We start from the raw sequence: 72,089 nt of genomic DNA on the forward strand, positions 1-72,089 counted from the left end.
AGCATGCTACAGTTAGCACTAAAACAACTTCAGCTATCCAGGGCTGGAGTGGCTATAGGAGAAATTAGTCAATGTTTCATCTCAAAAGCAAAATTTAAAAAAAAAGAAAAAAGTGATTCCCAGACTCTTTGTCACAACTCTGTGGGAAACCCATATTCTTTCATCTTGAAATCATGGGGGAATTTTTATTGTATTGATTTTTGTTGTTGTGCTATATTAACTATATCACTGCTTAATTGTATAAACTTTGCCGGATTGCAAATTAGCTGTAAAATCATACCATACGTAACAAACAGATTTTACACAACATTGTTTAAATTGGTCTTGATTGCTTATTCAGTCACTCTCTAAAGCCACCAGTCTTGTAAATCTATCAAAAATGCTGTCTGTTCTTATACAACTTTTGCGTGCCTCTCCCAATTTGGTTTTTCAAGTCAAAGACTCACTCTGTTGTGTAGGAAAACACCTTTATCTCCTTGTTTACCATGTACTGATGCTTGTTATGACATGCAACCATTCTGGTGTTCTAGAGGTGGGTGGCTATATTATATTTTATTGAGGAAAAAGGTTGATGCAGAACTAGTGTTGCATCATATTGTTTTAAAACATACAACAGATGAGCTTGGATCAAAAGATGAATACTAACCTGCAGTATACCAGCTAAGATTTTTGAGTTCATATTTGGACCAAAATTTAGGATTTATATGAAGACAAGACATTGGTTTGTAACTCAGAAGAAAAATCCCCATTACAGATCGTGCATGGAAATACCCAAACCAAATTAAATATCTGTCTATTTGTATCCCAAGTTCCTTGGGTGAACAAAGGAAGGGGACTGGATTCCTGGGCTACCTTCAACTTGCAGATGAGGGCAGCTAAGCCAGCTCACCTTTGTAAATGCAAGGTAAATGATCTAGACTTTCTTTCAGGTATGCAGGCACTGCTCTGCCCAGCATGACCTAAAGAATTTAGACTATTGGTTTGGTATTCAAAATGGTTCACAGATGCAGAAGGCCAGATCCAGCGAGGACTTAGGTACCTTAAAGTTAATTCTTGCAACCAGTCTTTTGACATCTGCTCCTTGGGGCTCTGTGCTAGATGCCTAAGTCCCTCCGCAGTAGGGAAAGAGCTGAATTCCAAAGCAGCTGGCAAGTTGAGCTGTTCCAAATGCCCAGAATTGGCCAGTTGAGAAACTTGAAGAATGGAGATAAATCGGTAAACCTTCTCCCCAGTGGATCTCATTCAAAGCTGCAGGAACGGTTTCCATTCACTCTGCATATATGGCCTGGCACTTCTTGAAGAGGTTATCAAGATTCTTTCTGTCAGGAATTCAACTCAACTCATTTTTCTTCTGAAATGAGCTCCAGTTCAGGTAGCCTAGGCATCTTGTCTTTGGTATAAGAGTTTGAGCATGTACCTCAGACACAAGAGACCAGCGTCAATCCCCAGCTCTGCTGGTGGGGATTCACACCCGAGAGAATTCCCTTCCAGCAGAGTGCTGTAACCACCAGATTAAAGGCTACTGGAAGGAGGGAGAAGATGTACTTTCTCCATTACTCCTATTAGGGTTGTGCCGTTGCAAAACGTAAATAAGCATCTAAGGCCAAGCATGACTTCATTCTAATAGTTAAGAAAGTTCCACTTGCTGCTTTCAGTGTAGTTTTTGTATTTTAGGCAAAGACAACATTAACTTAGAAATATGAATGGTCCTGACAGACAGGATGAGAACCCAAATTTCTCTCTTTGTGCTTGTTTTAAAAGAAGAGGATGGTTGATACTGCATTTTCCAAGACATCTCATTCTATCAGTGTTTCCCATACGTACTTCATTTCTAGCCCTGATAAAGGACAGCCCTGCACATCTGGGAAAGCAGAAGTTTCAGGGTTTTCCATGTCACAGATAGAGGTGCCTTTTTTTTTTTTTTCAGCTAGATGCAGCTGACCAGAGCTTTCCAGGGCCTCATCTCTGTATGGAGAGTTAGCTTCTGTTTGTATTAGATCCATGTTCTTTTTCAAACCTAGGCTAATACCATGGAACACTGGAGTGAGTGAGGCTATGGTGCTGAAAAACAAGTAGATCTGAAAGCAGATTCACACGTCAGACTAATACATATGTGCACACTTGCATTGGTGTGTGTATATATCCATGTGTACCATATATTAATCAACAAAATTAGACAATGTTCAAAGCTAGAGAACTAAGCACTAGTAGGATTGTCATCTGGCTTGCCATCTGCTATAATATTTATACATGTCAGTGAAATGTCTCTTCTATTCATATGTGTATATCTAATTACCCCAGTATAAATCCAAATGGGCTAGAAGAAATAGAGTGTAAGTAGCCTACAGTTATCACAGTACACTCACTTTATGTCCCATCAGGGTGCATGCTTAGTGTTCTCTTGGAAACAAGTTTTGAACAACCATGTCCTTTGAGACCAGGCATGAGTTAACTTCATGAGGGACTTCTACAAGAATGTTCTGTTTGGTATTTCCTGCAACTATGTAGAAACACTTATCTCAGAGTTCAGATTTCTTAGACTTTTACTCTCTTTTGCTTTCACATTGCTATTCACATACTAATAATGATAGGCATCATTATAATCAGAAGGACAGTACTGCTCTTCTGTTCGGTGTAAATCTGGTGCAAATCCATCAATGTCAGAAGTTTTAGCCTAGATTTGGGGTTGTGTACACAAGAACAGAATTTGGACCATACATATTATTTTTCTTTTGATATAATCCAGTGTATCTGGAAACAAGAAAGCCATATCAAGCCCCAAATCACAGAACTCAAGTTTTTGAAGATATCAACTTTCTTTTACGATCTGGGTGGCCTTCACCATGCCTGGGAAAACATTAACCCAGTGGTCCTGGTAATGCATCACCTGCTTTTTTTTCCAGGCTGCTGTAATCAATTTGTCTTTATCCACCACATTACCAAAAGACACTATTAAAATTCATATCTGTGTGTTCTCCCCAGAGGGTAAACCATCAGAGATCTCCAGGGTTTTGGAGGTTTTTGTGGAGATGCAGAAGGCTTTAATTAGGTTGAAAATAAGATCAAATTTCTTCCCTACGGTAATTTCAGATATTTCCACCAGATTCCTGTAGGGCTATTTTGCACTCTGAAAACTTGATCAATCTTCAACCCCACAAATTACAGCTTTTGTTTGCATTTTTCTAGAACATCAAAGCAGTGGAGTGTTGCCCCTAACCAGTGTTCCCAGGCTTAAATAATGATGTTTCTGGTTTTTGCTTAAGGACTTACAATGAACTCTCCTGTAGACCCTGAAATGGTTAATTTGGGAAACATAAGAATACATTTGGGCCTGAAGGCTCTTAGTTGCACTTAGGATAATCTTTAAGATACTTGGTATCCTTTCAGAGCTGAATCTTGAGGTTATTCCTCAGGCAAAGGTGCTCAAACAAATGGAGTTCTGCCCAAGGAATGAATGAGTAAGAACTAAGTAAAAACTTTAAATTTTGGCCCCAGGATATTCACCTCTTCTAAACTGTCTGGAGAGACATGGTGTTGTGAGATCTATGGGATTTGTTTCACTGTTTTACTAAAAACCCTGGCATTATAGTAAAGCAAAGGGACTCAGTTCTTCTTCCAGATGCCTCTCCCTGCAAAGCATGACCCCAGAGATAAAGAACATCCCAATGAATATGGCTTTGAGGCTACTATTCCTCTGTTTGCCTTTGAGGCATCTTCTTTCAAAAAAGTATCTCAGGAAAGCAAGCAGCATTCCAGAAATAAATAGAAATGCAAAACTGATTGAAAAGGTGGAATATGTGTTAGTAATAATCCCACAATGAGAATTGTCATGAAGAACCTACTGGATTCTTAGAGTAGATCTGCCAGTAACTGCACCTGTGTCTGGCTACCCATTTACTATGTTCTATTTGTCCATCGTGTCCCAGAGTGCTGTTTTGTGGAAATCCATGAGAACACTTGATTACTTTTTTTGTGAGAAACAAATCTTAGGTTTCAAACAGTGTAAAATTTCTTAGAGGAAATGAGTACGTAAATGTGGTTTGGCTTCTCTAATATTCCATTTTAATAACTCTCTATATCTCCTTTTTTATTACTTTTTGCAACATCATATTTATCGTATCCAATAAACGTCTCTTCTCTGTGTATTGTTCTATTGTTTCCAGTGTGAACAAAAAATATACTTTCTAAAACTGGAGTTCCTACCCATAAACACTGATCACTTGAATCCCTTTTTGTTTCATTTGTACTGTTACCCACACTCTCCTGCTCCAGCTGCTACTGGATTCTACATCTATCCATCTAAAATCTCAAGTCTTAAATGACAGCTAAATCTGGAGCAACCATATGCATTGTTCTATGAGTAGCTAATGAAGCCTGAACACACTCTCTGTAGGCGCTGGTTATCCTCTAATTTTCCTCCTCCTTTTTGCTGCAAACAATGCCACATTTGATTTTCCCTACCAGACAGAAAGAGGAGTTTTGCAGCAACCCTGGAACTGTACATGTTCTTAATGGCCAGTCAATCATTTGTACAGATTGGATAAAGGGCTACTGTCAGATTTAACATATGACGCCTGAATTCTGACAAACTTTCCCTCTGTTGGAGCAGTCATTTAGATCCCTCTTATTTACTTGTAGGGGCCTAATCATTTTTGAGACTTTGACTGTTCTTTCAAGTGTGGTAGAAATTGATGGATTGTTTCTTTAGAAGAATAGGCTTAACATGATTGCTGGTGGTGTGCCATCCATTTTGCAGAATGTACTAGAGGTTTCTTTGGAAAGTATACAATTCTGAGAAGCTTGTCCTCCCTACAGAACAAAATAAATGATCAAATCATGACATCAAAAGCAAACTGCCTTTCCCAAATATTCCAGTGCTCTGCAGTCTTCCCCACACTGTCTCTATACTGAGATACTCAAATCCCTGCAAAATTAGCAGAGCCTTGCAGCTTCCCCTAAATGTTAACGTAATGGGGGTAATGATGCAATACAATTATCTTTCCAATAGCACTTATCTTCAAAACTAAGATGGCTTCAGTTCAGCTTCTCTGCTGACTGCAGAAGCAGCAGAATCCTGCAAAAAACACATTGATGGTCACTTTTGGATCTATATGAGACCGATTTCAAGTATTTGTTTGTAGTTTCATCAGTTTCCCTCTTGATTCTACTTTTTCAAATTTATGCAGCCCTATACAACAAAACAAAATACAAAGTGTCAATATATTCAGCTTGCAGATAAGAATCTGAAAAGATCTGGAGTACTCTGCATTCTGTCCAGCAAAGCACTTAATCTCCTGCTCAATTTTAAGCATGTGACTAACCCCACTGAAGAGAACGGAATTACCTACTCAACTGGGTCCTGGCCAAAGGGCTGAGCCTATGAAATATTGAATTCTCACCAAAGATAAGCTGTCTTGGTTTGAGTAAGATAGGCTTTTGGAAATAGGAGAGTATTATATTCCATGCAGCTCTGTTATTCCATTATTTAGTTATGCCAATTAATGTACGAATGTACCATCTACTTTTTTTTTTTTACTTCACACAAAGTTCATGCATTTAGGAGAGTGTTCAATCTGTCAAACAGTAAAAATTCCAGAAAAATACATTCTGTTTTAAAGGACAGGCACGCTTGAAACCAACCAATGTTCAGACATCTGTCATCTATATATTGGGAATTAACTTACAATTTACACTCCAAGAATCTCATTCAGCTCAATGGAAGCACCTGTACTGATGTTAGTGGGCAAATGTTACCTTATACATCGTCAGAAATTAAAATAAAATTAATACTTGTTCAATTCTAATATGGATGTAGCACCTATTCTAACTGCTCTGTTACAAAATAATTCTACGCAAACCAGTGACTTAAATGTTTGTATTTAAAACATTTGTTACTAGACTCACAGGCATTTAAACATTTGGCTTTAAGGACAAAGAAGAAAGCCAGTGACTTTCTATTTCTTAAACTCAGAGTTCAAATTTTCATTGAGATAAGTGCCTTTGTAGACTACACATGTAGACAGTAGAGACACATGGTGTATACTGCATATATTTTAGTGGTTCTTACATTAGAGTAGCTTGCTTTTGGCTATTCTGTACTGAAAGTGGACCAAACTCAAGCAGTTAAATATACCCTGCAAACGCCCGCAATAAAATATTTTTCTTTTTTCCTAAATATGGAATATCATCCTTTAATGAGTAGGATAAACAATACTCTGCCTGGATCTATGTTAAATTTCTGGTATCCATTTTAACTTATCAGGTAATGTAGAATTTTATTGCACACATGAGCTGAGAATCTCTAAGGCATTAGTTGTTATACATACTCAATCACATTGAAATAGACCACGGAACTGCTACTGGACTGCTGTGCATCAAACTGCTACCTGGAAAAGCTATTCTGGATAATATTAAGAGGGATATAATGTGTTAATATGTCACCCATCAGATTGGGTAGTTAGACCCATGGTACTAAGGCGACCAGACTTTAAAAGTGCAAGAAAAAAAGTGCATGAAAAATATTGTCAATAAATCCAAGTATTCTCATAAGCGGGATAAATGAAACGATTTTCTGTGTTGTGCTTGATATGCCTTTCTCAGCACTCCTGACCATAGCTGTAGTCCCTTCCCTCTTCTGTCCCCTACTCCTTTTTCCCCTCCCTCAGTATCCTCTGTCACTCAGATACCTGTGTGGTTAACCCAGCTCCCTCCACGACCCTGACAATCATATGGACAAGAGACTATATACATACACTGTGTCTGATCCCAAGCTATATGTATGTTTATTGCCTGACCAGCCTGAGCATACTCAAAGGGGTAGTGACAGACAAAATAGGCAGAGGATTGCTGAGCTCCCATGGCAGCTTTTCTGCCAGCGGAGGCATCTTTTTCTGTTAAGCTCAGATAGCATTTTAATTTTTTTCTTCTGCTGGAGTGATTTTGGTGTATGAAGTGACCCTAAGATTCTGAACTAAGTTAAAACCTGAGGACAGAGGTCCCCTTGGTGGAGAATGTTGCTGTTATGGAAATAATTTTAAGTGCATCCCTCTTTCTAACACATGATGGCTCGGGTTCAGTTTTTGCCAGTTACTTTATGTACAGGTCTGGATTAAAGTGTGATATTGAGGAATTTGGGAGATTCTGCTGTTCATATTTGATGAGAAGAAGTATAGAGCTGGACAGGCTTTGTGAATTGTTAGCATTTCAACTCTTTCCCTCTTGCTAGGTCTTGCAGATTGACTGATTAGGCAAAGACTAAACTTTGAAGGACTCCTCAGGTAAGCACTGAGTGCTGAAAGTGCCACTGGACTTTATAGTTCCCTGGATTCCGTGTGAAGGGATGGGCTTGACTGATTTTGGAGTATTTCATATTTGCTACTTCAGCTATTTTGGAACCAGTCAGGACTGCCAGGTGATCCATACGATGAAATGCTACAGAAAAGTCTGACAGAACTGATATTAAAGGTTTACTTCCTTTGCCAGTGATCTGAATAGCAGTATCCACAACATCACATCGTGTTCATTATGCAGATATATATCTTAGATACGTAAAATATACTACATTTGTCCTGCCTTAACATGCAACTAAGAGGATGTGGTAACTAGGAAATGGTGACAGAGATTGACTTTGGATAACCAGCTTACAAAGAAAAGCTGACTAGTAGGTGGCATTTTTCTTCATCAAAGTTCTTGCATGAAAGAAACGATATTTGTTTTTCCTCACTGGCCAAGCAAATTGCTTAGGATCTGCTGGGGATAACCCATGTGCATGCAGAGGGACTTCATGCCATGCAGATCCCGGACAATATGATTTTCTGTGAAAGCTTTTCTGTGAAAGATTTCTTCAAAGCCAGCCCCGGAGCTAGTCCAGGAGGGCAGTCTGTTCAGGAAAGCAAGCCCAAAGAAGAGAGGATTAAGCAGCATATTACCCGTGCATCATCTCCTGCCCCTTCCACACATACATTTGAGTCAGTACTGAATCACTTCTGCTGTGAAGAAAAAAAGAAAATATCTGCTGTTAGTTTGGGAGATTTTAGTGCCGTTTGCTATTGAAAGCAGAGGAGGGAGTGGTGCTCTAAGGACAGACTACAAAGTTTGGTCTAATAAATGTGAATGGATATACAGGCCTTGATTGTTCTTTCACACCAGTGAAACTCTATGGACTGAAATCAGGCACACTAATTACACAATATACTTCTGTAAACGATTTGTAACTCTGGAGTGACTGAATTGTAACATAACGTAAGGCACAATCTGAATGTGTACCCCTGGTCCCTGAGGCATGTGTTAATAGTAACACAGCTTGTCATCGTGTGTTTTTAAATTTTTAAATCTGAATAAAATATAACATTGCATGTAATACGTACTTTAAATGGCAGATGTGTAATAAACATCTCTATTTATGACAGACTTAGGCAGCAAAACATAATGAGGTGTGGTTCTGGTACAAATTTTGCTTCAGGTTCACTTTGTACTTTTAACCACCCCAGTTAATTACACAACTAAGATCATGCCCTGGAGAGTTTTAATTTTCTTGTGATTATATAATGGACTCTTACTAATATCATTATTCAAAAAAAATAAATAAAAGGCTAGGAATATTTTCAGTCAGAACTTTTAAGTAAGAAGAGTTGTTTAAACCTCTTTTTTCTGATTCTGAGTCACAGCTAAAACCATTTAAAGATGTTTCTTCGCCTTAGGTAACCACACAGCTTTTCTTCCCTGTTTGCACTACTCTCACTCATATATTAATATATGATATTTGAATGACTGCCATTACCCTAGTTTCTGTAGACCAGGAATGTCTTCATTTTCATAATGGCCCTGGAAGATAGCAGATACTCACATCTGCTTTTTCCTGACAGGGCACAGACTTTTCATTCTTGCTCAGCTCAGTGGGAGGTTGGCATCCGAACACCTCCAAGGACCTGGGTGTATGTAGTTTGCCCAAGGTCAGACGGGAACAAGCACTTGGCTATGGGAAAGGAGGAATCTCCATTCCCTGAGCTCCCAACTGGTGCTACGAGCCCTGGACCCTCCTTTGTACTCCACACATGCACACAGGGAACACAGACAAAAAGCAAAATCAAATTATCGAAGAAATGGAACAGTTTGCAAACGTGATGACGGCATGCTGTAGGAAACAGGTGCTCATCCTATGGAGAGCAGGCTTTTGTGGCAGATCGGATGATTTATCAGGCCTGCAGCCTGCTCCCAGCAGCCTTCTTGCCCGGGTACAGCTCTGGAGCGTACACGGGCCGGGCCGTGCGTCAGGGGAATCGTTCTGGCAGCAGCCGCAGCTCCCACCCGGCCCCAGCCTTTCCCCATGGCTGCTTGGCTGCTTTCCCGTCACACAAGGGTTACGCGTCTGAGATGTGACAGGCAAATGACCCCTGGGCAAAATGGCGGCTGGGAGCAGCTGCCATTGCCAGAAGAGTCCGTCCAGCTTGCAGCCAGCTCTCCTCCCTGCTCCCAAGCCAGCCGGAGGAAGGGAGGTAGCCAGACACAGGCTGAGCGATTTTGCTGCTGCGGTGGCAGCTTGTTTGCTGGGGCAGCTCCGAAGCCGGGAGCTGCAGGTACCAGTGCATGGCGCTGCCATGGCCGGCGCGGCGCTCCTGCACGGCTCTGCGGCGCTGCCGGAGAGAGGCCGCCCGCCCCACTGCCCCTGCAGCCAGCCGTGGAGCATCCCTGGCTGGGAACCACGGGCATCTTGCCATCAGTGAGAAGTTTTGATGAGAAAGAGCACACGTAGTAACCAGCAGATGCTGTGCCACTATGGGTGTAAGCCAGATTGCAGACCCAGATCTTCGGCTGCTGCGAACTGTCATTGTTTTACTGGCCAGTCCATACCTTTCTGCTCCGCACTATTTTCCTTCACCCAGGGTTCATTTTGTTGACAAATTTGTTTTGTTCTAGCCATATTACAGTGGTTTTAAGGCTTCAGCAGGCAACGAAAGATCTTAGGGATCTTAGTTTTAATGCGCATTCACAAAATATCCATTAATTTGAGCAAGAAAGCTGATTTTAATACCTTTTGGAATATGTACTAAGAATTTACTGTAATGTAAATAATTTACTACATACTTTGTGAAAGTAAGTATAGTGGAAAATTATATTTAGCCACTAATTTCTAAACTGAAACAGCAATATACTTCTCTGGTGTAATATATTTTCCAGTCATGTGCTGAAGAGAAGCATTTTTTTCAGCTGAGCTCACTTAAAGTTCAAAAGATAAATATATCACAATGACAAATTGCAAAATGCTATTCATACATTTAGGTAAAAATCGTTCCCTCATTTGTTTGTGTTTCACATAAACTATATTACTGTTATTTCCAAAGAAAATATAGTACAAAATAATTCTGATTAAAAATACAAGTATTGTTAATGGACCAAGGCAGAAATTTATCTTAGCTTGTGGGGAAAAAAAAATTATAGAAACTAAGTATACTCCAGCACAAAACGATATCCACTCAGTCCTCTGAACTGCCTAATCCCTGACTCAGGGCCCTGCACATGAGCGGAATTGTTAGTGCAGGGGTTTTTGCCTCTGTTCTGAGTGGCTGAGAACTTCACATGGGAAAGGGGTCTGAATTTACACCACTGGCAGACTGTCTTAGAGCTTGTCCACAAGGTGAAGCTCAAAGAAATTTGGGAGCAAATTTGCCACGCGCTCGTGAGTCCATACCCGCAACTGCGAGGACGCTCAGGCTGCTGCGAGTGTGAACTGCTTTATCTGATGTGCTGGGAGCTAAATCATGCCTGCTGCGCACAAAACCTGTCCGTGTCAGGAATGAACAGGCAGCAGATTGATGCTGTCCGTTTGCCATGTAAATGCATCCTCTCTGTGTGGAGCCAAATGTGTCCTCTGGGACAGGGCTACTCATTTCACTTTGTCCTGGGAGTAGAGAGGCATTTCTCAGTTACATCCCCGTGAGCTCTATCCATACATCATGATACTGTCAGTAAAGTTTTTTTGCTCATTTTGGTTAAAGCTTATGATTTGTCAAATGAAGCATCAAATCCTGCTTTTCCCCCAGATTGATAACTTACACTAGATGTGTACATTCTCTGTACGGTCTTTAGCAGGTAATGAGCTTTTTGTGTGATGAGTAAGGACTTTCAGCTGCTGCCTTAGTTTCATCTTCATGTAGCTTACCATTGACTAATGTGTTGTATGACTCAGGTCAAAGCATCTACATTTAGAACATAAGTAAAAATGAGGAAATGTTACAACAATAAATCTGATCTTTAAAATTATATAGCAACAAAAGGTGAGTCATTTTATTGGTAAAATATATTTAGTAGAGTAACATGTTTGGATCAGAAGTACTATTTACCACACATACAAGGTAATGACACTGGAGATGTATCATTTCATTGCTCACTATTTTTATCACTCTTATATTATCAGTTCAGGAATCACTTATGGAATTAATATACCCTGATTTCTCTTTCCAAACAATTATATGCACCCTGCCTCGCTTCCAACACATACGCATGTTCTCTCTCTCACACACACACAAAGGATTCTATAACAACAGGACCATTATAGAGAATGATCTAAAACATGTGGACTGCAGCCAGTATTTAGATATGGTATAGTAAATTCTGGAAGGTATAAAAAGGAAATAACTGAACTCATTGCAGAGAAAAATGATCCAGTCTTAAGTACTTTTAATCATAGAGTTTCATATAAAAGTATATGCAAGATACTGTGTCTAATATTGAAGGGAAAAGGGGCTAAGGAAGAGGAGAAACCTAGTTCCACTGCGATTTGGGATGATAGATTTTTAGCATTTTTATAAGAACCTTCCAAGAGATTAATGAAAACCATTTAAGCAAATATATAAATATGTTTACCAAGAGACAGTCTCCTTGTGTGACAGCTATGACCTGAAAACTGTCACGCATCCCCACAGCTCAGTCTGAGCTAAAGGGGTAATCAATACATTGCTCCTCCATCCTTCCACAGATGGCTGTCGCATCTGCTTTGCAGGCAGCTCAGCCACTCTGCCCACTCCTTCACTTTGTCCAAAGGGATCCCTGGGAGAAACAGCCACTGCAGCAGGATCAGAGATGAAGGAAGAGTGAGCCAGTTCCTTCCCTCGTTCTCAAAATACCCAGCTGGATCCAAGTTTCTGCCAAATCAGTTTTCGCTCAACATCCCGGCACCCTGAGCTGAGCTCTGTAGCTCTCCATCTCCCCTGTGTCTGTCCCTTTGCCATTTCCCTGGGCAGGTATGTTGAGCTTCTGTCGATTCTCATACGCGTATGCCGTTGCCCGCCGTTCTGCATATAGTTGTATTCTGTATCTGCCTAAAATGCCATGCATGAATTGAAACCTGCCTGTCATTAATCAAGGGCTTGAGTGAGCCTGGGCTTCAACATTTTCACACTTGCAAACTGCACTTAAAAAAACCTGACTGTCAGCATCTGCCTGATAAATAGTTGTTCAAAAGTATAACAAATGCAAACCAAAATTTCCTTGGTTTAATTAGTGTTGGACATGGATGTGGGAGCAGGATAGAGAGGGGCTTTTTAGAAGTATTAGTCTTACTCAGCTGGGCTGGAACACCCATTTCACGAGCCTGTTTCGTAACTGCTTCCCAAAGCATATGGAAACGTGGGACTGATTCTGCCAACTCTGCTCATTTGAAATGGAACTTTACTCCACTAGAAATCAGCTTGAGTCTTCACGGTGCTGCTCTGCATAAATAAGGCTTTACTTGTTAGTATTAAAAAAAAAAGCGCTAGTGAACAAGAATATCCAGTCATAAACTAAAGAACTAGATCTGCATTAAGAAATCGAAAACAACAAACAAATGACAAAGTTTCCATGAGTCAAAGGGCAGATCTTGCTTTGAATTAATAAATGTATGAATCAATGATAAAACACTACCAGACAATTGGCTCTTCTTCCTCACACATCTCAAAGCCTAGAGCTAGTGAGAACTAATGTGAAGCAGCAGTCCTATGGAGGTGACACAACATCAGTTTGCTGAGATTAAGCCTACTCCATATTTCATATAGAAATTCAAAAAGTACCTTCTGGACTGATAGGAGTGCAAGAAAAAATCTCATTCTAAATGGTGACAGCTTAGGCACGTAGCTGTTTTGGTGCAGCGGAAGCGTGTTTTGGCCCAAAAGGTGGCTATGTTGCATTTTTAGACTGTTTTTAGGTTGGAGAATTGTTACCAAAATAATCCCACATGGGCTGATTCCACTGCAGCTGCACCAGGGTTTGCAACAATGGGAGCCTCAGTATAGACAGCTTTCGGCTCCAGCAGTTGTTTTCAGCACTGTATCAGTTAATCCTGCTCTGAGGAGGGTTAATTGACACAGTGCTGCAAATGGCTGACGAGATGAAAACTCATATATTATGACTCCCAACATCCCTAACAATTCTGCAGCTGCATTCATATGAGCAATGGTGGGAATTTGGAGGAGGGAAGAAAATTCCCCAGTGCAGGCAAGGCCTGAGAGTGAGCCTTAATGTTCTTTTCTGGGTCTTGTTTGTCAGTCGCAGTCATGCTTCCCTAAAGCATTCTCCCAGCCATCTGCAGATTGCTGACTATGAAGCAGCAGCTGCTGTTGGTTCCACCAGTTGGATGAAGAGAAATGAGTGTAAGAGTGGTGATTCACCCTGGCCCACCTGATGGGTGCACTCAACGTTCCTGTGCCTGCTCTTCTCCTTCTCTCCTTTGTATCCCCAGAGACTGGAGGGAATCTGTTCAAAAAGAACCAGGGAAAACAAAAGTTAACTTTCTCCCACAAATACAGAAGATATTTGCAAAACGTTCTTCTCCTAGGAGCAGTAGCTTTCTAGAAACAGAGTATCAGGATTCCCAGCTCCTTGAGTACTCATTGTAGCCTCTGGCTATACAAATATCTTTGGCTGCTTTGGGTGGCCACAAAAGTGAAATACCCAACCAATACACATAGGCAGGGTAGCCTCTGACACTGGTAGGCTAAGACCGTTCCTCTAAGGAGGTTGCTGAGGCAGTGCAGATCTGTGAACCCATTGAAGTACCGAGGAAACAGGCAGAAAAATTCTGAATCTTGCCATCTGGTCTCCCATCCCTGGCCAGAGAGACCTCTTTCGAAGTCGAACCATTGCTGCTCCCCACTGAGCTAGGGCCTTAAATTTGCCTTATTGCTGTCCACTTGGAGTATCTTGTACTCCATGAGAACCAGGGTGCAGAAAACAGGATCCCCCCCTGAGCAGAATGAGGGGTGGCCTGACTCTGCACTCTTTCATACGTGGTGAGCAGGCACTATAGTGTCAGTGACAAGTTCCTATCACACAGATTGTGTTGCAGACCTTCAGAGAAACGCAGCAGCACAGAAAAAGTGTTCCCTCCCCGTGTAATGCATTACCAGTTGAGACCATCTGAGCTCCCAGACTTCCACAGGTGGGAGTTAGTTGTAGTTACATATGGGTTATGTTAGATTGCTATCTATAGGAGACATCTTCCCGTGACAGTGCACAGCATGAGCCTGTTGACTTACAGCGTGTGTTTCTTCTGCATCCAGAGGTTTTTGAGAAAGGAGGTAGATGAGAATTGAGCAAGGGAAGGGAGTTCCTTGCTGCTACTTATAATCCCCAAGGCCCACTTAACCTGTAATTTTCTGTATTTCTAAAAGATACTTTGCTGCAACCTAGAGTTCTGTGTTCTGATACAAAATATTATTGCTGCTGTTAAGACTCCACAATTAAAAAAGGTCCTCTTTGGGAACAGAGGCCAGTTAACCACCTACAAGCTGTCACACTGACTACAGAACAACAAACGGCCTCCTTATGTGTTTTACAGGCGAGGTAGCAAAATCTCCATCTTATTTTTTATTCTCTTTTTCTCAATCTTGTAGGAAGTTCCTCTAATTTCTATGGAAATTCTCGCATGGAGAGTTGAAACCAGGCCTTGTTTTATGGAAACCATAAAAAAACAGGCTTTATTTTATGCGTATAAATTTCCTACCCTCTTACGAATGCTTTGAGAGGAAAAAACAACAACCAAACAAACACCATGCCCCCCAAAACACAACAAGAAAAAAACAATCACTAACAATTAATACTTCTGTTGATAGACCAAATCTTAAATCTCAGACCAAAGCTGGTGGAGAGTAGATCATCTCTACTCGAGTAACTGAATTATACAGTTATATTCACTGGTGTTTGCTCTGGACGGAGCAATAATCCATACTGTCAGAGGATGGATTGGAACAGTGGAAGGAACAGTTATCACATCTCTTTGGGGAATGATTCTGGAACAAAACCAAGAGTTGTTTCTGGCTTTTCAGCTTCCACCAGCCACTTCAGGAAGCCAGGCTTTCTGGGTCCTGGATGTCATGTTGCTTACCTATGTTAAGGTACTCTGGATATAAATGATGTAAGAGCAATTTGTTGGATTAATCTAGATAGGTTTGTATCCCCAGAGCTGCCATCAGGAATATACTGGTTTATCATCTCAGAACTTTCAGTTAAGGAAGGAATCAAGACAGTTTCAAATAAATGACGGACCCATAGTCCATCAGATCTCTGATGATAATTCTTGTTATGATAGTGAATCTGTAGGCAGACATCCCCTTTCTTGTCCAGAACAGCTTTTGAACAGTGAGTTTAGGAACACTGCTCCCATGTGAAGATTATTTGGTTATGGCTATATATAAAAATCTTTGGACTACCAGAACTACTCAAGGGAAGACTAATGGAACTATTAATAGCCTATACAGGATGAGTCAGTGGAGACGGCAGTTTTGGAGCTACAGGTTTTTAGCAATTGCGGGTACCACCTTCTTCCAGAGAAATAGGTACATGAATATGCTTTAAAGAGATTAACGGATGTTATAAAAATTATTTGCTGCCACGTTTTAAACTATAGACTTCACAATCTCCACTTAGAATCCTGATTTCATACAGCATCTTAATCTTTGGATGTACTAAATGGATGTAGATCCCTGTGGATTTCTTCATGGTGTGACGGGAACTGAATATTTTACAAAGTATAGTTGGGACAAGACTTTTCTGATAGCTGCAAGATTTAACAGGTGGACTGTGTCCATCTTCCCTAGCTGGTTGCTTTTGGAGATGGGAGGGAAGCAAGCCTTTTGGAGGGAGGCTTGTGATTGGATTAAGAACACTTTGGGACTATTTTCAGCCTTTAAGAAGTGTTCTAGCATTACTCTTTCTTTAGCTCATCTGTCTGCAGTGTACTTTTTCTTACTCCACAGAAAATAACTCAGCTGTCTCCTCCACACAGTCTTTGCTCATCAATACTTGCATGTGTTTGATTGGAGTAACTTTATGTGTGATTATGTTTCTTTAAATAAAGAGATAGCTAAGAATTTGTAAGGTACAACTGGATGTATCTACATAGCCAGTGCAAGAAGTGTTGCAGCAGTATCGCTGCCCTCTTCAGCATCATATAAGATAATGTAACTTTTTATTTCTTCCTAAGGGCTCTCTTGTGTTTGCCCACCCCTGAGGAGGAAGGATGTGAGGAGGCAGTTACAGGGGTGGCTCTCTCTCTGCCAGAGTCCAAGACCTTGAGGGAGGTGTGGGACAGGGGCAAATGCCAAAGTCGCACATGGAGCCCAGGTGTGAGTGTTTTCTTTGGGGGACGCACAGACATCGGGGCCCTCACTGGCCTTTGTGGCGATCTCCTTGTGCCACAGTGAAGGGCCGCCTAGCCATGGCTCGCACGGGAGAGGACCAAACACCGAAGGAGGCAGAAGGCTGTGCGGGACACCCTGCTTAAGCAGCTCGGTAAGGTCTGTGCTCCGCAGCCCCGCCGTGCTCACGGGAGCGGTGTCGGGGCAGCGCTTTTCAGAAGAAGGCATTCCCCATTCCGGCACCGTCCCGGCAGGAGAGCTCCGACCCGCCGTCGTGTTCCACCACCCACATCCTACCCAGGCGGCTGCCGTCCCCGGAGGCGCCGAGCCCGCCGCAGCCTGTGCCGCCGGCGCGGCCCCGCGGCCGCACCGGGGACGAAGCGGCCGCGCTCCTGGCGGCTGCCCCGCGGCCGGAGCGCGGGTGGCGCCCGGCGGGCCCGTCCCAGGGGCGGCCCCGGCCCCGCCGCCTTTGTTCCGCTCGGCGGCGCGGCGCCCACGTGCAGCGGCGGCGGCACCGCGCCCGCGCAGCCGCCCGCGGGGGGCGCGAGGCGTCCGGCGGGCCTGCCCCGGCGCGGGGGCAGCGCGGGGCGCGGGCCGGGGCGCCGGGACCCCGGCCTGGCCCTTTAAACCTGCCGCGGCGGCGGGGCCGGGCCGGTGCGGGACACGTGAGGCGGCCGCGGCGTGCTCCGCGCCGCTGCCCCGGCTGCCGTGCTGCTCATGTTTTATCTGGCCCGGCGCCAGCCCCCGATCGCCGGGTTTTTCGGTTTTTCTCTCTGCCTCCTCCTCTTTTTTTCTTTTTTTTTTTTTTTTTTAATTTTGCACAGCCCCTTTCTGGCTTTTCCACCCACGGGTAAAGGTGGTTTTTCTTTTCTTTTTCCTTTTTTTTTTTAAAACCCTCATCCTAGTTTAGTCCGTGGGCAGGACTCGCGTAATAATATTTCCAGTCCCAGCAGCTCGCATCACAGACAAGAGCCCAGGACCGCCCCCCCCCCTTTTTTTTCCTTCCCAATCTCCCAGATCGTTTTATTATTATTTTTTAAATGATCGCTCTTTTTGCCCGCTGCTCCCGCTGCTGCCGAAATCCCCGTCTTCGCAGGGTGCATGCTTCTGGCAAGATCGTGCAGTGTTCTCAGTCCATTTTCAGTGTGTCTTATCTTAATTTGTCCTGATCCGATCTAAGCGCGATAGCCACCACTTGCTTTCAATTTGTAGGATTTTTTCCCCTTCTTGGTTTGCTCCGACTACCCTCGGAGTATTTCCCTCTCTCCTTGCATTTCCAGAGTTGCAATTTACTTTGCCTTTTCTTCTCTTTTTTTTTTTTTTAACCTCTCCGCTTTGGAATTGCTTCATGTTACTAACCATTCCTAAATTGTAAGAGAGATTCATTCCCCCTCCTCTTCCACCACCACCAGCACTACTACCACCATCACCTCCTCCTCCTCCTCCTCCCCTTCTCTTCTCCTTTTTGGCAGCACCAGGACGTCCGGTGTGGTGGTGGCAGCGAGCAGCAAAAGCAGCAAGAGCTCGTTTTGATTCCCCCCCTTCCAAGGTGCTTTGGAGAGACTGGTTTAAGGCTCAGCAGCAGAAGTCACGATGAGTGCACAAGGTGAGGGACCCGGTCAGCCTTCCACTGCTGCCCAGGAGCAACCTGCAACCGCAGAGCCTCAGAAGAGAGGACGAGGCAGACCCAGGAAGCAACCACAAGTCAGTACCGTATAGATACGTAGAGCCGCAGATCTATAGTATTATAGGCATGTACATGTACGTATTATGCTGCAAGTGAAGGAGTCCTGGAGACGGGGCGGGGGGCTTTGTTGTGTGCTGCTTCCCGGCGAGGTGGTGCAGAAGCGTAGCGAGGGGCTTCGCCGGGCGCCCCGGCGGGGGGACCCCGGGAGCGGCGGGGTGCTGCCTGCGTGTGGCTGAGCCGCAGAGCCTCCTCGGGACTTTCACTATTGTGCAGGGAGCGAGCTGGGGCTTTTCAATGTAAATGGGGAACATGGAGCAGCGCGGCTCCGACCAACCAGCGCTCGCTGGGTCATTTCGAGCTGATTTTGAAATTGCGAAAGCGAGGAGCAGGGAACGAGGCTCTCCTGTCTCCCTCCTCTCTCAGCCCTTGCAATGTCTCAATCTGTGTGTGTGTGTGTGTGTGTGTGTGTCGGGTCCCACCGGGGCTGCTGCCGCCTCCGATCTTGACCAGCCCAACCCCTGACTGCTCCTAGATCCTGGGGTTGGGGGGAGAGGAGGGTGTCTAGAAAGTCACATAGGTTTTTTCGCCTTTTTTTTTTTTCTGGCGTCCCCCCCTTCCCCACCTCCTCCCTCACCCCCGTCATCGTATGCAGAGAGGTGCCCCCGTTGCCGATGGAGGTGGGGGAGGTAGCCGGAGGGGGCTTGCCCTGCATTCGCAACACCTTTTGCCTTTGCTCCGGCGCTTTCCCAGGCAGGTCGAGGCGAGGGGGACTGTTCCCGGGTCTCGGCGCGGGGAGCGGAGCCCAGTTCCCACCCACCCGCACCCACAGCCTCCTCTCGGGCCCCGAAAGGGACGCGCTGGGCTCCTCTATTTTTGACTTGCCAGACCTGAATCCGCGCTAAGGTTGCTAGATCCGTGCATTATTTCCACCCCCCCCCCCCCCGCCCCCCTTTCCTTTCCCGAAGTGCCATTGTCGCATCGCCTGGAAATGCCGCGCTGTGCTCAGACCCCGCCGCCGGGCGCGGCGGCCCGGGAGCCCCCGCGCTTTGCAGCCCCTCCGCGGGCGCCGCCGAGGGGGGATTTTGCCCGCGGATGCCACCAATTAAACCCGCAGCTTCGCGGGAGCAGCGTGGAGTTGCTCGCAGCCCTTTCCATTCCTCCCTCGGAAGTCAGGACTGGGAAGTAGGGCTGCTACCGAGCTCATTTTAAAGCGAGCTTCCGCGGGCTTTAAAAAATGTTTACTCCATTCATTTAGCATCAGCCCACCAGAGCCTGCGAGGGGCTCCGAAAACCCGCAGGGAGCTGAACAGCAGAGCCCCGAGCCGGGGGAAACCCGGCTGTTTTTGCGCCTCTCCCACCGATGTGCAGAAAGAACTTTTTTTTTTTTTTTTTTTTCCACAGAAAAGTACTTCTTTTGGAAAGCTATAAAAGCGGAGACCCCTGGCTTTCCCGCTCTGCCCTCGGTGACACTTCCCCCGCCGGAGCGGCTCCGGGCTCTGCCCCCCGTCCCGCTCTACCCCCCGGGCTGCCCTCGCTCGGCCCCAGCAACCGGCATCATTGCGCCGGGGCTGCCCCCCCCCCCCCCTTTTTTTTTTTTCTTTCTTTTTTTCCCCCCTCCTTCCTATAGCGTTTGAATGTATGGAAGAGAAAGAAAAGTGGGTCTTAGACGTTTTCAGCCCAGATGTTGTGCAGTGCCACTGAGAGCTGGAGCAGAGAGGGAGTCCCCTCTTCTGCCTCCCCTTAACCTACTCGGGAATTTAAAAGCTGAAGGGTTTTAAGCTGGTTTAAGTTAACAAACTGCATTTAATTAGTTTTACCACATCCTGTAATCTGAATGAAATGTACAATATTTAAGACTAGAAGAGTTTTATAGTATTTATGATTCACTGAATAAATATTTGGAATCTGAAGTCTTAGTAATTCATACCCATTTTTAAGGACTGGTTATTTACTGTCAGGCAGAGGAGCTAGTTAGGAAAATTGCTAAAATAATCAGTGTTCCTGTCGAGTCACTTTAGAGTTGAGCTTTTGTTTTGGATATTTTCTTTGGTCGATGTTTTTTGGCTTGCTGGTGCTCTGTTTGAAGAAACTTTAACATTCACATTTTAATACAAATCAATTATGTTTAGAATAGGTGTGAATATAATGCCGACTGCAGAACAACAGAAAACAATCCTCCCAAAATATTTGCGCCCTTGAGAGAGAAAACAGTCAAGGCTTACTTTGCAGTTTTCCAGTAGTTAGCCTTTTTTTTCCCCCAAAAGTTTGTGTTAGAAACTGCATATGATAATTGTATCTTGCTATAATGAAATGCAATTGAAATTAAATGGGTAACCATTATTTTTTTGAATAATCGTTCTTACATGAGTAAAATCATAGCCATCTTCTTTTAAAAATGTGTTTTCTGCTCTAACTTTTCCAGGTTTTTAATGCAATTCCAAGGGAAGTTAAACTCTTTTATTGTGCAAAATAATTTTTAAATTTTGCCTCAAGCTGTTTAATTTTTCCTTTTTCATTTTAAATATTGTTAATTCATGTGTTTTAAATAACTTCTCAGTTGTAGTGCATCCTTCAGATCTTCTGGGGTTAGTTGTAGCCTCTTGCCACAATAGCATGTTTTCCTGTATTTAGGAACCAACTGGTGAACCATCTCCTAAAAGACCAAGAGGAAGACCCAAAGGAAGCAAAAACAAGAGTCCGTCTAAAGCAGCTCAGAAGGTGAGACTATTCATGAGAGGGAGTTCCTAATGTTATTTTTTCATCAACTGGTAGCAAAAAATCCAGTAATTTAGACTGTGAACTGTGGGGTTGGAACCTTTTTAATAATGGAAGCTACATCAAGCATGTATTTTGCATTTTTAAGGCTGGAAATAACATGCTGCATGAAGACTCTAGGTACAGAACCTGTAAGGGTAGCTTGATTTTTGTAAAGTGTACAGATTAGTGATATAACATAATTTATTTGATGTATTTGCTGAGATCTCTTGTATCTAGTAAGGAAATCAATACTAAGGATACTATTTTCTCAAGATATTTGAAGGAGGAAGATTAATTTCTTGCCCACTTACAGTGGTTACTAGTACAGACCAAATCTGTATATTAAAGCTAGGTGTTTTGTCAAACATAGGTTAATTAGAAGTAAATCCAATTATGTGTTGATGGAAATAAGTGAATATATTGAAATTTACAGCTTTAAAATGTGATGGTAACGTAAACTGTGAGTTACAGTAAAAGCCCATCATATCTTGGTTAGTAATCCATTTCAAAGAGACCTTTATGTGAAGTGCTATTAGTCTTCTGAACCATCCCTTCTGCTTGGTGACGGGAGCAAACTTATTCTGGTGGTTCTGAATGGATTCAGCCATAGGAGAAGCCCACTGAAGTCACTGCATTTAGTGCATGGACTTTACATCACAGGTACAACGTGAAAATGGGACTTAATTTTATTTGCATTTTGGAAAGCTCAGCATTAGAAAACTGTGCTATCAAGGCAAATAATACCTTTCTGTAAGAATTATTTTGGAGAAGGCAAATACTTGTGTATAGGCTTGGAAATAAATACAGGAGTTTTTGTTTATGTTGATGGTTACACAGCAGTTAGCACTAATTTACAGGTACTAAATTGGAAACAAAAGCTTACAAAATCTGGTAGTGAACTGTAGTGCTTAAGTGTATCAGTATCTTTTAAGTAGATAAACTGTGTGTGGAAGATATTTGTGGCCTCATCTAATTATGGTTCATTTTTCAATATGCCTATAATATTGACCATATTAAGTTTGTTAGTTTTCAGTGTTAAAATTACAATAGCAGATACTGATAAATATTAAATTATTAGGGGGTGACTATGGTTTAATGCCTGTTTTGTTATAAGTGTTTTCAACATTTATTTGAGGGACGTTTTCCAACTCTCTTTAAATTTTAAAATTGTTTTTTACTTTCTGAGCTGGCAAAAAGCAGTATATTCTGTCAATAAGTTCATTAATTAGTAAGAAATGCTTTACAGGTTCAGTATTTAAAATGTATCAAAGCCACTCTGCGACCTAGTGAGCTTAAAATGTTGATTTTTTTTTTCTTTATGTAGTAAAAACGTTCCTCAGATTAACTTTAAAATAGTTTAAATTTCACTCTTCAAAAGGGAGAGAGCAAGTTTTTATTAGTCTAGCAAGTCCAAATGTGAGCTTTAGTATTTTAAATATTACTCTTAGCAGTGTTGGCTTTCCTAGGAGAAATATTTGTAATAAGATTAAATTTTAAGTAATTCATAGAAATGTGTTTTTAAAAGATATTTCTAAAAGAAATATTAACTTTATTTCATTTATATGAGTGATTTGAAAATCAGTATAAATTGAAAATAACTTAAAAACATTAATATATATGTAGGTATATAAAATCAAGAGCTTTCCAGATGATTCTGGTGCCTATAGTTGTTTTTTTTTAATCTAATTTATGAACTGAGCAATTTCATTGTAACGTTTTGATTTTCAGAATGCATCAAGTTACTGCTCTAATTAAAGCAAACCCTTTCGGGTGTTGATAACATAAAAAATTGAGCAAAGACCATGTCTTTTTATCATTAAAAGAAATCTGTGAGGGGTACGTAATTACAAGTCTTATTTGTTTCTAGGTTTATAGATAAAAATATATAAATGTTTGATAAATCCTCTAAACCATAAAAGACTTATAAAAGCCTTGCTAGAAGAAAGTCACTGAGATCACATTTCAAATAAATATTTTAGCTGTTTTTCCAAATTGATAATTAACCTTCTCTAAAATGGTTCAACTTCTCACCAGGCGTCTGAAAGTATCTTTTTGTGTAATATTAATTTTGATAGTTTTTCTAACAGTAATATGAATTGAAAGGTTTTGGCACTGTAAGAAAGCTTCATTTGGTAGTGAGAGTATCACCTCTTAAAAGAGTGAGCTATATGTTTGATTTTGTGGTAAACATATTTACACATACATATGCATACATATATTTATTTAAGGCTTCCTCCAGCCTGACTCAGCTCTGAGAAGGAGAGCTGGCTAACTCAGTTTAAGCCCCTCTACATGTGAACTTGGGTACTATACCCGCAACTGGAAATTGCTGGAATGTCTAAAGAATAGTGTGTGTGGCCTGTGTTTTTCAAAGGCAGCTCATTGAAATGTATTAAGAGTGTTCACAACATGCAAGAAAAACGTCGGCCAGGAGAACCCACCGAGCAGCCATGAGAAGGTACTCATGATTAATTGATTGGGTGTTCTCTTGCAAACCATTACACATCACAATTAAAAATGTATTGCACAAACTGGCAGCGAGTTAAAAATACTCCAGAACTGGGACTTTGTTTTGTTATACCTCAAAAAGGAAATAGCCTTAAATCAGTTGAGGGACAAGTTACCCCTGAATCGTAGTTGTGTTGTGTATTTAAAATTTCTTGGTTCATGGTTTGGTGGTTGTTTTTTTTTTTTTAGCTTTCAGAGCTTGTATTTGGTCTTAGTAAACTGGCCTTGGGGCATCTGAAAACAAACTGTGCTTGTTAGGAAATTAGCAATGTGAAACTTGACAATGCATACAGAGTGTTGCAAGACCAATTGGACAGCTAATAATGTGGCAATTACTCTAATTTTAGGTAATACGCTTTTTTTAAAAAGCCTTGCATATCACGTGTACCTAACTTGCTATAAACTGGACGCAAAAGGTAAACTGCATTTTGTAGAAAAGCAAACCATTTCTCAATTCTTTAATTTTCACCAACAGAAGGAACACGTTAGCAGATGAGAAGAGATAGACACAAAAATACTCTAATCACCTTGTACTTGAGTCCCCACAATTGGGCTGTTATTGAAGGCTGTGTCTTTAAACGAGTTGTTCGGTTATTCATTTAAAATATTTGTAAAAAATTAGCAAAAAAGTGATTATTTTTTTCTCTAAAGAACAACTAGTTTTGCAGGAACATCCTAGTTGGGATGTTCCGTTTCAGTTTCCTGGGTGTTCTGTGGTTGAGTTTTATTTGTTAGGCTGAGTTGTGCTCCCAGCCCATCACATTTCCCTTAAGCATTCAAGAGCTTTTCTTTGTTTAGCTCCTGTAGTTGGTCTTGACAAAAATACTGTATAGGCATAAATATTGTCCTGTTTGGAAGGAGGAAACACAATTGTGAGGTTAAAAAAAGGAGTAGTAGCTACTATGTATTTGTCTTGAAAGAAGATATCAAGGGATATCCCAGGAATATGCAAAAGTAAACACTCTTTAGAAAAACTCACCTTCAGTTAAAATATTTTGAGTTTTGTTGTAGTTATTGATGTAGTGAAATTCACTAAAAATACCTCCAGATCTTGAAACATCACCCTCTGAGAACCAGAACTTGTGGTACTATGTGTGACTATACTACAGTCTCTATGTTACATGGCCAGAGTTTGGTATGTAGAAAGGCACGTCCCTGAGTTAAGCAGTCCAAAGGTAAAATAAAAAAGTGTGCACGTGACCAGGACTCTGCCCTAAATTGGTTCATGAAAATCTATTTGGCTTCTCCATGCTTCATTCATTCTCACCAACACCAGTCCTTATAGGCTTAAAGGGAAAACAAGATCAGATTTATCAAGTGATCATAGCATGGTTATTGTACCCCCAAAATAAGGGACCACAAAATCAGACATTTTGAGGAAGATGGAAGAAGCAGGAGAGGACTGACTCCAGTTTAGAATTAAAATGGGAAAAACAGGACATGGGAAGCGTGATATTTTTGTATCTAGCCAATGCCGAAGTTTATTTTAGGAGGGTTTTTTTTTAACAAAATAACTTTTTTTTTTTTTTCAGGAGAGGGACACTGCCCTGGGCAAGGTCTTTTGACACGGTTTGACAACAGCAATCTTCTTCCCGAGAGCTCTCGGTTATTTCTCCTGACTTACAGCTCTGACACATTTTATCTGAGGTCTCCTGCAGATCATTTTGCAAAGTGGATAGGGTTCTCCAGATTTGGATTCTGTTGCATTTGAGGTCTTCCTTGACAATAGATAGATGCCCAAAGAGCACTTTATAGCCGTTCAATTATTTATACTTGTCTTGTCTTGTTAATTGCCTTCAGTAGTACAGCCTCAGTTTCTGTCTGAGCACGGCACATTTATGCAACAAGGAGGCAGAGGTGATGGGCAGTCAGGTCGTAGGGCTGCTGACAGCAGCTGTTTGGAAGCTGGGTTTGATGGCCCTGTGGTACAGGGCTCAGGTGAATCGCAAATCAGCCTGGGGACTGTTAGCTGCTTCCAGAAAGCAATGACTGGAACAGTCATCTTTCTCACCCGAGACAAAAAAAAAAAGCCCCGACATTTCCCATATAGATCATGCACTTAAAAGCGAGTAAATCTAGTACTGTTCCTAAAATGGGACATAGCAAAAATGATGCGTTCGTAATCTTGGTTGTAAGAAATGGCGTAATTTTTCATGAAATATAGATTTGTGTTTGATAACATACCTGGCCCTCCTTTAAGTTGGGTGATTTCATGTCATAGCTGTATAGAGCAAGATCATGCCTCGTAGTGTAGCACCAAATGTTAAGAAAACTGTGACCAAACACATCTCAGTTTCAAAAAGTACTTTAGAGGCTGAAGGCAGCAGCTTCCTTTGGGACTAAGCAGGTACCAGCTGCTGCGTGTAGGGTGGCTGGGAACACGTGCATCCTGCTGCCCAGGTGAGAATCCATGTTACCTCTGGGTGGCCTGGGGCTCCCTCTGGATTTGTTCCCAGCTTCAGAGGCAACACTTCAATTAAAGCAAGGAGCCAACAGACTGGCGTGTTTCTGATTATGCAAATACCTGTTTCAGAGGAAAAGCAATGCTTTGGCACTTACGTGTTCCTTTTCTTATTAATTACTTGAAAATTATATGGAGAAACATTGAATTATTTGTCTGATGTGCAATAAAACCTTTCTTCAAGTGTTTAATTAAAAGACAGTCTTGTGCTGTTAGAGAAAATACAGCCTGTGTTTGCAAAATGCAACCTGAAAAAAGTCCAGAGGGAAAGAGGTGGCATATTTTCCTAAACTTCATGTCTCTATTATCACCACTGGACTGCCACTACTCCTTTTTGGTTGTTCCAGAAATGTTTTGTCTTTCTCTTCCTTTGGAACGGAGATAAAAATGTCCACTTTGGAGGTTCTTGTTGTTCATTCTCTGCAGTCTAGCCTGTGGAAGCCTTCCTATTTACTTACAGAATCGCTCTGTACCAAAACATCGTCTCTGGCATGCCCCGCTGTTTGCTCAGCTCACCTCTGGGAAAGATTGGGTTTTGATAAGAACTATGGAAATGTTTTCCTTCTAACGTGAGGTGGAAATCATATACAGCAGGAATATAGTGCCTTTCAATCTGAAAGGTCCCCAAGCACTTAACAAACTGATATCCAAACCAGCCAGCAGGAACACCGGCCACTTCTGACGTGGACCTTCCTTGGGGTAACGCGTGGCACTGCTCGTGGCAAGTGGCCGCGCTCCGTGACAGTTTATGGCAGGAAGCAAAGATCAGCTATTCAAAGAAATCTCTCACGTTCTCTTTCCCATCAAACTAGGTTATGCGCTCTAATTAAACTTAGAATTTGTGTCAGGTTTATAGGAACTTCAATTGTGAGACCAAAGTAGTTTTAGCTTCCAATTTTTTTTTTTTATCATAGAGTTTTGGAAAAGGGTCTTTCAGGTGCGGTAAAACACAAAAGAAAATAAATGGCATTTGTGCTTTCACAGCAGGTCAGGTGTTGATTTGTTAAGCACAATTTTAACTAATATTTTCTTTTAAGATTTATACCCAGTGTTTCATGAAACAAACAAATGCAGGGGGCTACAGCTTTTCAAAACTAAGGTACATCTTTTGTTAGCGTCCTTCGGGTTATGAGGTATAAAGAAATGAACACTTTAAAAGGAAACAAAACTCCGCAATAGACAGCTACAGTATATAGTAAATGCATTTTAACAAGTATTCTCATAAGAGGGTTTCACCTTACATGTAACACTGGTATAAACGATTAAAGAGTAAGTTTGCTCTTTTAACAAGTCTAAGTGATAATTTTGTCCTTTAAGAGTGAGAATTTTATTTTTCACAGCTTTCTTCTTGGTGAGATATTTGTTTTAAAGGAATTGCATTTAGCTTGCAGGGCAGTTTTTTGGTAGAGATTCCTCCACTGCTTCCTCAGCTCAAGTTCTCATTTAGAGGGATCCACTTTACACAGCATTCGGTTACAGTATATGTTACAGAGATTGACCAGCAAGTGATTTATTTAATGACACAGTTGATTTCTAAGGGCAAATCAAATACGCATACAGTTAACTGGAAAAAAAGCAATTCATGGAAATGTAGAAACACATTTGTAGAATATGTACTAAAAGTCTTCATTCTCAGGGACTTGGTATACAGCGAAAGTCCAGCTCTCACTAAAGCTGGTGGCAAAATCCTCATCACCCTTGGTGGGACAGGATTCTTTACCTGATGAGATTTAGGGATGGGCAGAGCCTATCTAGAGAAAATAGCCTGCCATTTTCATTTTAAAGCCTCTAAGTATTTTAGTGTAGCACATAAGTAGTAGTATTCATGGTGTCATGCAGTGAATTAATGGAAGAGCCTGTAAGAGGAGCCATGTTTCCTCTAAGTTGAGCTCCAGGACCAACTTCTGGGCTTACATAAATACAGCTGTCACTTCTATAGCACCTTGCATGCTGTTTCCTTAAACCTGAAAAGGGAAGGTGTGTTTTGGACCAACAAAAGGTTTGCTTAGGGCTTGAGGATGTGCTCTTGCCTGGACGACTTCACATGAAATAGAGAAGTTATCTCTCAATATGAGTTACCTCCCAATGTGAACACTCGTTCATGGTGAAAGTCTGTCCAAATCCATTTCATGCATCAACATCATGAGACTAAAAGAAGGAACTGTGGCTGCTATAAATTGCTTTGTTCGGGCTTGAAACAGCCTGTATTCTTCGTTTAGTATCTACGGGTAGTTTGTGACAGCCCGTGAAAGACTAGATGTGATGTTGTCAGGGGTTCTCAGGTTCCCAAACTGCCCTGTGCCCCCCCTGCACAGCCTGCATATGCCATAGCTGGCCGGGGCAGTTCTGTGGGTACCACACAGCTGGGTGTGCATGGGCACGCTCCTCTGTGCCCCTGGACACAGTGTGGATCCCGGCCAGGGTCACCCTTGGGCACAGGAGAGGCATCCCTCGGCCACACTGGCTCGGAAATGTCAGAAAAACCAACATAATCACATTCCAGCAGAAAACCCACAGAGCGGGAGGGGGGCTTGGTGCCACCCAAGAGATATGAGTATGGATAACGTTACAGGAAAGGAGTTCTTAGTTACCGAGGCTGTTAAATAATGCCGAGGTATAAAATATGTTGTGTTTCTTTTGCCTTTACAGAAAGCAGAAGCCACTGGTGAAAAGCGACCCAGAGGCCGGCCCAGAAAATGGGTAGGTATTTCACTTCCAATCATTTGATTTATTTGCTGTGTTATAAAGCATGTTATAAAGTCCATTCTTTTAGAGAACAATTATTTCTGCTTCATTTGTAAAAAAGAGCATCCATCTTCCGTATCTGTTTGTTCTGGTGGATTGAGTAAAGGGTTAAGATAGCAGAGAAGTTAACCAGGGCTTCCTACCTTTAGACTCTAGTAGTTTGCTCAAGACACTTTACTATTAAATGTTTGCTGGGAGTGAATATTTATGTGTCTCTTATCAGCATGAAAAGAGGCACAACTCTTCCTTCAAAAGAGAGTAACAATGAGATAACTTGTTCAGTAATTGAGTAACAAAGGTTAAAGGGGCACTATCAGACATCAGAAGGTGATTAAGAGAGTTGATAACATTCAGATGTAGTGTGCACAAGATAAAATTTAAAAACCGAAACTCTTTGTCCTACATTGCCTGGAAACACAACATATTTTCCTTAAATCCAGTGAGAAAGAAAAAAATGGAACAGCAGGAAACTTGCATTTATAATTAGGTTTTTCCATTCTGGGCCATTCGTGCCTCATATAATTGTAGTGACTGATAATATATTTCATTAATTTTCCTCTTTCCATGGCCGTTTAGTCTCTAGACATGGCTATCAGACAAATGTATTTTGATTCTTTGGCCACGGAAAGATTTCAGTCTCAGATACTTGCAATTCTGCATTCTCACTGATGTTAACAGCTAATGCGAGTCTGCCTTTTGCACCTCTCCCCTGCATGTCTTTCAAAAGAAAAGTGATGGATATGTCACTTGGAAAACATGGTCAGGTATTAGAAGATATGAAGGTGTGGCCATGTGCTCCATCACAAGTTAACATTTGTGATTTCCCTTTTCCAGTTCCCTTTCCATTTTTCTGGCCAACATTTTTCTTCAAACTTCTTTTTGAATCCACCCCTTCCCATCTCAGTTTTGCTCCCTTATTTTAGCCCGCCTTCTCCCTATTTTCTCCAGTCCCATAATTTTTCCCTCCTTTTGTATAGCTGTTAACAAAGCTGTAAAAATACATGCTTGCAAAAGCTCGAGCAGCACCAGAAGGTACTTAAAACTACAGCTGCGGTCCTCCAGAGTAGCAGCAGCTAAGCACAAGAGAGATGGCTTTACCAGTCACTTTAAGAAATAGTTCTGTAGTGTTCAGTGATAAAGTACCCCAGAATACTTCTGTGGAGAAAACAGGCTGTTGCACACAAGATGTATTGCTTATGCCTCTACTTTTTAAGTCAGACAGATTTCAGGTACATGAAGAAGCTCACTGGCATTAGGAGCACGGTGGTGTATTCAAATGTACCTGTGCTGGGGATCTTCTCAAAGGCAGCTTGCGGAAGGCACATGCCAATTGCAGTAAAACATGGATTGGTTCCTGTCTGCTTCCTCCCGCCCGACTCGGAGCTTGCACATGTGGATGCTGAGTGTTGCTTGATCCTCACCTTGGGTGCAGTGCCAGAGGAAGCAGCAGAAATAGCTGGTTTATGAGAGTAATTTATAACAGGCAGGCCATCCCCGCTGAATTAGGAATGTGTGGTGGTTTGATAGAGGTGGTTGAAGAGCTCTGCAAAAAGGGAAAATGCAGCAGTCTGAAATGTTGAAGGATTTTTCTTTCCCAAGCACTCATAGTTGGAAATAAAGGGGAGTTTTCAGTGAAAAGGGCTATACAGGCTGCTTGTGGCATCTTTTCCGCTAGAATGTTTCCCTTTTACTTTTGCATCTTTATGGGGAAGAAAGAATAGGCAGTATAAGCAGAGCAATAAGTTTAGCATTGGCTGTTTGTCAGGTGAAGAGTCTGTTTTGCCAAAATGGGAATTATCAGTTATCTAGTAGGCATATGCATTACTTTGTTTTGAGAACGATACTTACAACAGTTTCACTCATTTTTTTAAACTAAGGCATATATTCAAACCTGGTATTACTTGCTGTTGTGCCTGTTGGAAGCATAGTGTTCTTTTCTGCTTATTCCGATGATATGATTGCTTCTTGTGATTTTCAGAGGTAACACTCCTGTCTGCAGCTTGCATTGAGATAATTCTATAGACTGTAAGAATCAAATGTGACTTTTTTCCACCTCTTTCTTCTCTCTTTCCAGTTTAAATTAGGTTCTTGGGTTCCTCCTCTGTGCATGATGCAATGGAGAGTGGTGTTATTATTTTGCTCCAGAAAGAAATGTCGTTAAATTATTATAAGCCATTATGGTACCAACTATAAGCAAAGTGTATAGTTGAAATCAAGGGAGGATTCTGCCTAAAAGGAGATGGCACAGTATCATCCTTTCTGTTTTGACATCCAACATGTCCTCAGAAAACATCCCTTTTTATCACCAAAACTTCAGTTAAGTCCTTATTGATTTTTTTCTTCTTTAATCCAATTTATATATCAAGCCTTAATGATGACAGTTCTATATCAGTGAAAGTAAGGAGTATGTAGGATTTTGTTTTGTTTTTTTTTTTTTTCCTTGGAGAGAGCAGAATTCTAAATTGGCAAGTATTTTCCTAAGTTTGTAACCCTTTTTTGCAAGTCTAGAGGTTCTGTGTCATATGTTGTTCATCAAATTGTAAAGTATTATTTCTGCTGTTTCCTTCAATATGCACATGCAGAGACATATGAGCTAACAGACCACTGTAGAATTCCGGTAGCTGGTCTTTCTGCCAGTTCAAATTAAGTATTTAATATTTGTGACTTGCAATGTATTTATTTATATATTATGTTTTAGAAGTAAATCTTTTTGACTAGAATAAAACTGGGAAGAGGAGGGAGAGCCCAAGTGAAGAAGGCAAGGAGCCCAGTTTATCGCAAGCACATGAGACATCTGATGGTCGTTTTAACGCAGTAACGTGTAATTTGGAAACTTGTCAAGTAAAAGAAGACCCTTGTCAGTAGAACAGACAATAAAGATTGACAAACTCTTCTGAAAGGTAAATGTTCGGCTACATAGAAAAGCTTTTCAAATGTGGACAGCTAATTGAATAAAAATCCTGAAGATAACAAGGATCACGTAGTTGGGAACTGAACATATTTGGAATCAGAAACACAGTGTCTGCTGCTGTAGAACTCATCCTCACTGTAGGTTGCTGCACGTGTGTGAAGTGCATTGAAGACTGTGAGGCCTGTTACCTGTGAGGCCTATTAAACATGAGGGAGATAAACCCCTTTGTGACCTTGGTACTCCTTAATTTTAGAGGTTTTAATGCAGGAACATGTTCTAAATTCTTTGAATGCGTCTACATTAGTGAGTTAAGGCAGATCAGGAGTGTGCTTTGGAAATGAATCTCCTAATTGTCCCCACTCACAGTATGCCTTGTGGAGGGGTCCCAGAGCTCATAGGCTGGATTCATTTCAAGGGAAACAAAATTGGATCCAGTAGGCATTCAACCTATAGGACTAGGCTAGGGCAAAGTAAAAACCTCTTGAAAGGTGTGTGGTTTGGACCTTAGCTCCTCAGCACCAGCCTTTTTTTCTCCTGCTGGTCCACATCATGTATTGTAGACATAGCCTTTGATGCTTGGGAAAGGCAGATGAAGCAGTCTGGTTTTTATTAGCAGAATTATTTTATGTAGCACAGGCAAGAAGTCAAATTCATAGCTACGGAGATTCACAGCTATGGAGATTCACATTCCCAGAAGTCAGTAAAAGGTTTGTCATTGACTTCATCAGTGCCAGGTTTTCACCATGGAGACCTCATGCTGCTGCTTGTAGAATCAGCAACGGTTTTGCCAATGGAGTCACATAACCCTGTGGAAAGAGTTTACAGTCAAAGCTATTTTATTTTATGCGATTTTTAAAAATTTTTCATGCATATGTCTAGAAGTTAACTGAAAGGAGGAGACTGAAGGAGTACAGCAGGACACTGAATAGTCAATTATTCTGCTGTTTGTTTCAAATAACTGCATGAAAACCCCTGGAAATTTCATAGACTTCTGGTGATCTCAGGCATCAGTTTGATGGAGAAACCTGAAACCAGATTTTGCAGTTGATGCATGAAAGTGTATTTGTTTATAATTGCCATTGTTCTTGTTATGTCTTTAGATAGATTTTTGGCATTGTCTGATTTGACCACCACATTGTTACTGAACGAGTTACTGTGGCATGGCAGAATTGCTCAAAAAAATGAAGGAACAGTCTGGAGCTTTTTACAGCTTTGAGCAGGATTTTAGTGGGGAGGACAGATGGCTGATGCCATGCCACAAAACTGTTTTAAAGGATGGAAAGATGCAGTTCTGCTGTTATAATCCTGCAGCTTCCATAGGAGAATCAATGAATTTCCAAGTTCAGGGTGCATGTGAAGCATCCATGTACACATCTTGTTACTGATGCCCAAGTAACAACTGAGTTGTTCAGAAAACCTCTCTCAAGAATTTTGCTTTCTGCTAGATAGTCTAAATAGCACACTTTGGGTTGGTAGAAGATAAAAGGTAATCAGAAATGAACTTAATTTCCGTAAGCAGGAACATGATCTGATCCAATCATGATTAGCCAGACATTATAGTACTTTTGAAGCTCAGGTTTTCCCCTTTATAATGAGGGCAGAGTTTGACTTTATATGAAAGTCAGTTTAAGTAGTGCCAAACCACGTCTAAAAAAATGATTACAAAAATGCTTTTTTTTCCTAGTAACTTTTCCCTTAGATTATTTCCCACTGCAGTTTTGACATAGCTGAGATATCAAACCTTAAACATGGAATTTGTGAGATGTTTCTATGCCAGCAGTTACAGAAGGTCTATGTCAGGGCAAGGACTCCTAATCCTCATTCACTTGTAAGATTTTGAAAATGAAGTTCTGAGTTTTGAAGAGAACCTTGTTGACTCCGAAGACCTGTTGATGTTTTGAGGCTATTTCTGGCCCATAATAAGTCTTTACGAACCATTATCTAAGTAGAAGTTTCTGTCTGGTAGTGCCATGCTCTGTGATGTGAAGCCGTTTAACCAATTTTGCTTATTTCTCATTGAGCATCGTCATTTTTGTCTCACCTGAAGTCATAGTCTAGGAGGTGCTTAAAGTCATGCTGGCTTCTTTGTTGGGTGGTAGAGAGAGGAGGATGCTCTGAGATCATAGTCCATCCTGCCTAAAAAAGAATTTGTTATAGGTGTGGTGAATTCTTGGCTGCAGATGGCAATCTTTTGCCATTGGGAAGGACAACCTAGGAGATAAAGTAAGACTCATATCTGACTTGTAGACAGCAAAAGCTACGTGTGAGACATCCTCCCCTTTAATGCTGTGGTGATTACCAGTGCATCAGCTAGACTGGAGATTCTATTGTTAAGAGAACATATATTAGTTTGAATTAATTATTTCATAGTCCATTTGAAGAAAACCATGATTGAGCTAAGACTTAAATCACATGTATTGGATGATGAATTAAAAGGAAGGTGCTTTTTTTTGTACTTATAGAAGACAGCACAGGTAAAAATTCAGTTTCTTGTACTTGGAAGCATAATGTCATTTCAGTTACTTTACATCTTTACAACTTTTGACTGTAGCATCTGTGGTGTTACTGCTTCATGTGAAGCACATCATGAAAATTTGCACATTGCTGTTATTTTAATCTTCCAAACTACCTTACCTTCTTTGTGAAGGTCATTGATATTGTTTTGTAACAGGGTGATGTAAAATACCTTCTTTGAACATGTTTTACATCTGTGTGGGCAAGACTGTCACCTGGGGGGAGGGTCATCATTTTAGTTGTCTAAAGAGCCTGAAGGGGCTTTTATAATTACGAAACCCAGACTATTGACCTCTCGCCTTCAAAATTCCTAAACTTAAAAAGTGGGTGGAGGACGCGAACTGAAAGCCTTAAAAGCTTAATACCTATACATTTACTTTCCAGTTCAGATGATCTGTCAAAGAGATCATCTCCCAAAACCTGAAAATTTTGACAAAAGCAGTTTCTCCTATGACTAACAGATATTTAATGCTCTTCTGCTCTTTTGGTTTTTGCCAATTTTTGTCTTTTTTAAAAAATTCAGCATTCTGGGAAAGGAAAAAACATCTTGCATGCTTGTACCAAATGCATAAAAATTCACTAAAAATATGTTGTGCTTGACCTGTGTTTAGAGAGGTATATGTCTTCATTTCTTTAGAAGTTTGTCTAAGGAAATAGTGTCCTTCCTTGGAATATGAGAGTCCTGTTCCTTGCTGGTATAAGTAGATGTGGCACCCTTTATTTCAAGTGCAGATCTTCTGTGGACCACAATAGAAAATTTAGCCATGGTATTTCTTTTCTAAAATACATTTATCTTACCAAAAGGATATTTCACTCATTCTGTAATTCACTTCCACTTCTGTTAAGGGATACTAAAATATACCTAATTTAGCTAAAAAATATTTTGACTTCAGCTATCATTTCAGAATCCTTAAAGGAAAATATTTTATTCTGTTTGAGCTCCAAAGAGGAAATTCTAACATGCAAAAAGTGCTGAAAGTAAAAATACAGCATCTGTAGTGAAAGGTAAACTGAAATTCTGAGCTGTTACATTTTTACGATCTCAGATAATGAATGCTAAAGAACTTTAAAAATTAGTTTTCCATTTGGCTGTGTATTTTGATTTTCATAAGCCTCATTGCAGATTTTACATAAGAGGAAACTGAGCACTGAGGCTGGTCATGGCAGCATCAGGAGGTATTTTTTGCACCTTCAGTGTCTGAATTTTCAGGTTTGTTGTCAAGTTATCAGAAATTGTGCATCCAACTGCCTGACAGAGCAAACATATCAGGTAGTAAAAAGTACAGGCACTCGTTCTTGCTCCTACAATTCCATTTTCACCGTTGAAAATGTTATGAATGCAGAAAGAGAAGCTGGGCCTCACCTCCATTGAAAATGTGTTCCACAAGGTTAATTGCCTTGCCCAAGGAAATCTGTAGAAGAGCCAGGAATAGAACTCGGATTTCCTGGCAGCCTGCCCTGTGCCTTCAGCTCAAGGCCATCCTCCTCCAGCGAAGCTTGCTTGTGAACAGGTTGGCCGAGGGAGGGAAACAACGCTTTTACGTTGTGTATCTTAAACCTATACATTATTTTTACCCATTTCTATAAACTCAGATGTATCTCAGCATCTCTAGTGTATATCTAGCTGGTGGGCAATGAGGGGCAGGAGTAAGATATTAAAAAAGTCTATGTATTCTCTAGATACAGGATAGAATAGAGAGATTTGGAACCAGAAGGGTTTGAACCAAACCCACATATAAGCCTGAAAGGTATTTAAGGTGTATTGATGGTATTTTCTTATCTTTGTACCTTAATTACATTATAGGAGTCCAATACTTATCCAGTAAATGACAGATGTAGTCATGAAACCAAAGTGCCTAGTTCCTTGAATGTTTTGAGTGTGGTTATTTCACTTTTCAGGACTAGCCGATCTGAGCCATAGATGTGGGGGACAGGGCTATTCCAGGTCACCTCATCCAGATGTGGCATTTCCATTCCCTGTCCTCTTGAAAGGTAGTGGTGCAGAGGGAATGAAAACCCATGTGTTAAAGTGCGATCTATGATAGAAGATTCCGAGTCAAGACTTCTAGGTTCTCTTACAACTTCTGAGTAATTGCGCAGCATATTTAATGTAATTTAATTTAATTGCTCTTTATAGTGCAAGCGCCAGTAATACAGTAGCCTTACAAGACAATATCACATTTTTTCTCTGCCAGTGATAGAAAAGGGCCATCTCATAAATGGCAGTCAGTCCCTGTGTGGGTGAATTTACTCCCCTCAATTAAGAACTGCAATAATTAAAGAGGAGTAATACTTTTGGCTTCGTTCTGCATTCTTTACAGTTCCATGCAGGTGATGTGGATGCTGAAGGAATGCAGAGTTGATCCTCTCCTGGAAAGGTTGGGAGAGGCTAGGACTGTGATAATTAATATTTGAAGAGTGCTTTCAGGTGTTTGAATGAAACTTATTACATGCTTTAAGTGCAAGTATTGTTATTTCCTCTTCCTTAATCCTGGGACTAAGTCTCACTTAAAATTGCAGTTCGGTATTACATTTTAGGTACAAGGGTAGATTTTCAACAAGAAAGTGGGCTGCTTTCAGGAAGTAGCTACAAAATATCCTCACCAGGAGGTGGCTTCTAGTTCTGTATCACACAACTTGGAGTGAGGAAGAAAATAATTTTTGTATCAACAGTAACGTACTTTATATGTGATTCAGTTAGCATGATGCATTCTTGCTCTGCTGTCTTGAATTTATTTTGTGCTAGGCACCAATTTAAAATACAAAGGGAGCATACTTTACAGTGGCGTTTACAAGTGTTTTTCTGTTGCAAGACCTATCTGAGATATTCCAGAGTGTAAATGAAAAACAAAATAAAAATAGATAGACAACCTGAAATTTGATAATCGTGACTTCACAGGGTGCACTGTTTAAATAGTCAGATTGGGATATGCACTTTAGTGGTTTAAAGAGGCAGTAGTGACACTGCTGCTAAAGGAGGAAGAGATCTTTTCAGGTCTGAGAGAATCCAGATATTTTCAGTCTTTGGGGAACCCTGAAACAGAAAACACTGAGGCCTGGGAAGATGAAAGACAGAATGACAAAGCCGTATGTTGAGGAACATGTAATCATGGTGTTGAGGCTGATAGTGCTCATAGTGCACCGTTTTGTTTTGCAATCGCTTGTTACTCCCTGTTCGGATTTCACAGAAAATGCTTATCAGCTTTGCCGTTACCGAAGGCTGTTGGTGGGATATGATTTCCTTGTTTGCAATACAGAGAGGCAGGGAGGCTTCTCCTCTGTCGTTTTGATGTTGTAGTGATTTCTTCCTAGGAAGGTAATCTTGCCGTGCAACAGCAGCCTCCGGCCACTCTGAGCTGACAGACAGGAGAAGGTGTTTTCATTTTCTGAACACAGGCATCTCTGGGTTGCATCTCTTTTCTTTCATAGCCTGGCATTGTGGCTAGCCCAAGCTACATGCTGCCTTACTAGGATTTTAGGAACCTACCCTGGAAAGGGACAGTTGATACAGTCGGCTCGACAAAATCCCTTCTTATTTAGTCTTTATATAGTCAGTGCTGTGAAATAGCTGCCTTAGAAGGGCTGCAGAGCAGGATGCATTCACCTATCTTATGTCATCCACTGAGCTTACACTGAATTAGATCACCCTACCCCTCCACTCTGGGTATCGGGAATCAGAAATGTGTGCTTCCCTTGTGCTGCTCAGGACCTATTTGCTTCACCATCTCATAAGGACAGACATTTCATGGAGGAAGACTGGAAGTCCATCCTTACTATAACAGGCTAATAACCGGAGCACTGAGACACCCTAGGTCCTAGGTACTGCTCAGCCAGGGCTGAACCTGTGTGCCAAGAGAAGTGATGTGCCATGAGCTGGTCTGGCTGAGAACTCTTTAGACCCAGGGCTGCTATTAGAAGGTGGTGGGGCCACATGGGGGAAGAAGAAAACAAGAAGCAGCCTGGCCTGGTGCATCCATGTAAAGATCTGGGGTAACATCCCTAGGGCTGCTTTTTCTCTGATCTAAAATGCAGACAGTGGAGAACATAGCCTGGAACCCTACTTCTGTCTTAATTTCAGAATGGGCCTTAACTAATAGCCTTTTGTTGTTTTGTGGGGTTTTGGTGGTTTTTTTTTTCCTTCTGAAGCCTTTTCTCTGCCTGGCATTTCAGCTTCAAGAGAATGCTTCTCATCCAGGAAACCACAGGAGCTGGTGATTGTCTAGGAGGTGTGGGTTTGCATCTTTGTCATGTTTACTAATGGACAGACTCCCTGTGAGCACTCTTGCTCCTGGACACTGAAGTGTAAGTTGGTGTGAGTACTAAGACTGGAGTTATCCTCTGTCCTGAGCTTACCTAACTCTGAAGGTTTCTCCAGAGGGCAGAGCTGGATTTTGGGTGGCTGTCAACTGAAATCTGAAATGCAGTGAAGTGTTACTTGGGAGGTTAAGGTTTGCTACCTTAGACTAACAATTTTGAGCATGTTCAGCTAATTAAACTTCAGTCTGCAGAGGGCTTTAAGTTTAAGTCGGAAAACATTAGGCAACTGAGGAACATACAGAGATAGGCAGTTGCGGAGAATAGATGGATCGGATCCCACCCTAGAGAAATCTCTGCACACCTGAGACATCATTTGTATGTTTTACAGCATGACTGCAAGAATTTTGCAGGCAACAACTTGCTGTAATCTCTTTGCACGTTATTTTAATTCTTTCTCTTACCAGTTCAAATGGTATTGCCTGTTATTATTGCAAGTATTGTGGAGATTCAGAGTTTTTTTGGCAGTTCACTTATATATCTGTGTGTGTGCTGTTTCCATAGCAGTTTTAGGAGGCTAGTTATTCATAATGGTATGTCTTTATTCTGCTTTTTCTTTTTACTTTTTAAAAAACAAACTTGCTGTCTTCAGTTTGTTTTTTTCCGGTCTGTCAATCCTGAGAACTGTTGAACTGTGGAACTGCAGGGTCAGACTTCAACACTACTTATAGTAATTTAAATAATAGTACAGATAAATTCTACTTGAACTAATGTATTACTTGTGTATCTGTATCAGTGTCAGTGAGAACGGATTCTGGTCTGTGAGGTCGGTTTGCTTTGACTGAAGGTGATTTACCAGTAGTGGCAGTCTTCATTTTGGTGCCTTTAAGATTATCAGTGAATTGGCAAGATTTGGGATTTTTACATCTTGTCTGTTCAGAGTAATTGCTGGGATCTTAAAAAAAGCACCAAGACGGGTAGTTCCTTTGTACAGTAGAAATCATGAATTTACCCAGTATATTATCCTAATCCATTTTGACTGTTATATCAATTATCCTAATAGGCAGCAATTGTGGCCTTTTACAAGACATAATACAAACACATATGTGAGTTTCGCTATTATGATCTTATCGAAGTTGCATTGTGTTTACATGTTCCTGGGGTTTCCTTACCCGTTCGTGCTCTGGCTGCTCCTCCTGCATTGTTTCCTGTTAATGACACTAAACGCCTTGAGAAATCTGCTTGGGGACTCTCCTTCCACACACGAGTGTCTGTTTGAAAAAAAAAAAAAAAAGAACGACTCACACAATGTATTGACAAAGTACATACAGTACTTGAGTCACAGCATTAAAAATGTGGAGGAGACAAGGCTATCTCTGCCATGGCATGTATTCTTGCATTCATTACCATTCATTAACATTCATAAACTATTTGGAGGAGGCAGAGGTGTCTGCAATTTTTAAGGTGCTTCTTTTGCAAACTTCCCAGTCAAGTCAGGGAGGACCGTTCAAGCATGAATCAACAGTTTTATCAAGCTTTATATGTAAGTCTGATTGAGATAGACAAATGGTCTGTCAGTGGCACGTGGTGCCTCTGGTCAAGTATTGATTGAGCGTGCAGCCATGAAAAGCATGGTAAAATCAGGCTTGCTGAAGTCATTGGCCAAACTCCTAATGAAATCAGTTGCCTGGATTTCAGCCCTTCTCCACCTGCCACTAATGTGGTGTATAACCGTGTGTAATAGTTGGTTCTAAACTCTCTATATATTGTGCAAATAGCCATGTTTGCACAAAACTCGGGTCATTTGAAGAAGAAGATCTATATATGTTCAAGTTAGACACCAGGTGAACAGAAACTTTACAGTGACTATCACATGGCAAGGATAGTACTTGAATTGATCTATGAATATGATAAATTGATTATTTGGATCAAGAAGTTTTGAGTAGTCACCGCGTGAGTAACAGGTGGGCTAGACTTGTACAGAGATACAGATAGCAGATTTATATTGATTCATTTTTTTATTACAAAGCAACTTGTGTGCCATATAAACAGTACTGTTTCTTTAAAAAGTAGACATTTTTTCTTGTTCAATCGCTTCAGTGGAGTATTTGAAAACTGGAAAATAGACACCTCTGCACTTTAACCTTCAGACAATTTTTCTAAGATACATGAAGACGTGGTTTTGAAAATGCCTGAACTTTCATTAACGATATGCTCAGCCGTGGTCATAAGTAGATAATACGGAGTATATATTACTTGTTCAAACGAATTCGTTTTCAGGCAAGTCCATGTAAAGTACAAAAAGACACTGATTATGATTTTGAGTAAGGGAAAGAATTTGCTTTTTCATGTGCAGCATATATTGAGGGAGAACGTTTTGTTTAAACTAGTTCAAATTCATTAGTTAAAGGCAATATCCATTGCACAGAGAGCAACAAAGTTAAATTATATTATAGCTGAAGCTCACACATGCACACAAAAACCATTTCAAAATTATATGCCACTTAATAATTTTGCTCCAAGCAGAAGCTACTTCATCTTTTTCATTGCTCGTTTCAGGAAGCAGAAGGTCTCAGAGCCTCTGCAGGCAAGCCAGATGCCATTGGTTTCCAAGAAAGAGATTATTAATCCTATCCTTCCAAACCACTAAGGAAGCTGTTTAAGGGAGAAGTTAGAGCCATCATGATCTTTTTGCATAATTATAAATCATTGTTTTTTGCTTTGCATGATTAAAATTTCAAATAGTTAATTAAATAATGTCCCAGAGCAAGTTTTGTACATTGCAAAGCTCTGTACACCCTTCTTTACACCCCCAGAAGCCATAATCTTAGTGTGTAATTACTAGGAGGCAGAACTCTGTTGATTTATTTAGCTTTATTTTTTGTTGGCTTGTTAGTTTTCATAAAAGTTTTCAGTAGCCTTGTCATAAAAAGCCAGGGGAGGGACTCTGTCCTTCCTTTGCACTTTTGCAACGTAAGCATTCCAGGCATTTTGCACAATTACAGAGGCAGGGGTGAACTGTAGGTGCATCTATTCTCAGTTTGTCTTCTCCAGGTTGATGTTTGAATACTGATCTTACCTGCTCTCTCATTCAGGGCTACATAGATGTAATGGATAGAAGCTTTGAAAGAGTTCTCATTTTGAGTAATTTGAGCACGACGAGGCAGCTGAAAAATTGAAAAGGGCATTTATTTAATTAAAAAACGTCTGACCAGATTTATTTGGAAGCTCTCCAACAAAATAAACATCTGGTCCAAGACTAAATATGAGAAATTTCAGGTAACCTTTGAGAAGATCAGCAAGGAGTAGAAGGTGGATATAAAGAATAAACATAGAGCCCAAGTCTCTATAAGACTTGGAGCAACAGGGAATTGTCTCCTGAACTCCGGGGTTCTTGGGTTGAATCTGACCTTACCAGCTGTCAGCTCAGGTGTGTCCCATGTGCTGATATTAGAGTTTCGGGTGAGAGAGTGCCTAAGTTATCCATCTCTTACTTTGCATGGCTCTGTGGGGTCGGTCATAGCCGCTCTGCCTCTTGCAGTCTAGGAAATTGAAAGGAAAAATAATTTGTTGTTTTTTGGAAACAGAAGTGATGCAGAAAGCTCTTTTCTTTCCATAAGTTCTGCTCCATATATCAGGGTTCAGGGTAGTTGTCTCATGTAGCTGGGTTAACTTTAGAAAGATACAGTTAAGGAGTTTGCTTCCTGTCTCCTCTGCTTCCAGCTTTCCCCGTCACATTCCTTTTTTTGGACCGTATTGCTCAGCCAGACACCTGGGGATCTTCTAGTAACTAGTTCATTATGGTTATCTCTCTCTATCAGGGAGGGAATAGCCAGACCCCAGAGCCAAGAGCCATGTCAGCTTGAGGCTGAGGGCAGAATCATGGGAAGTTTGAAGGCAGTTCAAAATCACTTCATTCCCTTCATATCCTGTCTTAAGCTGCACGTTTGATTTTGCACTTCCAGAAAGTACAGCAAAGAGCTGGACCCGCAGCGTATGATTTAAACTGCTGCTGACATCAAGCTTGGCCCGCGCAGCACTAGCAGCAAGGCTGAGTTTGGGTGGCAACACATCAGCACCGTGAATGACTTATGAATGAAACAGAAATTTTTAAGGGGCATTTTCATACTTGGCTCGAGTGAAAAGCAGAGAATATTATTTATGCAGATGGAAATGTCTGTGCCCAGTGAGGTGCAGTGTTGTCTTTGCTAATCTCAGATATATTTGTATTTGAGTGTGGATTTTCTCCTTCACACAGAGGTTCTCCTTCTCGTCGGTCTGTCAATGAAGTCATAACCCCACAATTGACATCATAGTCTGTAATCATGGAAACTATTGCGATCTCACAAGTTCGTTTTATAGCAGTTTCTGAACGATGGGAAAATGAGCTGTAAGAGAGGAAGTTGCTGTTTAAACTCAAATATCTTTGGTAATTATCAAAAATAGAGAAAGTATTAAGACATAGTTCTGTAGGGCCAAATTGATTCTTAGTGTGGTACTGCTGAAGGCACTTGCGTTACCCCAGGGACGAACTTACCCCCTGTGTCTGGAATGACTTGATGGCAAACATGTGAAGAGGAAGTGAATTTATGCTCCAGTTTAATATATTGGAAAGTTTTCCCTCGTCTGAAAGTCTGTCTTTATCTCTGAATTTCCTGGCTTTTGTGGATTTATATTAGATCCTTAATGTTATTTCAATGTATTTTTTCTGGTGTTTGATGTCTTTTAGGTTGTTTTTACTGGGGATATAATATATATATATTTAATGAAAGTAAAACCAATCTTCCATTGAGGAGGTCACAAAGCTTTCATGAACACTGCATAGCTACCATGTGCAAGGCATCTCCTTATTTCAGATCTGTGGTTGTTGCTTGTGTAGCTAAAGCATTCATTTCAAGGAGAAGATGCAAAGATCTCTTAAAGAACATTTGAGCACCTATTTTCCAAAGTTAAATAGTATTGTCATTTTTAATTATTTACAAAAGATTTACCTCTCCAACTCTATATGCAGAGTGCTTGTATCCTCTTAAAATTAATGATCCACAGTATAAATAGAACATCAATACATTATGCTTGTCAAAACCTTGAAAAAGAATTGGTTTTAAGACATGTGGAAAGATGGGATAAACAATTACATGCTGTGCCTTTGTGCAATTTTTTCAGTCTCATTCTGCATCAACATTCCCCATTCTAAACCTGCTGGGAGGCACAGATTATGTACAAAGTCAGGCCATGGGGAGTGGAGGCTTTTGAGGATGCAAGTGACTGGTGAGTGTCATTTGTGCATTAGCCAAATTCCTGACAGAAACAGAACTCAGTTCTCCCCCACTTGCACAGGTCAGCTGAGTCCGTGGTATTTCCCAAATTGCCTAATGGTGTAAGGAGACAAGGTGCAATGGCTACAAGTTCCGGCAAGAGAATTTCCCATGGAGCAAGGAAAAAAATTCCATAGTAGAAGAGGATGAGCGTGGGACACACTCTGCAGAGAGGCTGGGGAATCTGCCTCCTTGAAGATTTCCAAAAGTCAACCAGAGAAAGCCCAGACCAACCTTGTCTAACTTGCACTTTCGAAGTTAGCCCAGATTTGAGCAGGAGTTTGCACTAGATAAGCTCTAGGCACCTTCTAAACCAAATTTTCAGTGTTTTTATGCTATACCTGTCAACATACTTAAGCCCGTTCTATCTTAAGTCTTCTAATGACTGGGAATGTTGTCCAGGTGAGTAAGTTGATAATAGGGCCCAATTTATGCACAAATTCTTAGTTGATCTGTTGGGACTGCATTAGGTTTAAGGATCTTCCATTAGATTTTTGTGGAAGTATTCAGTAAAATATTAGGCTTGGTCAACGTAAAGCCCTTCTGGTGTATAAATGGAAAATAGCTGTGTGCTAGGTTCCTCTCCATCAAGCGCAGGCCTGATATAAGTCTGTCAGATTTGCTGTCAGTCTCTCTTTTGCTGTTTTACCTGGAAGGAGAAAGAGGATTTGAGATGCTAGATGGTAGGGCAGCTCCTTTTTGCCAAGCAGCTGGGTAGAGGAATTTTTTTGTGAGCTAACCAGCTTTTCCTGGTGTTCTTCCAGATTTACCGTAGTGAAACGACAGGTATTTGAGTCCTCACTACTTACAGGCTTTCTTATGTGGCAGATCAAGCCTGGACCTCAGCCTTAGTTTAGCTGCCCATCATGCTCAGCAATAAGCGAAGGGAGGAGGACAGAGACCCGTGGTTCTGGAAAGTCTTGGTGGGAGCCAGATGGCATCCCAGCACTGCGTGTGCTCTTTGCTTTTAAGAGATTTTTCCCTATTATTAAGTGGATTTTTACCTCTTGTACAAAGAATCTGCTGCTCTTTATCATAAATTGTGAAACAAAGGTGAGAGACAATTTCATCTATGTTTCTTTTGTGTCACCCAGAAGTGCAGAGCTGGGGGACCAAAATCTATCCAAGTGCCCTGTGCTTGTTCCTGCGGTTTGGGCAAGTGGGAGAAATGGACAGCAAGGATCTGTGCCTGCAACAGGACCAGCCATAAAGGTGTTAGATACCTTATGCTGCTCTTGTTCCTCTACTGCACTTGCTGTTCAGGCATCTTGTGTCCATGGAGAGACAGGCTGTATGTCTGTGTCTGTTGTGCAAGGGAGGGGAAGCTCATCGTTGCTTCAGAGGAGTGGGAATCAGCATGGTTGGACCCCCGGTTTGGTGGTCCGGGAGCCATCTAGGAGGCAGTCAAGGCACGGTTGGCTCTGGGATCCCAGCTGACCACAGCACTTGAGGCCTGTAGGGTGGAAGTTCTTCCTCCTGAGTGGGCTGCGCATCCCACGCTGGCTGTGCAGAGCCACAACCTCTCTGCTCTGCTCTGACCTCACCTGCCAGCTACAACTGAGCGGCAGATTTGCCACCCGGCTGCTACAGATGGCTGCTGCCAGTCGTGGAGAGGAGAGGCTGTGGTGCTCAGTGAACTGCTGGGAAGGGTCCTCCATCAGAGACCCTGTCAGGAAAACGCTTTGGCCGCAGGCCGATGCCTGTGCTGCAGCCTGGCCCCACAGCTGGCCAGCCTCATCCCTGTCCTGTGACCCGCTGCTCCCACGTCACCTCTCAAAGCGAGAGAGGTTGCATCCCGTGGCGGAGATGCATGAGCAGCAGTTACTCTGATGGATTTCACAGAAGGTTGGAGCCGTGAGGGGTTAGTTTAAATTAGTTTGATCTGAAGTCCATTGAGAAGATTAATTTTATCACTATGACAAAAGCGTCATTTTCCAGGGGGAAAATAAAATCTCTATATTAGCCACAGAATATTTATTTTTCCTGTGTTGACAACGGAAGCACAAGGTTCGCAGTAGTTTGAACATAAGGTCCTGTGTTCTAGAAGTATCTTATAAAGACGCAATAAATATATTCACTACCAGTAGATGTTTCTGAACATTGCTCCTGGACCAAAAATCACAAAGGAAGTTCTTTTATCCCTGGTCTGTGACAGCACTATGTGAACATATGTCATAGATCAGGTTTGGAGGAAAGTTTTTGTTTCCTTTCTTTTTTTCTTTTTTTTTTTTTTTTCTGTGAATAGTTGCAGGAAAACAGCCTCCTTGTTTTTAAGAGTTCATCTGCTCAACCTGTTTATTCCCTACTTGCAGTTTTACTAATCCTTTTTTTAATGACATCATAATCCTTTCCACAGCAATTGGCTGTGACGTTGCAGACAAAGGATTATGAGTTCAGGTGCAGAAGGAACAGACACACTCTTAAGAAACAGGTTTTCAGGCCAATGGCCCCATTAATAAAGAATTAGAGGGAAGGGGAAAAAACCCCAAACACATGATGTACAGTACCGACAGAGGTGATTCAAGCTGAACAGTTGTTAGGATTTCCTGTAAGGTTATAGCGTTATTTGAAGGCAATAAAAATACATGAATCTATCAGAAATACGTTTCTCACAACCCTACTAGAAATGCTGAAGTTGCTATTTAAAGCTGCTGTGTTTGTCAGGAAAAAGTTACCTCCTGACTTGTGTGTTGTTTCCAAACAACTTAAACCCCCAAGGTATCACTGTTATTGAAAAAGACACTATTGATTCCTCTAGGACTTGGTCGCGAGTATGATCCACATGTAAATGACAGTTGCAATGAGTTTCTTGCAGAAGCTTCCTCGGATTTTGGGCAGCAAATATTTCTGATGAACTTCAGTGGCACCCCATTCACCGTTCGAGTGATACGGTGAAAGAATTTTGCCAGGAATAATCTTACCTTTGATGCTGGAAGTTCCCAAATCTTTTAGATGATGTTTCCTACTTCCAGCCTCACTTTTGGGTTTATGGCTCTTCTTTCACTTCTGCTGCCTAGCGGAGCTCATAAACCCCACTTGGAGTCATGACACTCCTTGAGGTTTAGGAACATCTGCCTCATGTCCTCACCAAACGACCTTGGAGTTGTTGGTGTAGACAACACAGTAGATGCAGGACTGAGTACGCAACGATGAAGTAGTTTCTGTGGCCATCCTTTTGTGTTTGTATCCCTGTAGTTCTCATTCTTCTTCCCAGAGCACATTGCTGGGAAAGTGTGGGAAATCACAGCAGCTCTGGGAGCATGTTTCTTCTTCCTGGCTGCTAACAGAGGTAGAAGTCTGTCCATGCTTGTTCTTTGGCCTTGGTTTGAGGCTCTGTGCAGAGTTCATGGCCCTGGTTCACTTCAGACCCTGCAACCACTTCCTATCCCTGTGGCAGTGATCTTCTTCCCATGCCCCCAACCTCCCCTCCCAGGGCATCTTTACCAAAAAGCACCTGGAAAGGGGTAGCAAGTTTATGGAGACTGTATTATGTGGCCAGCATATCCTGGTGGAGCTTTCCTCTCTCCACGTTTGTTCTTCAGCTTCTTCCCATCTCAGACCTCAAGACAGAATTCATAGTTATGGACATATCAATTAATAAAGTTGATAAGTTATGGTAGGTCTTGCCTTATTTAATTGCATTTGTGTTCTTCAGGCATCTTTGTCTTACTCTCATTTCCTTCTGATAATGACAGGAGGGGTTTCTGTGTGGGCCAGTCATTCTAACTCTAAATGCTTTCCAAATTAATTTTCCCCTTTAGTTTCCCACGGGCACTATTTCTTAGTTTCTCAGAAATATTTCCCCCAGGATTTGTCTCATTTTTTTCCCTAGCATTTCAAAGTTTGGACAGGGACTATTTGCTTCCTGGAGCTTTAATAATTACATCCTTTGTGCCCAGCCATGGCCAGTTAATGGAGTCATACACACTGCATTTCATACAGGAATGTTCTTTTTGCTGCTCCCAAGTCAGCAGAAGGGGTTCTCACAACTGGTATTGGAGTGAGAACAAATACAAAATACAAGTAGGGCTTTTCCTGGGCAGTGGTACTGACTGGGCAGGGTTGCTGACTTTTGATTTCTCCATCCTGAGGAAGCATCCTGTGTGAGTTTGCCCTTTGTTTTGATGAGCTGAGAGACGAGATAGAACAGTCCTGGGGAGCAGGGCCTTTTGTGCAGACCATTTTAATCAGATTTCTTGTGTAACCTTTATAATTGTTTATCAGGATGGTACCTTTCCCCTTTTGATCATTAGGCATTTTTAGCAACTCTGGCCCCAGTACAGTTTCTTCAGGTGCTTGAAAATTAAGGTTGTATGAGGGTACATGTAAAATTTTTAGGGCTGTTGTAACAGTACTAACATATTTTCAGGGATGTAGATTATTTTCAGTCCTGGTGGGTAATATTTACCAAACTAGGGTAGATGTATAATTGAGGTGATTAACTGCTTTTCCTCATGGACTGACGAGTCAAGATGAGAGATGATCAGCCATCCCTTGAGCTGCCTACGTGGTCCAAATATAAAGCCACGCCATGAAGAAGTGAGAGGACTAATTGTAAGGTTCTTGTTTGACTCCTCCTCCCCCTGTTAGCCTGTCTTGTTTTCCTTTTTTCACCCTGAGCCAGGTCTTCTGGCCTGCTGTAGGTTGCTGTAGGCACCTCTTTCCGGTTCTCTTTCCCCTACATAAGCCTGATGTATGGGAATGGTGCTCTTAGAAATATTTACCCTAGTAGGCACTGTTTTCTTTGGGCCTTGTAGATAAAAGAGCAAATTCTTCAGCGTTGTGAGGAAAAGTGCAGCTATCATCAGGTAGTGTCTGCCAGAAAGAACAAAGAGGATAAAAAGAAAACCTGTTGCTTTTATCAGGTACCTCGAAAATCTATGGTTGTCAGTGGATAAATGCAAACATACCCGCTCTTCACATTCCTGGTTCGTGCATGCACCCGATCCCCTCCGAAATCCTGGTTGCAATTGTTGCAAAGTCATTCACCTTTATATGCACAGAGCCATATTTTAGCCGTGATGTGGGTGGCTATTTTAGTCTCAGTTTCACAGTAACTCTACCTGGGATGATTACACCAGCAGCAATGTGAAACATCTTAACGCGAGCGACAGCGATGAGTGGCATGGGCTGGAATCCTCGGTGCCCACACCTCTGCCACGCCGTGCTGCACGTCGGGGCTTCCCGCAGCCGGGAGCGCTTCACCCACAGGCTCCACGTGAGTCGCTTCTGTTTCATTTCAAGCGCCATCACGTCTCTGCTAAAAAAGAAACCAACCTTCCTGCAGCTTGTGGAGCCTAGGGTTGGAGACGAACACGTTCACTGAGAGGTTTAGGTGTTAAAGAATTGTGGTTAGTTTCATGTTGTGGGTTAGATTTTTTTTCAGCCTCTCCTTAGCTGCTTCTCTTTCTTAAATGAGTATTTTATTCTGTTAGCCTTGGTGAAGAGTACTTCCAGAGGCTAGTGGGAATGCATTTTAGTGTTCATTTGGTCAGATGTTATATGTGTAAAACTTCCATGGCTGACGAGTGCATTATAGTATAATCATGTAAATTACAAAAATACTTCAGGGACTGCAGTTTTTTTACAACACCTCAATAATGCCTTCATTTATTTAAAGGAGACGTCAGGAGGCTGTGAGTAGCTGTGGTGAGGAGTCATGTAAGGATTAGTCAGATCTGATTTGATCAGAATGAAATGGTGAATGAGAAATGAGAAGAAGACAGTCTTTGTGTGAATTGGATGCCATCTGAGGAAGAACAGATTGAACAGGATGTGGCTTGCGAGGTCCTTAGAAGTGCCTGTATTTGAGCAATTCTTCCCCAACGTTTACACACAGACAGACAGACATATTTTGAAACCAAAGAAATTCCAAGGCAAGAACCTTTTATGGTGGATACTAGAAATAGAAAATATTAATATAACATAGAAACAGAAAATATTAATATAACATAGAAACAGAAAATATTAAACTGTACGTCAAATTAAATTATATTAAATTATATAGAAATATAAAATACTAAATTGTATAGAAAGTCATATTGCAGTTAAAATTTTTCAATCCTAATGTTTTTAAGCCTGAGAGGCTCGAAATTCAGGTTATAATTGGAAAACAAACAACCAAACCAAACAACCCCAAACCCCACCACATGCTATTTCCCAAAGCTTAGAAAATATGCAAATGCTCCTTAAGGTCAGTCAACTTTATCTCCTCCTGATGTCCTTTTCTTCAAGACCAGGATTTTGCTGCCAATCTTTCCTGTCGACACACTGCAGTAGTGACCCCTAATACTAAAAACATACTTTTTCAGAAGTTACTTTTCATTACAGCTCTGGCAGACATCAGTGGGGACAAAATTTTAACCTCCCCAGTGAAATCACTTTGTTTCTTTTCTCTAATTGTGATTTTTTTACTTCATCCTCAAATAGCTTGTCTTTGAATCTTAAATGCATACCTTGCTGTCATTTGAAGAGAGCTGGTGAACCTTTCTCATTCCCATTTCAGCAGGGTTGATCCAACAAAACTAATGGGTGATGTTTTGCCTGGAGTCACTGTGGCAGCTCCTGTTTTTGCCCGGCTGTCTGGGGAACATACTCAGGTCTGGAGACTGAGTTGTCCATGAGTCGCGTTCACTGCGCAGGTTGTGAGGAGGGCATCACTGCGTTCTACCCAGTGACAGCAAAGTTATTTAATTTCATATTTGTTTGCAAAAAAAGGAGCCCATCTTGCTCCTGAAGTAATACACAACCCAACAGCATTGACCAACAATTACTTTTTTGTCCTTAGTCACAAAAATCTTGTATCTAAATAGAAAATGATGTGATAAAAATACTTAAATTATGGAATAATACGTATGGAATAACTAATATGGAGTGCTATGTACAGAATATATAAAATGCGGTAAGAGCAATGTTTAATGATTTGGCAAACAGTCTCACTCTGCGCATGCAGCTCAGGCTGCATTTAATGTGGCGTGTCCTACATGTGGCATTCAGCTCTCTGTGACTTTTCCATTAAGTTCACTGACATGCATGATGGTTTTCTTGAAGTGCTTGGGAAAAGGAAGTTTTGCAGCAACTAATCTCTTTCAGGAAAACAATGATAATGTAGCACTTTACAAAATAAATACGAAAGGTAAATGTTTGGCAGGGTTAGTGAGAAGAGTTAAGGTTAGGTAGATAATAAGAATTGAACAATCCTGTCTTTTACTTGTTTGCATGCTTATAGTGCTATTATAATTGCTGCCTCAGTTTTTCTTTTAAAAATTGCAAGTTGATAAGCTGATTTAAAAGGCATCTACTTATCTTACCGAGCAAATGAGCAATGAGACACTTTCAAGAATACTTGTTAAAGAGTCATTTCCTAGTACCACAAACTGAGGAAGTAATTTTAAATGAGTAACTAGTTGATTTAATAAGTCAGCTAATGTACTCTTTAAAGGAATGGAAATAATTTAATATGAAACTAAAATATTTCATAAAGAACCTATTGTACCTTCATCTCCCAGGCTTGACTCCAGTATTTAAAATCTGTGGAAGTGTTTTCTGTGACTTTAGTGTGGATTAATCAGATTTCTACAAATACATTAAACAATTGGACTGGTTGATCCTTTACAGTACTGTTCTTACAGGAGATTATGCAGATAGATGGTAATTTTGACCTTTATTAACATTGCCTTCTATGTTGGTCAGTGGAGATTTGTAAATAGTCATGAGGTACTGGTGTAAAATTGTCAGTTTGCTATTACTACCAAAATGGCTTCTTAGGACTAGAATGCAGTTAGCAGAGCTAAGCAATAAAAGCTGTTTGTTCAGCTAAAGTCTAAAACTTTCATTTTAATATGTTTTTCTCTTAGGTTGGGTTGCAAAATGGTTTTTGTGTTTAAATTGAAGATGACAAGCTCTTTTACGTGCAAACCATTTCCCTTCATTTGGGCTTCCAAGTGTTCCTTTCATCTGTTTTTAAGTGGCATTTGTAGGACAGACAGAAGTATTGCTGAATTATCTTCACCTGTTGTGATTAAAATCACTTCCTTCATATAACAGTAACTGAATTTTATGGCTTTAAAAATTTTTCCTTCTGTGTGTTAAAAGTCAGCATAGCAACATTAATAGATGCACTCGTAGCAATGAGTCGTAAAATGAATGCAGAAAACCACCAATGGATATGTATCTTGTTTTCAGTACTTTTTTTTTTCAGTGATTTTTGCTACTTTCTTCCCTGGGAAGGAATTTTGCACATGTTAAATGAACAGGGCTGAAAATTCACTTTCATGGAAAAGTCCTTAATGTTTGATTATAGTAGAAATTGATGTGGCCGTAGAGTTCAATTTGTTTCTTTAGCAGTTTTTCTAGAAGAGGTAGCAAATAATATGAGAACATGGCCTTTCTAAAGTATCCTACAGGATGCAGTAGCAAAGATAAAATGATTGATTAAGTATACTACGATTTTTTTTCCTTTTGCTGCTATTGATATTTTTTTAACAGTAATGAAATTCATGATTCAAAGATGTTTGTAATTAAAGTTTTTTTTTTTTTTCCATCAGGGGCTTGAGAGTCAATATGCAGAACAGTATCTGAAATGCTTATAGCTTAATTCTATAAAAGCTGTTAGCAGAGGTTCAGCATTTTTGGCACTTTTAATGTAATGATGAACAAGGACCCAGTAAAACGAAAAGATAAAGTGGATGTACTGGAAAAACTGAACAAAGGAAAATTTCAATTGAGCATCAGGAATATTTCCAAAAAAGCAAAATGTATTAGGCCATGGAGCAGATTCCCCGGGGCCATACTGGAAGCCTCATTGCTTTCAGACACTTAAAGTAGAGCTACCAAACTGAGAAGAAATTAGAGTGAAGCTCCGCTCTGCCTGCTGACCCACTGCTAGCTGAGCTGCGAGCAGCAGAGATGGCAGCAAGTTGAGCTGCTTCATTTGCCCACCGCCTTTTGCTGCTCTGGTGGAATCCAACCCACTCATCTCAGATGCTCACCTAGAATCGCGCCAGGCTGCTGTGGTGATGCCCCGCGCAGGCACTCCCCTGCGTCCTCGGTCTAGGATGGTATCCACAGCCGTATTTCTCAAGGTCTGCCGGAGTCGCTCCCACTGTTCCAGCTGTGACTTTTGACAGATGGGAAGGCAGATGGCCTCTGCAGCCACAGGTCGCCCTTGCCCTTCCTCAGGTTCATATTGTCCCAGAGGGCCAATCCTGACAGCAATACGACATCTGCATTCGCTCTTAGAGATGTGTGCTCTGTGAAGGGAGACGGACATGCAAAGCGTTTTAAGATGCCCTAGCTTAGAGAGACCTAGGCAAAGCAATGGGTGTCCACACTTCTTTCCCTGCCTCAGTTTCTTCTTAGGTTTGCAAGGAAAGAGCAAAGCCTTGTGCAAAGTCTGTGATGCCCTTTCTGATGCTTTTTTTCTCTTGTGATCCGTGGAGTCACTTTCTTCTTGGCAGTGAATTTCCATCTGCCTCAGCTCGTTCTGCAGTGAGACACATTTCCCTCCTGGGAAAACATGCTTCTCTTTCCTGATAAAGCCTCCTATTCACGTCAGTACTGTTCCTGTCTGCCTTACCTTCTTATTTTTAAAAGCCTTTCCCAACACCTAGTTTATTTGTTCTGCTTTTTCTTTAGACCCTGGGTTTCTTCTCAGAAATTGGAAAAAATCCGATTGAGAAGAGGTAGAGTAAGAAAGAGCATCTGACCAATTGTGGACAAGTCGGAAAAGCCCAGTGGGACTCAGCATGCACAAAAAGAAAAGGGGCAAACAAGAACGTGCTCTTTCTCTCTTTCAGAGCAAGATAGGCTGAAAGAGACAGTCAATAAGGTTTCATACTCTTTAGACAGTCAGAAACCTGAGGATAATTTGTAAAAGTGAAGTAATCAGTGTCACATTTGGGATTGCAGAGACATGACAACTCTTTCCTCTCTGTCTTTGATTAGGAGATCTAGCCCTCCGGTGTGAAGATGAGATGATAAAACAGGACTGAGTGGCAGATATTTAGTGTCAGAAAGAGGAAAAGAGAAAATGCAGGGGTAGTGTAGAAGAGGCATCAGAGAAAGAAAAAGAGAAAAAAGAGAGGGTGGATGAAAAAGAAAGGAAAGAGGAAACAGACACTAAGGACAAATGGAAAGAAAGATAGGCCGTAATCTACTGTACGACATAAAAGAAAGGAAAAGTGGAGCAAAGCCAGAGAGGGTAAGAAAAAGCAAGAGATTACATTGCGTTATAAAAAAATGTAGTAGAATGTCAGTGGGCTTTCCTGCAGTCAATAGACTAGGTGGGGTGAGGAGCCTTTCACACTCCAGACTTCTGTGGTTCTGTGACATTAAGGAAGCAGAATGAGGGAGGGGAGCTCAAAGAAGGAACAGAGAAAATAAGAGTTTGTATGGCATAAGAAAGACACAGCTCCAGAGGAAACCTCAGAGTTTATGAGTATAAACTCACAGAATTCTGAGTTTATACTTGCATATTTCAATGGAAAGTCAGTGAAGCTATCCGCTGTCTAAGATGTTACTCATTTGGGAAGCTGTGCTGAGCAGTCCTGAAGACAATGCTCACAGGCTGATCAGCTCAGTGTGGTCAGCAGAGCTGTCCCACTCTACGTTGGCTTGTTTCCAGAGTCTCCAGACCACTCAGCCCAAAAGGCTAATGCAAAACTTTTGCCATTACTATTTGGCAAGTGTTTCTGAAGCAAAGGAAATAGTCATGAGCGTGTTTTGCCCGCTGACCTGCCCTCTGACTAAAATGTTGGTGTAGGAGGAGAACTCTTATATAAGAGCAATGAGACAGAATATTTCTGCTATTAGTGTCCATGGTTAAGGGGAAAGGGAAATAACACAGAACTAGTTTAAGCGTCGTCACCCAGCAAACTGCACGCTAGTATAACTCAAGGAGTATTTAGATAGCATTCCTATCTTAGGTACTCAACACTGCAACATGCCTCTGTCCCTTAATAATACCAGCTAGAAAGGCAGCTACCACTAAGAGTCTAGATACTGTTTTCCAGTTTCTCTTTGTTCCCTTCCCTTTTGATAGAGATGGGTTGATTCTTTATAATGGGTTTAACTCTAATGGGTACCAGATAACCAACAATTGTAAGCAAGTTAAGCCTCTGTAACTGATCAGCAGTTGCTAAAACTCCGACATTCCTTGACCATATCTGGTGTGCTGTGAGTTTCCAACTTCATTTGATCTTCATAGTCTTTCTGGAAAGAAAATGTATCTGTATTTTCCCATCCAGGCTCTCCACCCACTTGTTCCATTTAAAGTTCCAGGACAGGAAGTATAGTAGAGATACCTTTTGCTTTTACATCTAATGACAATTAAGTGCTTTACATTGAGTCAGATTTTCAGTTTCCGAGTTCCAGCATTCCACAGATGGGACTTTCAGTTAAAGAAGTGGGACTTAAAGAAGGCTTTGCTTCTGTACTGAGGAGGGTTGATTTTGTAATTTTCCTTCATTACTATCCAAGACAAAACCAGGCAGAATGCCTTTTGTCTGTTGTGGATTTTTATTCCCATGGAAAGTTTTCACAGACACAGTCTAATGTTTCTGGAGGATCTAGGGGTCTGTGTTACTGTGACCTTCTCTTAATGCAAAGGTGCTAAGCTCTTGGGGCAGAAGCCAGGTTATAAGTGAATGGAGTTAGAGAAGAGTTTGCACAAAATTTCCCAGCTGCAACAAGCTGCAATAGCTCCACTGAGTTATTGCGTTTTATACTACTTGAGGATTCTGGCATGCTGCACTCACTATTTTAAAACATTTTTTATAAGTTGGAATAAATCATCAGAAAACTGAAGGGCAGCAACACTAAGGTCTACCAGGGTTGTTAGTAGGTGCTGCCAACAGAGGCACTAGTCAGCTCCCGTAACCAACCTTCGTATTTTTAGGAAGTCTTGATGTCAGCACAAGGCATCGTGCTGTGTGCAGCCCAGATATCCTGTAGAAGGATGACTAGATCTGACTGTGTATGTCTGTATAGCTGACGTATATGACTGTATCTATTTATCTTGTATGCTATTTGTCTTTTATTTTTTTTAATCTACAGAAGATAAAGGCCTCGGGATGATAGACCAGAGCCTGTGATGTTATTGAAATTGCCAAAAGTTGAAAGGGAGAAATTCAGAATAGCATTTGTCCCAGACTCATGGTCTTCACGCCTCGTGTAGTTAGAAGGGAAGGCTTCACTTTTTTTACGCTTGTACACAGATACACATGCAAGAGACACTGTGCAGTGAAGTACAAATAGGCAAACAGATATTAGGTGCATTTGCCCAACTCTTTTTTAGGTTTGATAATAGGTTCATAATAATTAAGAAAAGGTTTGAAAAGGCCAAAGTGCTTGTCACCATGTACCGTTTACAGCTTCACTAAATGTAGCCAATATCCAGCAATTATGAACCTAGCCTTTGCCACTTTGGGCATGACACCTCTGGCTGTATTTTAGTGCTGCTGGGGATGCTTTTATCTACAATCAAAACCACATTTCTAGTCTGTTTTTGAAAAATGGCCTTTTTTTTTTGCCTGTAAATTTGCTTCAGGAAATAATTGTGGTTGCCATTTATGGTGCTTAGAACACTAACTACCTGATCACATCTACAAATTAGGCAATTAGACATCTAAGAACTAGAAAATGAACCTGTGAAATAATCCTCACAGGTATTTCTGGAAACAAAATTCCAACCAAAGAATTAATGAGGTCAAGCCCTTTCAATAACAGCAAAAAGCCTAGTGCCTCTAAATTAGTTTTCTCACAAAATGGTTATTGGCACAATTTTTGTTAGGTGAATGATGATACAAAGATTTGATGAATCTGGAAAAACAATGACCTGAAGGAGTGATTAACAGTATTGACAAAAGCAATACATGTGTAGAATATAAAAATCTTAATGAAACTAAAGGTATTAATTAAAGGTGTCAGATAAATGGTCTCCAAAATAGTATCCTGCATGCAAATAAAAATTTGATCATAGCCAGAAGAATTGCAGGTTGGCCCACACTGCTCCACCAGTTTGCCTAAAGCTGTTGAAGGATAGATTTAAATACAGGCTTCGGAGTCTTTTCTCTGAAATCTTCAAAGATGTAAACTTGAATCGAGGAATAATATTATGGGGAGGTGAAGTTGATGCCACAGAGTCATGTGATATGAGCTGATCAACCAGCATTTAAAGTGCAGCAACAACCAGTCGCTCATCATTGGATTTGTAATTGAATGCATGATTCCAGAGCAAAGAGTGTTTGATTTGTCCTTGCGAAAAGGAACCTCAAATTATCCTGTATAAAAATAGCATATATAAAATCCATACAGTCATAGTCATACTGGGCAAAGATGACCCAGTGAATCATCCTTGTTCTTCTACTTCACAGTAATTTCTCCACAGTCATATCTGAGCTCATAAGGAGGAACAGCATAACACTGAGGTTAAAAGGGAATTAAAAGGAAGAGTCAAAAGGGTGACTTTCACTGACAGACTGCTTACAGTCATCTTAATGTATGTATAGTATGTATATACCAACTTTAGCAAGATTATGAAAAGGCTGCCATTTCTAAGGAGATGAGTGGAGAGGACAATTTTAAATAAATAGTCTTCAAAAAGTAGAGTTTATGTCCAAATGAAGGAGAAAGGAAAATATGTTTATGTTAAATGTGAAGCATGCTAAATGGGAAGCATTGATGAAACAGTCTTAAAAAGGTGCTGAGGAACAGCCTGTTAAAGGATTGGAAGAACTAATAAAAACACTTGCAAACATGCTGGAAACAGGAGGTCATTGAAGAGTCTGTAGAGGCAATGAATCTTGAAAAAGTAAAAGGAGAGCTTGAGTAAGGCAAGGCCACAGGAGCAGAGAGGTACAAATTCTAGGCACCGTAGAAGAATTTAAGATTTCCAGGCCAGAACCTTCTTTACAGGGAATGATTCTGGGGAGCTGTCTAATGTTGAAATGCAGGTGAGTTTTCAAACAGATCAATAAATTAGTAGTGACAAATTGTCAGGACCAAATACTGCTCTCTGAAGATGTCAGATCAAACTGAAATATGAAATTTCCAAACTTCCCACAGCAAAGCCTTAGCTGTAGGGCATAGAGTGGGTGGCTCAGCACCAGAGAAGGTGGTGGCAGCCATTCTGACACCAAGAGGGCTCCTGGAACTACAGGCTAGTAGGTCTGATCGCCACACCAGGCAAAGACATATAAGCTATGAAAAAGAATTAAATTGTAGAGACTTGGGCAAGTATAATATTGATTGGAAGAATGAGTAAAAAAAGTTAGAAAAGCAATAAGCTTTTTTAGATAGGATTTGTGTACCACAAACCTGTTGGAATTCTCTGAAAGAAAACTAGTAACTGTGTGGCTGGGGATGGTGCATCAATGTGATGTGTCTGGTTTTCCAAAGTTTTTTTTTTTTTTCAGTGTTATTCATTTAGTGCTTTAAAGGAATTAAGTAGTCACGGAATGAGAGAGAAGGTCCTCTTCTGGGCTGCTTTGACGATGGAGAGGAGATACCGGTAGGAATTGTGCTGGGACCCGTGCTGCTCAAAATTCATTATTTCGAAGCTCGTTGTGTGAAGTTATGAATTGGTCATAATAAAAAATTAGTTAATACTAAAAGGGATTGTGAGCAGTTCGAGAAGGTGGTACTGAATGGCGTGGCAACGCAATGGCAGATGATGCTTTGTGTTCAATGTTCGAGGTGGCGAGAGGCAGCTCTGCCTTTACAAAGGTGAGCTTGGAGTTAGTTGTTTCCAAACAGGAACAAGAACTTGGAGTCAGGATGAATAGGTCTCACAAAATGGCACTTATGTGACAGCGGTGGTCAACAGAGTAAAATCTCAATGACTGTTAGTAAAGAAAAAGAGAACGAAATATAAGACATAATTCTGGCATAGATAACTCAGTGGCACACTTGGATTTTGAGTGGATTTGAACACTACAAATAATAATGGACCTGAAGAAGGGCAGATGAATATTAGATTGTTCAGGGGTACAGAATTATTTCTCCACAAGGGGAAATAAATAGACCAGGTCTTCCAACTAAAAATGAGAGAACCGAAGAAGAAATATGACAGGCACCTGTGAATCTAATTAATTCTGTATAGGACATGAATGGAAAATCATTATTTATTGCTTCTCAAAATACAACAACTAGAAGACCAACAGAAATTGTTAGTGTAAAAACAAACAAAAGGAAGTATTTTTTTCCACACAACACAGTTAAATTGTTGAGCTCATTACCACAGAAGTTCTTTGTGTCAGATGTGTAAATTGGTTTACCAAACTGTTAGAAAAATTCAAAGAGTTAGAAAAATTCAAAGAGGAAAGTTAAGATAAAGAAAAAGGATTTTTACAGACCTTATACAAAAGGTATTTTTGAACTCAGTAGACTTAATGCCATCTCCTACTGCAAAAACGCAGGAAGTGTCATTCCATATTTGCCATGTGTATTTTTCCTCAGCATCCACTATGAGCCATTGTCTGAGCCGGCACTACTCTAGAAATAGACTTTATTCTGACTCACTGCAAGTGCTCTTAAGGTCTTAATTTCTAGTTCAGTATGCTTCTATATTATAGGTAGAAACTCAATAATAAGAAATTTCAGCCGAAACGGCAGGTCCAACATATTCTACAATAAAGAATATGTATTTTGATTGATGTAAAGTATCTGGGATCCCTGGACTAGAAGTGTGTCTCCAACTTTAACATCTTTTAATAAGACACAAATCAAGATTATAATTTCTCTTAGATGCAGAGAATCTGCAGTTGTTTCTTTGTGCTTTCTGTCAGTTCTTTACCTGCTTTAAATATGCCAGTGTATGGTAGTATGCTGTAGAACTTTTCTGAACACTGAATAAAAATATTATCATTTTTAATGAACATGCTGTCCCATAACAACACATCTTCAGTTCCACAGCAGTGTATCTACATCTCCATTTCCATTTTCTTAAATATATATATATCTCCATCTATATGTGTCTCTGAGAGAATAACCCTTAGCAAGTTGCAAGTAAGTTCCGTAGATGAAAAACTTTTCATATTGATACCCAAACACTTCCAAATGTTCAGGGTTATTTATACATAATGAGGTGTACTTATTAGTCAGACAGGAAGAATTGTGAACGTGTTGAATTTCAGGCAGTGTCGTGGTAGAGGTTACATTTGCATTCACTGAAATTCATCCCAATAACATGGGGTAATGAATACAGGCAGAGTGAGAAAATAATGGCCTTACTGCACTACTTTTCCCTCCTCCTCCTCCTCAAAAAAACCCCAATGAACCAAACCAAAATTTAAAAAAAAACCAAAAAAAAGTGCAGATATATGAATTAAAAGCACCTTTTTAAAATGACAAGTCAGATATACCTATGGTAGAAGTCTGTTGAGTCAGCTGACTTTTTGCTCGGATGATTTTGCACAAATAGAATGCAAAAAATTTGAATTGTGTGATTCCGACCCAAATGTCTTGAGTGGGTGCTGAGAGTTGAACTGCGCTGCTCTGCTGGGCTGCCAGGCGAGGAGGCAGGTCCCCAAGCAGATGGGGTGGCAAAGGTGCCCCTGTGGTACCCTCCCCCGGGGCTTGCCGGGGGGGCAGCAGCAGCTTTGCCTTGCACGGGGTGGCAGCAGGGATGGCGGGGAAGCGCTGACGTAGAGCGTGTTCTGCAGTACTGCACGGTTACTGTCTCCACCTTATTAGAAAGTGGGGGTTTTTCCCCTTTTTCTCTGGTTTGTGTCAGTGGAAGGCTGCGTAAATTAGAGATTGTATTCCAGTATATTGAACCAGTACAGCCTCTTTAGCCCCTATAACATTTGAAAACATAGTCTTTGCTTACTGCAGCAATGTCTGAGCACTTCCATAAAGGTTTGTGACCTCAGCTGGAATAGATACAAGGCAGTAATATAACCTTTTACAATCCACAAAAATCAGTCTCCTTGTCTTGCTCAGAGAAGTATAGTCTTTAGCATAACCAGGAACAGCATTGAGATCTACATCCCTGTTCCCTACAGGGTTGTTCCTCTTCCATCAACTACTGTACCATAGACACAAAGCCTTTAAACAGCAATTTGTGAAATTGTGCACATGTGAAAGTAGATTTATATAATATTTTATGGAGGTTCCAGTCAAAGATGAGGGACCAGTTACACATTTTAAAAAATATGTTTATGGTCGGGTTAACTCAAGCCATGAAAGCATTGCCAAATAATGCAGTGCCTGCCTCTCTCATGTTAATGTAATTGAATGGTCGTTTAATTTTTCCATTTTTTTAACTCTCTGGAGAGCAGCAGGTGTTAAAAGTGGATATAAAAACCTACTGAGCCTGCATATCTGTCTGGGGCTCTATGCAGAGACAGTATGATGACAGTGTTTCTGTTTTCACCACGAAATTCCACTCCAATTCCAATTGAGGTCCTGTTACTGAAGCGGTCAGAAGAGAAACCAGATCCTTTGAGCTCCTGTTGCCTAGGCTGAAGGGGACAGTTTAACAGCAGAAGACCATGTCACCATTTGACAGATCCAGGGTTTCCCAAACCACCTGGAATGTTGTTAGGAGCAATTTAGAGCAGCTCAAGGCAAAGGCGGGTTGCTGCAAAACTAATTTAGCTGGGCCTGCATGTGCAGTGTACGATTCCTTAATGAGAATTTAAGAAGCTTAGTTTAAAAAGCAAACAAACCGTAAACAAAAATAAATCCTTGAGAATAGGTACTTTTCATGCTTAGTCTTTGAAACACTGGTAACTCGATGAAACAGCCACAGGCTATACTTTTGTTTCTGGTTAATCTCTGTAGATCTGTAAGAGAACAAGGTAAAACCCGCATGACCGTCTCCAGTTTTACCTTATCTCATCTGCCTTCTGCAGAATGAACCTTTGGGGAAGGCAGAGGCCCTGGAGAGATTGCAGCTGAGGTGATGTTTTGCGGGGGAGGACAGAGACTTGGTGCGTGGCAGTTCCAGTGCAGGTGTTTCCAAAACGGACGACGTTCTGTACAGCCACAGGGAAGGCTTGCAGTCAACAAGCCAGAGGAGGAAAGGGACAAAAGGGATGAGCTGGGACCATGTTTCAAGCCACTACCATATAGTTCACACCGTTTTGGCAGCAAAGTTATGTGACTGGCGTTGGGATGTTAGAGATAGCAACAGGCTTCTTCCTAGAGTGTGCTGAAAGGGCATGCAGGATTTTTAGGATGCCTGAGGTCACAGTATCACCAGAGAAGTGTCGCCACTCTGCACTGAGTTGTAAAGGCCAAAGTGAGGGTGACTGCACATGTGCTGCTTGACCCTCAGAGCAACAGGAATTGTTGCCCAAGCAGCTAGGCCAGTCATTAGCAGCTTGATGAAAATAAAGAGGTTACATACAATTTAGTGGACTTGAGACTGTTGTAAGCACCTAACTCCAGATGTGCACCCTAGCCATGTGCCAGATCCATGTCCAGGCAAGACCCAGGAGTGAACCAGCCCCTGACTCTTACCTCCCCCAAAACACACGCACTTTTCTCTGTGCGAAGGAAACCAGAAGGCACAGGCCAGAGGGGAGCCATGGCGCGCTCAAGCCACGTCTCCGATCTGGACAATTGGCATCCCACAGCATTCAATCTAGACACAACCAGAGGAAACTTCAGGTCTCCTCCAGACTCCACTGAGCATTCCTTGGCTATGCTGGAGGCTCTCCTCTGCTGGCCAAAAATGAGAGTGTGGAGGGTGTGAGGAATTACGAGGAAATTAGGACTCGAAAAGACACACAGGAGAGTAAAATGGATAATTAAAGGTGTAGAATGAATTTCAGGTAGAGAATCAAACAGAGCAGGGCTCTTTGGCCAGGAGGGAAGATGACTGTAGGTAGGATGTGTTTCAAGGGTCTCAAGAATCAGTCATGGCACAGAGGAGGGGAAACGCTCACTGTCATTCTTCTGGTAACAGAACTGGGAGTAATCTAATAAAAGTAGTAGCTGGTATGTCTGAAAGAAACAAAAGGAGATGCTTTATCACAAAAGGCATATTGAAACCCCTTATTATAAGACGTTGCAGAAACGGGAGGTTTTTATGGAAATGCAAAGATTAATTGGACAGATTCAAAGAATGTTATTTTTATCTTAGGCTATTCAATACCAGAGCTTAGGTTCAGGAAGTCCCAGAGCCATAAATCACTGAAAACTGAGGCAGCATTATGGGAAGTCTCAATATGCGCTTGTCTTACTCAGACGCTCTTCCTGAAGTGTTCCTCGCTGGCAACCATTTCAGGAGGGATACTGGTCCTGATAGTCTCACTGAAATGCCCGTTCTCATCTTTTTAGGAAATAACTAATGGAGAAGAGATAGCGTTTGGGATCTGAATAATGATGCAGAGATTTTAGTAATAACATAAGACTAGTAACCAACTAAACAAGGCATTACTGTAATTAACAGCGGAGGATCGAGTATACCATATTACCAGTCACTTTCATTGTTAGAGACCATTGCAGCTCTGCTCCAGCTCTTTGGAAACTCAGTGAGGTCTCCAAGCTCGAGGTGCCGAGTACTGCTGGTTGTCAGTGAAGTCCTTCAGAGAGCACACTGAATTCAAATTGGCAACAAGCAGGATTAGGTCATTTATCCCTCTTCTCCCCAGATGAACATGCTTATTTAGGTCACATGGAAAATTAGTTTCTCCTTTAACAGACATCACAAAATTAATACACTGTAAACTGCACACAGGATTTTGTTAAATACTATTTTTGAGCTGTAATTTTGTTAGATGGTCAGTTGACTCTTTTTTGACACTGTTTCAGAGTGAAAATTGGTAGTTAATCATACCGCATCATTTGTTTATATTAAAAACGTGCATTCATTTGCTATGCAAATATGTATTTATTTGAGTAAGATGCTGCAGCAGAATATATCTGTGTTAGGCACACAAGATGGTGCTTATGATGGGAGGCTTATTTACTGCAGTTCAGGCCTAGCCTGTGACATCTGCTTTTATGTCATTTGGGGCCTTTCTTGAGGTGGGAGGTTTCTGCCAAACTATGTGTTCATTTGTTTGTTTTATGAGGTGAGAATAAGAAGATGCTAAAGAGCATTTCTGCTTGTAATATGGGCTGAGACCTTGTGCTGTTGAGGTAAAATGCATTAATATACTGTCTCTGTTAGCTAAAATTCCCTTGGCATTCTTCAAGCTTGATATAAAAAACTGATTTAATAGAAGAATGGGGCTGATGTCATTTTATTTTAGGTCTTTTTATCCATGTGGTGTAGATGAATAATTTAGTAAGGTCTGAATTACAATTGAAAAGCAAAGAGAATTACGAGTACAATAAAATTATATGTTTTACTTGAAAGTGCTTTATATTTTGGTAATTTTTATTTAGCTGGGCCAGCAGACGGTAGAACAGATAGAAACGGTCAACACTTTATAAGTAATGTAAAATGTAAGCTTGTAGTGATGATGTAAAAATAGTTTCTGTTCCTTGGTGTTGCTCTTCTTTGCCACTTAATTGTCATTTATCTTAAAACATCAAAAGCTCTCTTGTATAAAAACTAGATACGTAATTTTGAAAAGTGCCTTGGTGCCTTCTGTATGTAATTTCTGTAGCTGTACAGAATTTTTATGAAAGAGAATATGCACATCAGGCTTCATAAGATTGGCCAAGGATCATAAGAGACTTAAAAGAAACTGCTTTTATATTTGCCTTCAGGATTTTGAGCTTTTCCTTTAAGAATAGTTTAATGGTGATGTATTCTAATATTTTGAAATATGCATTTCGCTCCAGCATCTGAGAGTTTAAGAAACTCACCAAGTATCAGAGGACATGTCATGGAACTCAGTGCACCAGTCTTTCAAGGTGGTACCTCCCAAGTGTTGTTCTACCAGCCTTCATTCCCATCCTCCCTCCTCTTCAGCATCCCATCCGCCCCCAGTCTGGGCTGTTCCTTCTGTAACCTGCCTTGCTGGCCCCATTAGCCCAGCTGTCCTCTTTTCCTCCCATTCCCTGCCTCCCCCCCAGTCCCACCAAATGGCACAGAGCTCAGCCTGATTGCAATGTCCGAGGGAATGAACTTGGGCTCCGTGCCACGACTCACCTCTGTTGTTGCCACACCTCACCCATCAGGAATGCTGCATTTCTGGAATAATGGTTTTGACTGGTATAAGCCAGGGGCACTCATATCCATGAGTATTTCCAGGCTTAGATCCATGCCCACAGGTAGTCCTCTGAGTACAAGTAGCAAGGTGAATGTCGGAAGGGAACTTTTCCCATTCTGCTAGAATGACTTTTACACGGGAATCTCTGAGGAGGACTTTTTCCCAACCATGCTCAGCAGACCGCAGAGTTCCAAATAAGCCATTTCAATTCAGCATTTGAATTACTTACTTGAGTGCTTAGGTATGTTGTATGAAATACATATTTAGGGCAGGGATATTTTTTTAAAAACATATCTGTGCATAGTTAAAGAAAACTACTTCTCCAAAGATGTTCAAGTCTGTCCATTAAAGATGGAGGACCAAGTCCTGCTTCAACTGAAGCCATTTTAAGAAGTGGCAGTAGGCTGGAGCCTCACACAACTCAGCTCTGTCTCTCTCCATTCGTTAGGAAAAATACAGTAATCCAGAGCCATACTAAGGTTTCTCATTATGGATATGTCATAGCTTTTTTTGGTACTGTGCAGTACGTTTGCTGGTGCATTATCAGTTATTAACACAAGCAGTAAAAGTTGATCTGAAAAGCTCCATCAGTCAGATGTGTTATTTCTTCCTCTTTACTGTGTTTCTTATTCACTAGATAGCAAACAGGGCCAACTTAGAGCCAGCAAATCCAGCAAAGCCTGGTTGCCACAGGCTAATAGCAGGAGATATGGGGGTCCTTTCTTTTCTGAGGATACATAGGCAAGATAGGGATGCACAGATCTAGCGTATCTGTTGCAACTGGCATCCCGATTGTACGTACGCTGGTGGGGCAGGATGTAGATGAGGCAAATGATGGAGTGTCTGCTGAATAGCGTGTCTCCTGAGCTGAGCTGAGGTGGTGTAAAATAGGAAAAATCTGTCCATGGTGAAGATGTTCTCTGCACCAATGAAGCACCGTATCTGGGTTCTGTTGAGGAGCTGCAGGCAGAGCTGGACATCCCAGGTGTAGCACCGACAAGGTTTTTCATAGTTATATAGGTTAGTGCTAAGCAGCAGGGTTGGGGAGGTGTGACAGATCCACTCAGACAAGCTGTGAGCCATTATCTCCTGCAGCCCCCTGTCTCAGGTGAGAACAGCAGTGCGGGATGGTGGCCCATGGGAGCCTTGGCTTTGTGAGGCAAATTCCCCCTCTGCAACCATTCTGTGCTCTCTCCAGTGAAGTCCACGCAGATCTCTGGCCAAGAAAAGGAGTCCATGGTGCAGACCATTTTAAACACCAGTATTTTTCAAATGACTGGTTTGGTGTGGCAGTGTTGGTAATACATGAAAAAGTTTGATGGTGAGTCACGGGTTGCTGTTCCAGAAAGTTTGCTCCGTAGGGCTGGAGCTGTGCTGTATGTACCAGTAGTAGCACGCAGGCTTTTCCAAAGGGTGCCCAGCTGCTGCCTGCACAGCTGAGCTCCTCCTGCACGTGGACGGTGCCTGCACAGGGCTGGGTTCTGCTGCTGCACCCGCAGGGATGCATGGGCAAAACCCAGTTGAGGAGTCCCTAATTTAGAGCAAGGCTAGGAGTGCCTCATTTCAGTCTCTGGCTGGTAAAGAGCCCGTGTGTGGGCTGAGCATCTTAGACACCTGATTGTTGTTTGGTCCAGATGGTGAATTTTCACCATCGTGTGTGTGATTTAACATGAAACAATTCTTCTGATTTCTTCAGTGTCAAGCATCATGTGAATTCTGCCTAGAAGGCATGTTGTCCAAACAAAGAACGAGACATCTGAATCCTTGCATGCACAGAATATGTACCTGCTAAGCTGCCTTTTTATGACTGAATATATTGGTCATTACTCTTTTATTTTCCCAGATTAGCTGACTAGGAGATCAGTGTTTCTTTGTAGAAATGGAAGACATATACTAAAAAGCATCCAGAGGTAGTAACCTCATTTAAAAAAACAAAGCAACGCAAACAAAAAACCCCAAACAAACAGAAACCCCCAACATTAGTATGATTTTAAAAGAGCCAAATCAATTATTTCTGAAATACAGTAAAAATAATTTGCTCCTTGACTGACAGCTGTGTGCGCCAAGTTCCGCTCAGTGAGCCAGTTTTACAGCCAGTTGTAACTCTCGAATACAGGGGTTTACAATGGAAACTGCAACTCTGCCTTCACCAAGGCTGTGCAGGCACACTGCTCTAATATCGATTTAATTAGATGCTGCACAGTTATTTCTGGTAACAAAAGCAAAGGGCATGCAGCAGTTTAGCATCACGCATACTGCTTTTATTTGGGATACTTGGCAGGTGAAAATCTGAAGGGGAGAACTAGAAATAGAGGCTCTAAGCTGTTTGAATTCCCTCCTTGCAGCACTGGTTTGTGAAGTGATTTATTTGAGCTGCAGCCTATAGACCATACATCACCTTCCTGGTTGCCTTTGTTGGCACCTTGTCACATTCTTGCGGGCTTGAAGAATTCATTGTTCTTGTTTGAACTGATAAGAACAAAAAAGGATTTTCTGCCGGAGACCTTGGGAAAGGCAGAGGGGGAGGAATGTTGACATGAAACAGCAGGACTGCACTTTCCCAAGCCTTTCAGCTGGCGCAGCAGCCCGCATTCTTCACTGGCTGGGGAGCCTGGGCTTGAGGTGTGCAGAGCGTCGCTTCTGTCACTGCTGCCAGCGAGCATGGCCCAGGGTGGTGGCAGGGCAAGGAGGGAGCAGGGAGGCAGATGCTTTCATGGCCCAGGGTGGGAACACGTCAAAGGGAATCTCGCATAGTGGCAGGAGATCACGGTCACCAAGAGGAATGCGAAATGCGGAGTGTGGCTTGGTTTGAGCCAGCCCTCCAAAGTTCACCTTGCTGCGCGTGTGCCTTTTGGGAAAGGTGCCACCCTGATCCTTCTTCCCCTGTTGTGTCCTGGAATGTTTAACTCAGGAAGGCAGCTTGAAGCTCTTGGTTCCAGCTGTCACATGAACCACCCTTTGAAGGTGGAATGTGTAATGGATATCGAAAGCATCACTTTGCCTCTTGCACTCTTGGCAGCAAGTGCTGTTACAGACATAGTATCTCCTCACTCTCCTGTGGGTCACTATCCTGGATGAAAACTCTACCTGCTTTTTGCCACATTTCCTCAATATTATGAACAAGCTGCGTTGTCTTGCTCCTCCTGAAAGCACAAAAGGTCACTACAAGGGCTTGAGGCTTACAAAGGTGTGCCAAAATAAACCATATTGGTATTGAGGAGCAGTGAGCTACAAAAAATACCAATTAATTCCAGAATTTTTGCTCTGAGAACATGGAAGACAACCGTCTGCTCAAAAGTTTTACACCTGCTATGTGCACAGAGGAGTGTTTTGCTCCTTTTATGCCTTCCATGTATCTGGGGAAAGGAGATCACTGCCTCCTCAACCTCTCTTACTGAAAGGATATCAGAAAGCTCTAACAGAGACTGTCCTTAAAATAATATCATCTCTCTTTTTAAAATAATAATAATAATAATAATAATAATAATAATAATAATAATATGATGATGATGATGATGATGATGATGATGATGATGATGATGATGATGATGATGATGATGATGATGTAACTCTTTAACTTTCCAGGTGGTACCAACTTAAATTTCAAAGTGTTGATGACAAACAGATAAGCTTGTGTCATTTTTAGATTCAGGCAGAAACAAGGATATTGGCTGCAAGGAGAGGGTCTAAAGTCAGCATGCGGCAAAGGATCTGACCAAAAAAGTTCTTCATTTCTGCTTTCGTGTTTATTTTTCTTACCATTTAGGCTACTGATCTGCTGGTTACAGGCTACATGGTGTCTACAGGTCCATCTGGTGTGATCCATTGATACAACATGCCACTCGGCAGTACAGCCCAGGCTTATGGAGAAAGCAAGAGTTTCCCTCTCCTTAGTGCTGCTGCCCCAGGGAGGCTGGGGACCATTACAGAAGACAAAGATCTCTCTCAGACCCTTTTCAACTCATTCTGTATCCTCAGGGTCATGTATCCACAAGATGCAGAAAGAGTATGTGGGTATTTGAGTAAAAAAAAGTAATTGTGCCCACATGCATACTTGAGACCAGAAAGCATACGATTACTTCAGGCAGGATATGGTGAAATGAGAAAACAGCAGAATCCCATATTTACTGTTGTGAAATTCTGTCTTGATGGAATTCTTACAATTTTCTCTCGCCTCAACTGTTTTACTGAAAAGTTTTATAGTAGATGCTGCTCTGGAAATATCCTGGGGCTACCAAGGCAGGAATGAGGAGGAGGAAAGTAAGAAGAATCAATTTGAGCTCCTTGTTTGGAGCCAGTGGCCAGCATCTCTCTGAGTTAGTGCAGTGGAGGTTACGAGTGTGCCTGAACTCTCTAGCCCTGCCACCACCCAGACAGGCTCCAGCAAAAGGGGAGCCAGTCTGGTTCTTACCAGCACCAGCAAGGCTCTCACCACCACCCCTTCTCCTACACCCTGGCCATGCCCTGCCACGGGGGGTGTAGCAGGATTCACAAGCTTTCCTTATCTTGCACATGGATGGAGAGACAGGCTAGCCAGGTTATAGGGCTATATATAACACAGAGCCAGCTCTGACTGGACTCACACTGCTTAAAGAGCAGTTCCTGCCTGGGTTTCATTAAGACAAGGAAGACTCCTTTGCTGCTCTAGGCAAGGTGAAGTGGCCATGGTGAGGGATAGAGTGTGCATGTACACGTGCATGTTCTTGATTCATAAAGCTGCCTGCTGATGTTACAGCCTTCTTTTGGTGACACCTGGTGCGAAATAGCCTCGTAGCGCAAATATTAAGGCCGGACTAATAGTGCTTTTGAGAAGATGCAATTTGTGTGAATAATGGATGTTACGTGTTTTTTTCCAGTGTAAGAGCAGACTTGCATCTACATGTGGGGCACAAAGCCCAAAGAGACAAATTATGGTTTAAATCAGATGGTGTCACCAAAGCAGGTGGCCCTCACTAGGCCAGGTTGCCCACTGAGCCAGGGTGGTGCGGGGAGCACTGTCTTGACAGCTCCATGGGGAGTATGGCCGTGGGTTCCTCGCGGATGCTGTTGGCACCGGAGGGTGAGGAGGAGCTGAGGCAGCAGCTGAGGAGGAGAGAGCAGGTTGATGGTCAGAGAACAGTGGGGAAAGAGTGAAGTGGCAAGGGAGGCTGAAGCAGCAGTGGCAGAGAGCTGAGATGATGTGATGGGAAAAAAAGCAGTGTCAGGGTGTCCTCACTACAAGCAGGTTGGGAAGCATCAGTGTACAACACAAAACTTGCCTGCCCAGCTTCATGTCCTCAATCCAGACAGTGTACTTCATGTGCTTCGGTATTCATCACGTGTAAAATATGAATGGTAATCCTGGTCTTTCACTTAGTGAAACATTTTGAGATCTTTAGATAAAAAACAAATATTCCCACCTAGGAAGGCTTGCTTCTAGGGGTCCAGATTAGTTCCTTTGGGGTTGGGACAGGTCAGGCGATCATCTACCTGCTGCTTAGACTATGGCAATGAAATATGTAATTTAACATTCAGTACCTTTTACTGCCGAAGAAGGGTTCACATTTTGACTTTTTACTACTACTAGTGGCTACTGAGAATATATACCAGAATAAAATACATACAAGGTGTAAAGGATGAAGAGGCCGTATGTATGGATGTGTGTGTGTAAGCATATCTTGGTAGTAAGTGAAGCGACTTATATACAGGACAAAGCTTGAAACAAGTTTGTTAGGTTATTTTAAGTCAGTATTGGCTGGTCTAATAAAAGAGTCTCTTTCTGCCTGCAAATCTTGCCTTGCTCACAACCTGAGCTGGTCAAATTTACAGTGACTCTGCTATTTCAAACACAGTTTGTAAGATAGAAGCTATTCTCTTGGCATCGTGGCATCTTCTCCTTGATATAACTTGAACAGGTATAAGCATCTTTAGCAATGCTGCCAGAGTATTAAGACACTAATGTGGAGGCAGGTGGAGTTTATGATACAAGTGCTCCCCGGTACTTCTTGGCCTATAGTGCAGAATGCTGCGAGGATCGAATAGCTGATCTGACAGCTCTTGCTCACGTGAGTATTCCTCCTGAAGCTGGCTCAGGCACTGCCTTTGCAGGTATTTTTAATGGTTTTATTTTCACATGACCCCATGTTGTCATCTGTTTCTCCAAGACCAGCTCCTCTGGCATTCACGTTGGTGAGCTTGCCAGCTCTGAGCTTTGCCTTTTCTGGAGCCTGGGAGCTGCCCTGCTTTCCAGGGCTGAGCTCACTGACAGCGTATCACTGCTCTCTGCTGGAGAAGCACCGAGCTGGGCCAGGCCTCTCTGGGTCTCCAGCTGTTTGTCAGGAATGCAGGTGTGATGGCCGAACCGATAACCTCTGAGCCCTTAAGAGAAAACTCAGTGTACAGCTTATTCCTGCTCCCCAGACAGCACAATTTAGGGTCTTGGTTGTGCAGGCTGGAGACAAGAGTTTTCAGAAAGGCGAGGGAGAAACACAGTGATGCTGGCTGAACATAAACATCTGTGGTCTCGTGGACCCCCTCCCTGGTAGTGCAGGATAACAGACATCCGGGTAATTTTCATAGGTTTCTGCTCTAGCCTGGAATATGATTTCCCAATTGCATTTGCAGTCATGTAATGTTCTATCTTGTAAAATGTTTCCTCTGGTCAGGTGCAATGTCCAGTTATAAGTCTATTGCTTTTCTACTCAAGGAGTGTAGCAAGCATGAGGTCCTGAGTGTTCCTCTTGAAAGAGAATAATTCCAGTCATCTTGATTAGATTTTGGTAGTTGCAGAAGTTAATCTGGCTGTTATATTGAGTCATTTTTGAAAGACATAGGCAAATGATCAGATCTTCCCCACAAAATGAAAATTATTTAAAATAGTCTCTCCCACTTGAGCCCACACACACGCACATACATAACATGTACGTGCACACATGATACATCTTCTGATTTCATACACTTTTGTAGCTCTGGTATCTTTTTTGCTTGAAAACAACTCAAACATAAATCATAAAAAGGCAGCTTTCCAACAGCTTTAAAGTGCTATTATATTCTGCAGCGTTCCAAGTGAATTATTGCTGTGCTGTCAAAGAAAACAAAAACATTTGGGAAGGACTGTTTATTTTACAGTGGTTGACCAAAAGTATGCAAGTGGTTATAAAAATGTAGACGGCTAACGATGGGAGGTGCCATTGCTCATTTTGCAACCCATTCACAAACCTTTGACACTGATTTTA

General features: G+C 41.5%; 1 protein-coding gene across 1 annotated transcript; it reads left to right on the forward strand.

Moving 5' to 3' along the window:
* Window positions 1–18,203: 18,203 nt before the first annotated feature.
* HMGA2 (high mobility group AT-hook 2) lies at window positions 18,204–28,885 on the forward strand. Its single transcript, XM_065628360.1, is given in 3 exon segments — window positions 18,204–18,314; window positions 20,929–21,015; window positions 28,673–28,885. Coding segments are annotated over 3 exon segments (411 nt in total).
* The last annotated feature ends 43,204 nt before the right edge of the window (window positions 28,886–72,089 follow it).

The sequence above is a fragment of the Caloenas nicobarica genome, chromosome 1 (assembly GCF_036013445.1).
Source record: "Caloenas nicobarica isolate bCalNic1 chromosome 1, bCalNic1.hap1, whole genome shotgun sequence".
In the NCBI taxonomy this organism is placed as follows: domain Eukaryota; kingdom Metazoa; phylum Chordata; class Aves; order Columbiformes; family Columbidae; genus Caloenas; species Caloenas nicobarica.